The 72,089-nt window shown below is 32.7% G+C and overlaps 3 protein-coding genes, 3 long non-coding RNA genes and 1 pseudogene across 14 annotated transcripts; 4 read left to right on the top strand and 3 right to left on the bottom strand.

Moving 5' to 3' along the window:
* The first annotated feature begins 10 nt into the window (after positions 1–10).
* On the top strand, positions 11–2,769 carry LOC124457205. The gene is made up of 3 exons (XM_047007486.1): positions 11–116; positions 1,652–1,892; positions 2,361–2,769. The coding sequence occupies exons 1-3, from the start codon at positions 11–13 to the stop codon at positions 2,659–2,661; spliced, it is 648 nt and encodes a 215-aa protein (XP_046863442.1). The 3' UTR covers positions 2,662–2,769.
* Positions 2,770–22,846: 20,077 nt separating this feature from the next.
* LOC124457546 lies at positions 22,847–23,539 on the bottom strand. Its single transcript, XR_006952654.1, has 2 exons — positions 23,171–23,539; positions 22,847–22,981 (listed from the first exon to the last, which is right to left on the bottom strand). It is a non-coding gene; the product is annotated as an uncharacterized LOC124457546 (long non-coding RNA).
* A 363-nt stretch (positions 23,540–23,902) lies between these two features.
* Positions 23,903–25,509, top strand: LOC124457545. The gene is made up of 3 exons (XR_006952653.1): positions 23,903–23,948; positions 24,735–24,844; positions 24,932–25,509. It is a non-coding gene; the product is annotated as an uncharacterized LOC124457545 (long non-coding RNA).
* A 15-nt stretch (positions 25,510–25,524) lies between these two features.
* LOC124457204 lies at positions 25,525–26,651 on the top strand (annotated as a pseudogene).
* Positions 26,652–29,390: 2,739 nt separating this feature from the next.
* On the bottom strand, positions 29,391–39,600 carry LOC124457544 (adhesive plaque matrix protein 2-like). 8 transcript variants are annotated; one of them, XM_047007772.1, is made up of 18 exons: positions 39,431–39,600; positions 38,973–38,997; positions 38,046–38,283; positions 35,430–35,713; positions 35,148–35,258; positions 34,546–34,656; positions 34,212–34,322; positions 33,882–33,992; positions 33,552–33,662; positions 33,223–33,333; positions 32,891–33,001; positions 32,561–32,671; positions 32,232–32,342; positions 31,903–32,013; positions 31,574–31,684; positions 30,692–30,932; positions 30,115–30,398; positions 29,391–29,941 (listed from the first exon to the last, which is right to left on the bottom strand). In XM_047007772.1, exons 1-18 carry the CDS (start codon positions 39,473–39,475, stop codon positions 29,901–29,903), a joined length of 2,379 nt encoding a protein of 792 aa, XP_046863728.1. In that variant the 5' UTR covers positions 39,476–39,600; the 3' UTR covers positions 29,391–29,900. The 8 variants fall into 8 exon arrangements, with proteins under 8 accessions (XP_046863728.1, XP_046863732.1, XP_046863730.1 ...); XM_047007776.1 differs by lacking the exon at positions 31,574–31,684 and having other exon boundaries at positions 39,431–39,591; XM_047007774.1 differs by lacking the exon at positions 32,561–32,671 and having other exon boundaries at positions 39,431–39,591.
* Positions 39,601–54,430: 14,830 nt separating this feature from the next.
* LOC124458142 lies at positions 54,431–55,205 on the bottom strand. The gene is made up of 2 exons (XR_006953032.1): positions 55,120–55,205; positions 54,431–54,839 (listed from the first exon to the last, which is right to left on the bottom strand). It is a non-coding gene; the product is annotated as an uncharacterized LOC124458142 (long non-coding RNA).
* Positions 55,206–61,465: 6,260 nt separating this feature from the next.
* LOC124457864 (sushi, von Willebrand factor type A, EGF and pentraxin domain-containing protein 1-like) lies at positions 61,466–67,841 on the top strand. 2 transcript variants are annotated; one of them, XM_047008033.1, is made up of 4 exons: positions 61,466–61,882; positions 62,087–62,117; positions 62,305–62,419; positions 67,438–67,841. In XM_047008033.1, the coding sequence occupies exons 1-4, from the start codon at positions 61,628–61,630 to the stop codon at positions 67,829–67,831; spliced, it is 795 nt and encodes a 264-aa protein (XP_046863989.1). In that variant the 5' UTR covers positions 61,466–61,627; the 3' UTR covers positions 67,832–67,841. The 2 variants fall into 2 exon arrangements, with proteins under 2 accessions (XP_046863989.1, XP_046863988.1); XM_047008032.1 differs by having other exon boundaries at positions 62,188–62,419.
* The last annotated feature ends 4,248 nt before the right edge of the window (positions 67,842–72,089 follow it).

The raw sequence follows: 72,089 nt of genomic DNA, 5'->3' as shown, positions 1-72,089 counted from the left end.
AAACGAAACTATGGTCAATCATTCATTACCTGTATTACGTGGTGGTGGTGTTGTTGCTATTGGTCAAAAACTTGAATGTGAAAATGGTGTTTTTGATCCAGAGATTTCATTTGTTGGTAAAATACGTTACTTAAATTTATGGAACTATGACGTGACGCTCAACGCATCATGTATAATCATGGGGTTGGAAAATGGATGTAATACATTGCCACATAAACGAGTAATTCTGTGGAGAGATCTTGATTTTTTCTCCAGTGGAAACGTTTCAAGATTTTTTACATTAGGTATGTAAGGATTATTGTATTATAATGTATCATAATGATGAAATAAAACATCTGAAGTGTTAAAGGAAAGATACAAAATTATAAGAAAAAAAGGATTTATGACTTTCACTCAAGATAAACATGAGTTACATTAGCCACATGATTTCACAATACACAAGAAAATCATGATATTTTCTTTGAAAACTATAGAAATTATCTAAAAAATCAAACATCGTGAAAATTAAAAAATTTAGAAAAATAGTTTTATGCAACAAAATGTGTTTCTCGTGTTTCTTGATTGTAGCTACAAAATTTGCATAATCAGCTATTAGCATGGTTTGTTTTTTAAATAAATTATTCTTGTCAAATTTCAAAATTTTTACTAGTTTTTTTTAAAAAGTATGCTAATGACTAACACTATCGTATTTGTAACGTTTTGTGATGGTTTTGGTTTGATTAAATTGGTCCAAACATTCACACAACGTTTTAAAACCTTTTATGATTCTTTGACGTTGTGGGAACGTTGTGAGAACGTCATCATTTTACGTTTTTTACAAACGTTAATGTACGTTAAAAGAACGTTGTTAGCATACATTCAAAATGTAGTGGATTTACGTTTGTGAGATCTTTTTAATGCATTAATTTGCACCATTTAAGTTTGTTTCCTTTGAAAATAACTTTACCTGAGAGGCTGTGCTATAAATGTATTCTACTGAAAACCAGTTGCGTAACTAGAACGTTAATTGGGAGGTGCATATTCATTTATTCCGTTGTGCCCTACTGATTTCTTTGAAAGTAATTTGAATTTCAAAGAAATCAGTAGGGCACAACTGAACATATGAATATACACCCCCCTCAATTAGCGTTCTAGTTACGCCTCTGCTTAAAATGTTCGAGGAATGATACATCCAAACGTTCTCAGAACGTTTTTATCAACGTTCAATTGACACTTGTAAAGGACACTTCACACTTGTAACTCTCCAAATGTTTATGGCTGGCTCTATATCCAAAAAGTTTGCACTAATGATTTAATATCGCTACTTGTTAAAGTTTCATGCTTTTATCATCGAAGTGAATAATTTGGCATTTTTAAGGACGTCAACAGCTGGGCTATTATAGAGTGAAAATAAATATTTGTAGGGATATCGGGGTTTCGTTTTGACTTTTTCATAGACTGTCATGCATGTAAGAAAAACTAAAAATTTCGCTTAGTTGTGCAAACTCTCTGATTGTTTTACTTTTGTTTGAAACTAAGCAACCGATTCTCATTTATAAGATTTCATTATAAATACATGGTTGTTTAAAAACGAATATGTTAAGGATAAGAAGCTTGTTTCTTATTAGCACTTTGAAAGAACATGTGTGTGAATTATGCATTTTCATTCTAGTATTCAATGAAACACAGGCTTGCATAAAGGCAAACTGGTGGCGTTCATTTGACAAGAAAGGATGGTCAACTTGTAAGTTGAACAACACATTTATAACTGGTTTTTGGCGCAACCAGTTAACCAATTCTAAAAATGATGGAATTCACAAACTTGAAATGGCTAAGTGCTGCTCGTCAAGTAAAATGTACAGAGGACAGAGTAGTAAATGTCAAAATGCCGACTGGTGGAATACTTTTGATAAGTGAGTATCTTATACAAAAAATCCATATATTACAATTTTAGTTGAGATTAGAAAGTAATTAAGAATTTTCAAGCCAAAAATTAATACCTCCAACATTGCCATTTATTATTTCGTGAGCTATTATAACGTCTTTTCCAAGATTATTATGATAATTAAAGAGTATTGTCAGAACTTTATTTTATAAATGTCTTGATAATATAATAGATATTAATTATTCCATGAGTTTAGAACTTTTATATGAAAACGTGAAAATGTATTGTTCATTTAATTTAAGCAATTTTTTTCAAAGCGTGGTTTCAAATATTCCAAGAAACAGTAATATATATTCCAATTTAGAATTTTTTTGGACGTCATTATCAACACTCGACATGTGATTTTACGTCTATATATGATTTTTATAGAATATTTTAAAGAAAAGAGTTTAGATATAAATTGCTACTTACCTTTTTGTTAAATATCGTCTTTTAGACAAGGGACTTGGAGTTATTGCTTTAACGGGTATTTCCTAAATGGTCTCTACCGTACCAAAGGCAAAAGATTACACAATATTGAGGAAGGAAAATGTTGCAAACCAGTCAATCATCCAGACAAGTATGGTGATTGTTACGATGAAGACATTGGTGAAAAGTTTAACAAAAAAGGATGGGCATTGTGCAAAAGAGCTGGGTATTACATAACAGGATTATACAGAGGTCCTGGAGATAACTGGCTTCACAGCATTGACCAATTAAAATGCTGCAAAATGTTTGGAGGTAATTATTCGCGGTAACTTTCACTATATACCGGCGACAGTTCATCTAGTATGAAAGCAGAATCCCGACAAGTACGTTAAATAGCTCTTATTCTTTAAGATTGTCGTATAAATTCTTCTATAAGGCTAAAGGCAATATATTAAACAGTTACAATAATTTGTCCATTTTTTCAATTATTCTCACCAATTTGAACTAGTAAGAAATAAATTTTATCAAGCTCAACTACGTTATCTACAACAATCAAAGACATGTTTGCCTTGTGTTCAGTTGCTCTGTTAGTAGTAATGGAATGTCTTTGATTTTGTCTTCGCTGCTTTTTGCTTCTTTTGGAATATTTTTATTGACTGTTCTGTCTCTGTTTAAACCTTGATTAAGTTTGGTATAAGTTTTCAAAACAGAGTCAGCACAGATGTTTGCCGACTAATACACCAAACAATTAAGTAAAAGCAATTGTGAATAGTGTTAAGCACTTTCAAAAATCTCTATCATAATAAACAGAAAAGTTATATATTCTACTGCAACAAGTAGCCATCAAAATTCAAACACAAACTAGAGCACTCTTTGAATAAATCAAGGATCCATGCCTGACGATATTGACTGGCTGTGCTAACAACACAGTATAAGAATAAAGCTGAGAGATAAGTCATTTGCGGAATTAAAACAACTGCACAACTTCACTAAACATTTTGTCTGACTAAACCAATCATAGAACACAAAACAACAACTTTAACTAAACACATAGAAACCACTTTTACTAATAGCTCCATCAATTTTAACCAAAATATCAAAATGTCTATTTTTCGTTACCATGTACCTAAACTTAGCTCACTTTACAATGCACCTAACCATTTGAATGACAACATGTTAAGTAAATGGTAAACTATGTTAGTCAATATATGATTGAAGTTGTAACATCCAGTGTCAAATGATAAAGGCACATACAATGTAGCTATGTTTAAGACATTGGAGCATGCTTAGTACATTGTAAAGATCATTCTTGAGTCCTATAAACGCAGTGAATCCGCCATTTAAATTTTAAGGAGTTATTCTTTAGAGTTAATTAGTCTTCATTACCAGTCAAAACTTGCGCTTAACATGGTTGTATATAATTTTGGGCGGTTTGATAGGATTCACTTTGATTTGTATTCATGAAGTATTCTTCTCTACTTTGAACTAACGATACAAATATTTTAAAACGCCAGCTAAAGCAGGCTGAAAACACTAAATATAATATCCATAGTATGATAAAGCTCCTGATAGGAGTTAATACTTTGCATGCAATCTATGATCATCATAAGACCTGTGTTTCATAAAATGAGTTCAAATCAAACCATGCTTTAAAACAAGATAACTTCACTTACATGGCTTTTAAAAGCATCAATTTGAGTTCGAGATTTATTTAGGAAATAATGATTACTCCATTGACCAGTCTCTTTCATAATTTCGCCACAAGCCCTCTCAATATCTGTGCTCGATTGAAGTTTTGATAAAGTTTCTCGAATGAGCACTTGATTTGCTTTTATAGGACGAAATCGAGCGCTCATTTTATGAGTAATGAAGCCGAGATGGACATCGATCGTCAGATTAATACACATATCGTCATGTTCTGCCAGCTGTTTAGGGAGAAATTCCGGGTTTTGTGTAGTCGCTCTTTATTATCACCATATTTTAGTGAAGTAAGCTAAATTTTCCGTTTAAACGACCATTTCTATAAGAAATGGCCGATCCGCAAAACCACACAATGCATTAACCTTTTATCGATCACTAGAGAGCATAACAAACGCAAGTAAACAGTAAAAATCAAACAAAATTGTTGACGTACAAAACCCTCGTCACTTCCTTTGTTTTGAACCGTTGAAAGTGCAACGTTGACGCTTTCAATTTTAAATTGAAATAAATATACATATGTCACGTGAGAAGGAAACGAATTCGTCTGTATCGACCACTGATCTCGAAATAAAACTGGGTCAAGCATCTTGCCCCATTGAACAAAAATACATCTGGAACGATAAGTCAGGGAGGTAAAATGAAGCCAGATTTTTTCATTTTGCAGGTCGCGCCAGTCCTTTTGTTAAAAAAAATTCAAAAAATGGCATTTTTATATTTGTAAAATTACAAAATTTCTAATTTGAAGAATATTAGTCAAAATTATAGAATGTCAAAAAAATCGGCCAAAAGTCTTAGCATTGCTGAGAAATTTTGAAGTAAAGACGAAAACTGCGAAAAGTCCGCGCTATTTTTGTTGCTTTTTCTGAGTTTTTGAAAGTTCCAGGTATACCCAAACGTTCAAACCACCTAAACATTGTAGTTCCATGTTAAATACACAAGCCTATAAGATGAGAAGTCGTCGAGGAAAGTGAAAGAATCTTTAGTGGAGTGGTCATCTGGTATGAGTGGTGTTAGTAGAGAACTAAGATACTTAGCTAAATTGTAATTGTACGAGTTAATTGATGAAACTATCGGTCGTAGTGGAGGCGATTGTTCTGGTTTCGGTTCTCGTTTCATTTTTCAACTCATCAAACTCTTGTCACAAATTCTTAATCTCCTACGACGTTGAAAGCCTATTTACTAACACACCACTTACTGAAACCATCAACCTATCAATTGACATAATATTCACTCACAACCTGAGGTTCAGTATAAACAGGACAGACCTCACACAACTGTTTCTAATAGCAACAGCACAGACGCATTTTATATTTAATGGAAAATTTATGACCACATGGACGGTGTTGCGATGGGTTCTCCCTTAGCACCCATACTTGCTAACATTTTCATGGGCTCACATGAACGAAACTGGCTAGACAACTACAACGACACTAAACCACTATTTTACCTCAGATACGTTGACGATATTTTTCGTGTTTTTACTAACGAACCTGAGGCCATGAAGCTTTATAATTACATTAACACACAGCACGCAAACATTAGATTTTCATTTTAAACTGAACAGCCAGATCAACTGCCATTTCTTGACATTTTACTAACAAAATCCCATGACAGCTGTACAACATCTACATATCACAAACCAACGTACACAGGACTTCTGACGAACTATTTTAGTTTCACACTACTTTCATACAAAACCGGACTTATACGCGCACTAATCGACAGAGCATACAAATTTAACAATACGAACAATGGCTTTCAACGACACATAAAAAAATATCACATCCACTCTTTTACGAAACTCTTTCCCACTACACTTTATTAACAGAATCGTAAAACGATATCTCGACAATAATCGGGACGCTCGGACGCCCCTATTGATTTATCTTACTTCCTTTTATTGTTGCAATTTATGTCTCATATTACTTTTATATAAACCTTGTATCACTTATTATTTCACTCATACTGAAGATGGCATCATGAGCTGTCGAAACATGTCTATTTTAAAAAAACTTGTCGTGTATAATAAATGCGCATTAGCAATAGTGCTTTTACGAAATTATGAAAATGCAAATTATGATATAGAGTTGGAGGACAGTGTTTTAGGGGTGTTTGTCCTTGCAAATTTGTATATCGCCTTGCGAATACATGTGCATTTGGCATGATGAGAGAATAGAAAAAAATAGCTTGTTAAATTACTATATTGTTTAGACAAGCGGTTACTTACATGACGTCACCCGACTGCACAGGCCGAGTCCCTTAGCACTAAATAGAGCGCTTTCATTGGTATATGTTTGGAAGTTTGACGGACTGTACAGCGCAAAATTTTGGAATATGGCTTTTGACACCACTTACATGAATAGTGTAAAAACCACGTAAGGTTTATATATGCACTTTAAACATGATGACGTGTAGATCATCATATTTATTGTCTAACTATATGTCATGTACCAACATTCCGTATTTATGTGCACTCCAGATTAAAAATAAAATGATGATAATGTTTAAGTTTTCTTTGGCGTTTAAATTTTGAAAATCGTTTAAAAATTGTAAAACAAGTGAAATAATAATTTTTGCGTTTTTAACTTCGTTGAACAGTATATAGCATCATATTAAAAAAATATTGCAAACTAAGAGTAAAAATGTGCCTTTTATTTTTATGGTCAGTTGAATTTAAATGAAAGAGCTTAAATAATGCAAAAGAATATTAATTTTTAATTCCATCGTTCATCAAAAATTTTCTGAAGAAATAACATAAGAAATATATCAATCGTTCACGGAAAAAAAATGAAAAAAACTTTACTTTAATGCTTTTTTTTTAAGTTTTTATTGCACCTGTTATCTGTACAGTGACAATCATTTCCTTTATAATGACCTTAGCAATGAGTGTTGCTTTATTTGAATTTTAATCATTCTCATTCTCATCCTTCAATCGGATATTAGACTTCCCAAAAATCATCATAACTTGTATAATGACAGTTGCATGATGACACACAACAATTGTAGTACTTTATTTTCATTATTCAACAACTTCATATGCACTAAAAATACATTAAATAAATTCTTTCTCTAAAATATTAATACATTAATGCAGTGTTCAAGCTTCAAGCACTTTAAATAAATTAGAGTTTGAAATAATTACTTTTTTCGCAAGCTGTTGAAATTGGGAAATTTACAAAATGCTCTCGCAGTTCTCGAGATAATTTTTGGATTTCTTTTCTTTTTAAAAAAGCCAAAACGCAAAGTACCTAGATGTTGACACATTTTATTTGAAGTTTTAATGAAATGGTAGCTTTCTGGATATTTTTAATTGCTAACTTTTTTTATACACAAAAAAATTGTGATATATAGTAATATATATAGTTTCTTCTTTACTTATTGAAGCAAAGCTGGTAATCAATAAGTCAAACGACAATGAACATGTCAATTTACCACTGATTATGGTGTAAAGTGTAAAGTTACGATGTTCAACGGCAGCATTGCCACAGTTATGTTTAGAAACATCACCGTAGAGGTTAAACGAATTCTCCTAATTTATGTTGTAACTATTGCTTCAGAGCACCTTTAGTAGCTCTGTTTTATATAATAAGCTAAAATAGCTTGATTTTGAATTAACCTTGAAATTGGGATAAATTTTATACAACATTCATTTACCACACTCACATGGTTCATAATCTATACAAATTCTGGTAATTTACATCCCTCGAAATTTTTAATATTTTCGTTTAATATTTTTCGTTTCGTTTTTGAAGATAATTGATGAAAATTCAGATTAAATATTGTGCTGTTTCTTCTTTCATCATATCCTTTGAATTTATGCATGGATCTTTCAATGCACTCTTTTGTACGTAATCTTTAAATTCAAAATGATCGCGTGAGAACTTTACCCTGAAGCGGTCAAATGTTTGTCTCAGTTGTGTTTTAAGCAATTAACACCAGTTTGTTTTTCTTTTTCTTAACAACATATCCAAATAGTTTCAATAACTTTGGCTCGCAATTTTTTTTTAATTTGAATAGAAATACGGCAAAATGTTGTACTTAAACAAATGCTTTAATTTAAAAGCAATAATATTTTCCTTGTTCTTCGTCGTAGCAAGTGCTGTGAATTTTGCTATAATGCTTCATAGCTACAAATGCGAGGGAAAATTTTTAAATTTAAATAACAGACTCTACAACACTTTTTGCAAGTGTTTTTATACTTAAATTTCTATTAGATTTTAAGAAAGTTGAAAGCATATTGATTTACTTTATAGAAGATCAATATTTTCATGAAGATAAAATATCCATGCATATATTGTTTAACATTGTAGACAAAATTTGGTGTAATACTTAACTCATCATATTTTTAATACCTAGAGAATAATATATATAAAAATAAGTTAACAAAATGTCAGTTTTTGTTTGTAAGCAAAGGATTCAAATAAAATTCAAGGATTAATATTTGATGAAATATCAATATTTGCACAGCTGTGTAAATTGTAGCTATTAGACGAAATTACACCAATATTTGTTGATGCATAACTACGATTATTATTGGTTGCTTCAATAATTTAATAAGTAAACAGTTTTAACCATAGCACGCATTTTGTTTTCAATTTAACAAGAAACATAGCAAAATGTTGTACTCGAACAAATGCTAAAAGTTGACAGCTATATTATTATGCCTGCTTAATGTTCTTGGTAGTAGCAGTTGTTTTGATTGTTGCTATAATGCTTTATACAAGGGTAAGAAAAAAGTTTGATGTCTTAATGAGGAGTTTGCACTTGGCCTAGAGTGAAATATTACAGCTATTGGAAACTTTACTAAACTCACGATGACTGGGTATTTTTTCTTAGGTTGGAGATTTCAAGGGAATGTATTTAAAAAAATCGAAGTACAAAACGAAATAGAATGCATCGTAAAATGCGTTAAAGAGCCATGTTGTCGATCTATAAACCACAGAAGAAGGTTAAGCCAAGGACGTCGGAGTCTGTGTGAAATGTTACATAGTGTTCTAAATGACAGCAACCGACAAAACTTAAATCAAAATCGATTTTATGATTATGTTTTCTTTAACACACCGATCAAAGTAAGAATTGATTTTAAAGTTTGTGTGTTTTATTTTTGTACCTAAAAGCAAGTAGCTTAACTCAAAAAGAAAGTTTTACAAATTTCTCTTTCACCAAAATTCACCTAGATTTTCCTTATCAACATAACTTTTTCGATTTTTTTTAACTTTTAGATGTACAACAAAAGCTGCAAACTGCAACAGCGTAAGTACTTCGTAGCTATATTCTATTATATTGATAAACTTGACTTATGTTTCATTCAATTCATCTAAGCCCTCAACAAAAGTTACGATTTGGTATTTTCCAATGCTCATGTTGAGAACTTGATTCTTCTCGATAATGTGATGCCTAATATATCAGAGATGACATTGTCATTTTGGGTAAACACAGTTACAAGGCGAAAAATGGCGCTGTTTTCTTATGCTGTTCGGAACAGTCCTGATGAATTTTTTGTGGGATTTAACAGAGAAAGGTTCATCATTACAATAAAATCGTTGACAAAAGAGTAAGAAAAATTAATTTTATTGGTTTAAACTACCGTTAATAATTCATCAAGCTGCTAAATTTGGAAATCTGAAATGTGCAAAATATTTGTATGCTTAAGGCAAACTATATTTTTAGATGCACGGAAGACATGTATTCAAATCCATCTTCAATGTATTACTATTTTATACATTATCATACATAGTTGTTTTGAAGCTGTGTTTGTTAAATATGATTGGTTCATTTTCAGCTATATGATTTAAATAAATGCAATTATTCATACTGGGAAGCAGGTAAAGAAGGCTGCCCCACCTTTTCATATCACGACAATAACAATCATATAAAGTAAAAACTGAAAGAAATTTTACGCTTATAGTAATCAATGAAATTGAACTATTAATAAAAGCAAGGAATCAGAAAATACTCCAATGTTAACAGAAATGCTATAGTCACTATTAAAGCATTTTGCATAAAAAATTCGCCAGAAATATCTCCCCAAAATACGTTGATGTTGTTAAAGGCTTTCGCAATTAATGGTCTTTTTTCTATTTTACATAAAACTTAATGTACGCTCTCGTGAAAATAGGGAGTTTTGCATGCTGAAAGACAATGCTGTAAAATCTTACTGCCCATTTTTTGTGCAAGCTAATATTTAACTTAACTCGTGTAATTATTGCATTTTAATTTGAAAGAAAATTACTTTAAATGTTGTTTTGTTAACTTTAAAGTGCATACAAACCTTATAGGACTTTAGCATAGATTGAAAAAGCAGTTTTAAAACAACAAATTTAGAAAAACAGATGAATTGAGATCAAAGCTTTCTTCGCAATTGCGGTTTAAACGCCCATATTTTCCTCACATTTTTTGAAAATGGGGTGTGGTATCCAGTACATGTTGTGATGTCATGTAAACAGCACATTCGTGCAGGCTCTATTCAAAACAAATTATTTGCTTTTTAAAATAATCAATATTTTAGAGGTGTCTGTCCTTGCAAATTTGTATTTCGCCTTGCAAATACATGTGCATTTGGCATGATGAGAGAATAGAAAAAAATAATAGCTTGTTAAATTACTATAATGTTTAGACAAGCGGTTACTTACATGACGTCACATGATCACGCAGGCCAAGTCCCCTAGCGGTAAAACTGAGTGCTTAAATAGTTATATGTTTGGAAGTTTGACGGAGTGTACAGCGCAAAATATTTGTCCAATTTCATCAAAATTTTGGAATATGGCTTTTGGCACCACTTACATGAATAGTGTAAAAACCACGTAAGGTTTATGTATGCACTTTAGACTTAATGACGTGTAGTTCATCATACTTATTGTCTATATAAGTCATGTAGCAACATTCCGTATTTATGTTCACTCCAGATTAAAAATAAAATGTTAATAATGTTTAAGTTTTCCTAGCAAGACCCGCGTATCAAAAATGCACAAAGTTTGAAATTTCCCTCAGCTTTTTCAACTTTGTTCTTAACATTTGAGAAGAAATTTTCTTAAAATCATTCGTTAATTTTTCTTTTTCTTATTTTTCTTATATGAGGCAATGCTGATACATGTGTTGTATTCTCCTTTCGAATCTTTTTTATCACATTTAAGCATTCCCATTTATCCAATCAACAACGGTTATTGGCATCACGTGGTCATCATCATCACTCAGATGACTGAGAAGATTTATTTTGATGGTGTAATAATTTTAAACGAAACTATGGTCAATCATTCATTACCTGTATTACGTGGTGGTGGTGTTGTTGCTATTGGTCAAAAACTTGAATGTGAAAATGGTGTTTTTGATCCAGAGATTTCATTTGTTGGGAAAATACGTTACTTAAATTTATGGAACTATGACGTGACGCTCAACGCATCATGTATAATCATGGGGTTGGAAAATGGATGTAATACATTGCCACATAAACGAGTAATTCTGTGGAGAGATCTTGATTTTTTCTCCAGTGGAAACGTTTCAAGATTTTTTACATTAGGTATGTAAGGATTATTGTATTATAATGTATCATAATGATGAAATAAAACATCTGAAGTGTTAAAGGAAAGATACAAAATTGTAAGAAAAAAATGATTTATGACTTTCACTCAAGATAAACATGAGTTACATTAGCCACATGATTTCACAATACACAAGAAAATCATGATATTTTCTTTGAAAACTATAGAAATTATCTAAAAAATCAAACATCGTGAAAATTAAAACATTTAAAAAAATAGTTTTATGCAACAAAATGTGTTTCTCGTGTTTCTCGATTGTAGCTACAAAATTTGCATAATCAGCTATTAGCATGGTTTGTTTTTTAAATAAATTATTCTTGTCAAATTTCAAAATTTTTACTAGTTTTTTTTAAAAAGTATGCTAATGACTAACACTATCGTATTTGTAACGTTTTGTGATGGTTTTGGTTTGATTAAATTGGTCCAAACATTCACACAACGTTTTTAAAACCTTTTTATGATTCTTTGGACGTTGTGGGAACGTTGTGAGAACGTCATCATTTTACGTTTTTTACAAACGTTAATGTACGTTAAAAGAACGTTGTTAGCATACATTCAAAATGTAGTGGATTTACGTTTGTGAGATCTTTTTAATGCATTAATTTGCACCATTTAAGTTTGTTTCCTTTGAAAATAACTTTACCTGAGAGGCTGTGCTATAAATGTATTCTACTGAAAACCAGTTGCGTAACTAGAACGTTAATTGGGAGGGGTGCATATTCATTTATTCCGTTGTGCCCTACTGATTTCTTTTGAAAGTAATTTGAATTTCAAAGAAATCAGTAGGGCACAACTGAACATATGAATATACACCCCCCTCAATTAGCGTTCTAGTTACGCCTCTGCTTAAAATGTTCGAGGAATGATACATCCAAACGTTCTCAGAACGTTTTTATCAACGTTCAATTGACACTTGTAAAGGACACTTCACACTTGTAACTCTCCAAATGTTTATGGCTGGCTCTATATCCAAAAAGTTTGCACTAATGATTTAATATCGCTACTTGTTAAAGTTTCATGCTTTTATCATCGAAGTGAATAATTTGGCATTTTAAGGACGTCAACAGCTGGGCTATTATAGAGTGAAAATAAATATTTGTAGGGATATCGGGGTTTCGTTTTGACTTTTCATAGACTGTCATGCATGTAAGAAAAACTAAAATTTCGCTTAGTTGTGCAAACTCTCTGATTGTTTTACTTTTGTTTGAAACTAAGCAACCGATTCTCATTTATAAGATTTCATTATAAATACATGGTTGTTTAAAAACGAATATGTTAAGGATAAGAAGCTTGTTTCTTATTAGCACTTTGAAAGAACATGTGTGTGAATTATGCATTTTCATTCTAGTATTCAATGAAACACAGGCTTGCATAAAGGCAAACTGGTGGCGTTCATTTGACAAGAAAGGATGGTCAACTTGTAAGTTGAACAACACATTTATAACTGGTTTTTGGCGCAACCAGTTAACCAATTCTAAAAATGATGGAATTCACAAACTTGAAATGGCTAAGTGCTGCTCGTCAAGTAAAATGTACAGAGGACAGAGTAGTAAATGTCAAAATGCCGACTGGTGGAATACTTTTGATAAGTGAGTATCTTATACAAAAAATCCATATATTACAATTTTAGTTGAGATTAGAAAGTAATTAAGAATTTTCAAGCCAAAAATTAATACCTCCAACATTGCCATTTATTATTTCGTGAGCTATTATAACGTCTTTTCCAAGATTATTATGATAATTAAAGAGTATTGTCAGAACTTTATTTTATAAATGTCTTGATAATATAATAGATATTAATTATTCCATGAGTTTAGAACTTTTTATATGAAAAACGTGAAAAATGTATTGTTCATTTAATTTAAGCAATTTTTTTCAAAGCGTGGTTTCAAATATTCCAAGAAACAGTAATATATATTCCAATTTAGAATTTTTTTGGACGTCATTATCAACACTCGACATGTGATTTTACGTCTATATATGATTTTTATAGAATATTTTAAAGAAAAGAGTTTAGATATAAATTGCTACTTACCTTTTTGTTAAATATCGTCTTTTAGACAAGGGACTTGGAGTTATTGCTTTAACGGGTATTTCCTAAATGGTCTCTACCGTACCAAAGGCAAAAGATTACACAATATTGAGGAAGGAAAATGTTGAAACCAGTCAATCATCCAGACAAGTATGGTGATTGTTACGATGAAGACATTGGTGAAAAGTTTAACAAAAAAGGATGGGCATTGTGCAAAAGAGCTGGGTATTACATAACAGGATTATACAGAGGTCCTGGAGATAACTGGCTTCACAGCATTGACCAATTAAAATGCTGCAAAATGTTTGGAGGTAATTATTCGCGGTAACTTTCACTATATACCGGCGACAGTTCATCTAGTATGAAAGCAGAATCCCGACAAGTACGTTAAATAGCTCTTATTCTTTAAGATTGTCGTATAAATTCTTCTATAAGGCTAAAGGCAATATATTAAACAGTTACAATAATTTGTCCATTTTTTCAATTATTCTCACCAATTTGAACTAGTAAGAAATAAATTTTATCAAGCTCAACTACGTTATCTACAACAATCAAAGACATGTTTGCCTTGTGTTCAGTTGCTCTGTTAGTAGTAATGGAATGTCTTTGATTTTGTCTTCGCTGCTTTTTGCTTCTTTTGGAATATTTTTATTGACTGTTCTGTCTCTGTTTAAACCTTGATTAAGTTTGGTATAAGTTTTCAAAACAGAGTCAGCATCTTTTCCTTCTAGTGTCATCACAAATTTCGTTTTGTTTTCCCAGTCAACGGTGTTAAACAATTCTTCGCAAATTAGTCTGACTAATTGTGACTTACCTCTGCCAGGATTACAAGAAATACAGCAGTATGTAAGTTCATTGTTGTTAGTACTGCGCAAGTTATTGAGATCTGCTTTGATTCAATTAAGTAATTATGTATGCATAACGATGTCATGATTTGGTTTGGGACAAATATTTAAAAACTGTTTCGCTGATATTTTACTTGATTGATTTCAATGAAAGCGAATCCTAGATCTTGGAACGATTTTTCAATATCACAAACAATAGTGTGAAATTCTGTATCGTGTACTATTCCATCATTATCGCGAGTAATTTTGTTTCAAATAACACGAAGTTTATGCACAGCAGCTCTAACTTTTTTGTCAAGTTTAGTACCAACTGATTTTGAAAACAAAATTGCTGCAAATATTGTCGCGTAATCCCAGTTACTGGTGTCACCATCATGAAATTTTGACAGAATATGTTAGCCATGAGGTTTCTTTTTTGATCAGTCAGTATTGAACAACTTCTGACCAATAAGGTTATAACTGTTTGTAATGAGAGTTCCTTTCTTGAATAAATAAATCAAAAAGTTTCTTCTTGACGACATTTGCAAGTATTTCTTGTAAAAAGTACCTGTTCCTCTTTTCTCATAACTCTATCTACAAGTCAAAAAATTTAAATGAGTATGAATTATTTTTTCATTACGTTCAAACAATTAGCTACAGTAGGAAAAGTTGCAATTGTTTATGCAAATTGTTAAAATAAGGTGGTACCACAAAAAAATGTAGCAAATACCTTTTGTTGCACATAGACATACATAAAACCTGATATTCCCTTTACCATTTCCCAGTGAAGCCAAGAGATGTGCAGAATTACCGTTCACAAGATACCGGCAGTATAGTTTAATACTGTTTCCACTGCTTAAAAGATAATTATTTCTCGTCGTCACGACTGTGTAGGAATATTTTATGGCGTCATTTTCAGCAGAAAAAAAAATTCGCCAAACAGTAACGAAAATGTTACCATTGGTTGTTCACACGTAACGGAAACAGTACGGTTTCGTACCGTTTTCAAACTATTACGGATATTAATACGCTTTCAAAGTGTTAAGGTTGGCGTAACGGTTTAATACATTTTCATACCGGCGTCGTGTGAGCATTACCCCCAACCGTAAGAGTTTTTTATGGTTTTCAAACTCTACAGGTATTGTGTGAACGGGGTCTTAGTTGTGTGGCTACAGCATGAATTGCCGCTTTGGACGGAATGGGGAGCAGGAAGTGACGTTTAAAAGGGTGTTGTTGTTTAAAAAGAGTAAAAAGATAAATTGTGGTATTTGAATCTTGTACTAGGGACCAAACTGTCCTTAACGTAATTTGAAAACAGTAATTTAAAAACAATAATTTGAAAACAGTAATTTGAAGATAGTAATTTGAAAGTAGTAAATTGTAATTTGGTTTGTTTCATTAAATTGTTTATTCCCAAGTTGTATGACGACTTGATAGTAAAAAGTTGAATATGACTAGTTAGACAGCAGCACAATAGAACTGTATGAAGGAGAATCTTCTCCAAATTATATTTTCTATTCAAATGACGATTCCTACTCTTCTTATGTTTTCATTTCCGAAGAACGAACTGTTTGACCAACAGAATTAGTAGAATAATTAACAATTTTAATATTTTGCAAGTAATGCACCTTCTAATACAAATTAATGCAAAATGCAGGATTTTTCATTTAGGAGATGTTTCGTGAACGGACAAAAGACTGACACTTTAAAACAAATCAGTCGAGTGAGTACAACAAATTTTATAAAAACGCCCTAATTAACATTTATTATTTATTACATGTCAATAATACTTACTAGACTTTAAAAGTGGTATTATTTTACAGGTTACTTTGGTATCTAATTTAAGGCGTGTCTTAAATTGCAAGTATATATGTAATGTAAATGACAGAATGAGTCAACATAATGAACAAACTTAATTTTGTTGGCTCATTCTAACATCATCCATCACAAACTTCAAGCAAATTAATAATCTTCATTTACGAAGATTTCCATTATTCAAATTCACATTCTTAATCATTTTGACAAGTCTCGCCAAAATCAATTTACATCACCGTCAAAGAAAAATCGTTTTAAGGTCGAAGAATGTGTCTTCACCAACTCTCACCACCTTATTCATGAGGTCCATCATCTTAGTAGAGATTCAAAAAGTTGAAAGAAGTCGTATGGAAGACTTGTGCACAAAACTATTATGTTTGCTATTCCTATTGAGTCATCAATGTTTATCTCCGATGGCTTAAAAAGATGTGCACCATTAAGAAATTGATAAATATTACATATATTTTGCTGTGAATAAGATAGTTTAAACAGGTTAAGTGAAGTTCACATCAAGTGACAACGGGCCGAAATGCCCAGCATCTTCACGTTGAAAGTCAAATCATTGTGTTTTTTCTGTTTTATCAAACCAGGCGTTCGTTTGTACAAAGGCAGAAAATGGCTTGGCGTAAACGTGTATAATCTAGGAAACGTATGATTTCATATATTAAGTATTGCTAAGCTCTTACTTTGCAAACACTTAAAATGGAAAAAAATCATAGAGATAACAACTGTATAAATGGAGATAACAACTGTATGAAAAACTCCCTGGAATGCTCTTTATATTTGAGTGGGAACAATATGATTTACGACACCCGGCATATATCAACATATCAATACGTTTGATAGGCTCTTGGTATTTATTAGTTACTTTATAATTCATTAAGGGTTTTATCGTAGTCTTGTTTTCCAGGATGCTTTAAGTGTTAACATTAATTTTTTAGGCACTTTTCAAGTGTTTTAAGTGCTTGTGCGAGTCTTGCAAGGAAGATTTTTCATGATATATTTTTGAAATCACGACTACGTTAGTCGGTATTCTGAATATCAAAAATACAGAATTTTGATGCCCCCACTCGGGCTCTAAATTCTTTTAATATATTTCTGTAGATTTTTATATGCTGAATCTGAATCCATTTGTTGTCACTGTCACAAACCCGCAGTTTTTTTGCAATTTGCAATCGAAACTTCTGAATTTTCACTCTGTAGAAATCTAAATCCGCAGGGAAGACCAGAGTTTAAGTAACTGCAGTGATTTGTCTTACAGCCTGTTAGACATTTACATTTGATGTGTTCAAGAAAGGACTCTTGGACGGAGTGGCGAGCCATCCACACAATCTCTAGTTGGCCATTAGTCAATTTCCATCCATTTCCAGCTGGAGTAGCAAGTCTTAATTGAGTTGATAACCTTCGATTCCAAGCAAGGGACTGAAAATTAGCACTTTTAACATGTTGACGAAAACTATCATAATTTGGTCGAAGAGTATCGTCAGAATACTTGCCTAAATTAAAAAGATGGTATCTGCATTCGTCAACAGTTGGCGATGTTAGGTCGCCATGAAGTAGACAAACAAATGTACCCAGTGACATAAATAGCTCTTCGGGAACTTCATTCATTCTTCCCAACTAACAAAAACTCTCTACAAACTTCGGATGCATTTGCGATACCTTCCAAGGCTTTACTTTACATTTACCTAGAAAGGTGCTAGTGGAATCACAACCTGTAAAAATTGAAAATGTGGAAAAGAATTGAAATCGATTAAATCATTTTAACATGGCAGTTTTACATTTTAGGGAAATTATCATGTATATTAGAGAAAGCATAAAACCCTGGAAAACACGAGCTTAACTCTTGACCAAGTAAAGTCGATACGGTGGAAATATCGATTAGGCCTGTCCCAAGCATCACGAGAAAATCTTTATTGACGATCTTTTGCATTGCAACACAAAGTACAAACACATCTGTGTCTGGTCTGTTGATGATAATCTGTTGATGAGTGGCGGCGACATCCTTGAAGTGAAGAAGTAATCGCGTATCTGCTTCCTCGTGGTCACACTCCAGTTGAGGTACTTCTTGTGCAAGAACGCTATTTTCATAAAAGATACCAGATATAAATAACAAGCATTTCTCTTTTGTGGTGACGTACATGCAGTGCAGGTGTTTTAGATACGAGGAAGGGTAATTTCTCCAGTAATCACAGAGAAATGCTATCAATAACTCTTTGTTCTCTCCAGAGTTTAAGTATTTTTTCCAATGTTTTGGAATATTCTGGTGTTTGCTTAAAATGAGTACTCTTTGAACGCCTTGAGCAGCCCTTTTGGACCTCTCTGAATTCTTGATACTTATTGCTGGATTTCAGCAACAAAGTCTAGTCAAAGTGACAACAAGTGTATTCGGATTCAGCATTTAAAAATCTAGAGAAACACGTGAAAACAATTTGGTGCTCGAGTGGGGGCAACAAAAATCGTTTTCTAAGCCACTTTTTAATGAAAAGAATACGGACTACGTATAGCATCAGAAAATGTTGATGTAGACAGTGCCGTATCAAACAGATAACTGTATTGAACGTCTTGAATTTCAATAAGAGAGGCATAGGCAGATTGAGAAAAAAGCACCTCAAAAAAGTTCAACGTACATACTTTAATATACAAACAAACCATACAAAAGATATGTCGAACTTCAACATGAAAACTATTGTCGTTTAGATCTCACCTTTAGCATTATTTTTGTGGTCCCTAATTTCACATGTAATTATTAAGTTCACAAACTTTTAATTTTTCCACTGTACACTGAACAGTGAATAAAATAAAACAATCTTAAAGCAGAAATGTCGGTAAAAATACAACTGATTACTTTGGAACCTCTTAAATTCACAACATGAAGTATCAACATGAAGTTCTCAAAAAAATAAAGAGTATTTGAAACATTGTGGGAACTCATTATGCAACATGACGTCACAAGTTGTATAAATTACAAATAACAAATACATCAAAATCAAGAGAATAAAAAGAGATATGAATTAACTGTTTTAGAAAGTAAACTGTCATCTCAAAAGTTGTAGTCACTTCAAACATAATTCAAGTTGCAAAACTTTCGCTTCATAGGCAGTTTAAAGACAATGATTTTGTGCGATATGCACCATTATAATGCATTATTTCAAATTTTTACTTATTTTGTTAATCTGAATAAGCCACAGAAATTTTGATTGTTTCAATGTATTAGATTTTATTTGACACTCTAGTGCTCAACTATCTGTTGTTATCAGGAGACATGGATCTAAAAAGGTACTTTTTGTTATCAAAATTGTCTTTTTTCTTTACAAGAATTATTCTTATAACAGAAACTACAACATTCAAGAATACTGCAAAGGTCCAAACATCTTCTGCCTTTTAGACTTATAATTTAAACCAACTCTAAGCATGTTTATACGTTTTTTACTTGTTACCTTTCACAATTTAACTTCCTCATAACACTCTCGTGATGAGCCAGAGCCTCCTTATATAATATAACTCTCTCATTATAAACAAAAGCATCCATTGGCATGGAAAATATTTACTTTTAATATTTTCTACAAAGATAACATTTAATAAGCCACGCAATTTGTATCGTCTAAATTGTACTTCGCTTTGAGCCATTATGTTATTTCAGGACCTTGTTGGTTTTATAATGTAAGCAATAATGGTGATGGGAGTAAAGGTTTGCTTGGTGTTAGTAGTTTTATAAACTTAGCCTTTCTCTAAATGAAGTATGCATTGTAATAATTAATAATTCAATGAGTCAAAATTAAGCCAACATAAAAGATTTTTTTCTACTGTGTGCGTATTATAAGTCATTTTCAATTTTGCATTACTTTAATTGACAAAAATCCAAGGACACATGTGATAATTCTTGGTGAACTAGGACTCTTATGGGGTGATTTGGTTGAAATGAAGTTAAAAGAAGATGAAATGAAAATGGATTTGTCTGATAGAGATCATTACAATATTGATAAAATGATCAACTGAAATAAACAGGAATAAATTATAAATTGCAGTATCCCTTGCATCAATTCCAAAATTGTCTCAATCTAATTTAGCATATATGTCCGTTTTAGAAATATCTATGTGCATTAGGAAAGACTCGGCAATCCGACTCCGATTCCGGATTTTCTACCATACCTATATAATACCTCTTCACAGGACATTGAACGTCAAGAATTTGCAAAACCTGCCAATAACCTAACTGAGCTGTTTTTAAAATGGTGGGTTGCAAGATTTTAGTCATGTCATTGAGACTTTCAAGGACCATGTGAGAATCGGTGTGTATTTATAACTGAACATAAACTGCAGATACAAAACAGATTGATGTCCTAAAATGTAGTTCTAGCAATGACCTTTTCATGAAGAAAGTAAAACCTTTTAATTGAAATTTTCATATCATGATCAATCAGAATTAACTGAAATAGAAAATGTGCTCATGACCACTTCAAAAACTAAGTGAGATATAAAAATACTATTTGTACACATGATGCTGCAATTAAATTTTTAAGTTTTCTTATTTTCATCATGCCTTCCTGTTTGGGCAGCGTAATTTAACTGCAAAACAAAAACAGCATCGTATACCAAACACATTTCCTGAAAAGACTAAAACAATAAATCTGTTGTTTATGACCAAATTTTTTTGGCTGTTTTCTATTGAACTTAAAGTCATTAAAACCTAAACTATCTTAGCCAAGCAACTTATGTTTACGGACGTTTAGCTATTTTTTTGAGAACATATTTCCATGGAATTATCCAGGGGCGGATCTAGGATTTTTCAAACATCAGTCACAAAACGTCGGAGGCGCTCCGCACCTGGGGGGTCTGAGGCATTCTCTCCTGAGAAATTTTGAATTTCAGAGTCTTGAAAATGCCATTTTTCAGCGTTTTAGAGCAATACAAAATGTATTTTGTGGGCATCGTTTTTGGGTAAAAACAACACATTTTGCTTACCTTTTTTTTTCAAAAAAAAATGAAGTAAACAATACTTGAATGTTTTGCCGAATATTTAGGCTCATTATCATGCCAAATATATGGCTCATTAGCATGTCTAGGAACGTAAAATTTATTTTACAATAATGCTATTCAAAAACAGATATAGAAAATTTCTACCAAGTTGTCAGGCATAGACTCCCTAGAGACCCCCATTCAAACCTTTATGCGTTGAGTTAAGTTAGAAATTTTTGTACTACAAGTGACAGTTCATAGATATAGAAAAGCCCAAACTTCAAACATGCAAGTTTATTGTAACCCTTTACCCATCTCTACATCAGTGCCAGGAAATTCACCTTTTGAGAAAAGACTCAAATTTCTTTTCAGCCAAAGATTAAGGAAAAATTATCAGAGTGAAAATTTGCAGTTGAGGACAGCTTAATGCCATAAATGTTTATTAGGCATTTCACTAGAGTATTAACCTCCGTAAGTATATGCAAGGTATGCTATATAGCAATCACTAGTAGCATTGTATTTGCAAATACAAACAGAATGTAACCAGCATGTCTTTAATTATATAATTACATGAATGTTAAAATTGGTTCATTTGTCATGCTTACTGTTTATGATAAATATCTTTTCATATGATCAAAGCTTGTTTAAATATAATTATGAAATAATTTAGTTTAGATATTATAATGATCATCAGAAAAATTACCTAGTGATCATGAAAAATACTTTGCTGTTTTGCCAAATTTCAAGGTTTATCTGCATACATAGAAAGACATTTTTACTTTATAGAACAAGCTTTTCATACATCAATAGCCATTTGGAATTTATGGCAAACAATCTGGTATGAGCCGTAGATTAACACCTTTACATCTCTACATGAGGTGTTCAGTTAGAAAAGGGGACAATATGTGACAAGGGACAACATTTCATGTATGTGAAATACACAGGTTTAATACCATTTCAGTCAAATTGTCAAAATAAAAAGCTTCATGGATCAGAAGACTCACAATCACAGGTTATAGTAAACAGTTTCTCATGTAATCAATGTTAGTTTTCTCAAATCTTAAACAATACCTAGTATAACTGTCCAATGGTTGAATGATCAATGATCATAAAATGAAAAGTCCCAAACGTTTGTTTATGATAAAGTAAATAATAGTATGGCGCCTTATGGCTACAGATTTTTTGTTCATTGTAATATATTTGCAGGAATGTAGGATTTCGCTGCCATATAACGGCCACGATTCCCCAAGCACAAAAGAAATCATAGCTAAAAGTCCGTCGGCAACAACACTTTTAGAAGGGGGTTTGCTATAACTCGGGCGATTTTTGGGGACGCGCCTATCAGCTTCCTGGTCAGCGGCAAAAACATTTACATAATAATCGCTATAAGTACAATATGTTTCTTGTATAAAATTCCATAACACAAATCAACAGAAAGTATACAGCACAGCGCCCACATTGTATTATACGTTCATTTGGCTTCTACAAAATATGCGGTCTATTTTTATAACGAATGTTACTGCAAACGCGCATTGTGAAGTACATTGCTCTTTGTTATTGAGCTTGCTTGTAATATGTTCTAAAAGATATCGATGATGCTCAAAAGTATTCTAATTGGTAACAAAATATACAGCACAAAGTATACAGCACAGCGCCCACATTGTATTATATGTTCATTTGGATTTTACATAATATGCGGTCTTTTTTATAACGAATGTTACTGCAAACGCGCTTTGTGAAGCACATTATTCTTTGTTATTGAGCTTGCTTGTAATATGTTCTAAAAGATATTGATGATGCTCAAAAGTATTCTAATCGATAAGTCTTTTTTATTCGGCACTTTTAAATCTTACAATTTATGTTTTGTATTATTATACAATTGTCATGTCTGATTATGGGCAAGCAAAGTACTCTGTCAGAGTTTGTCCAAAGTCAACATTCAGACAACTTTCATGAAAGTACTGCCCACCTGAATCACATCCCAACCAGTCTTCACCATCATCTATCTTGCAAATCTTGCATACCAAACTATTTCTCCTAATAAAATAAATTTTACACATTTTACTTATGGTATAGTAATCAAGCACACGATTGGCATCTCTGACGCAAAACCTGTCATCATTTTTATAACAAATGTTGCTTCAAACGCGCATTGTGACGTTAAATTTACGTATGAGATTAAATCTAGAAGCTACTACTTAGATCATAGGAAATAACCCATCCTCAATGCCTATACTCATTATGCTGAATATTCGCGCACTTTTCATTCTTACGTATATGTGCTTGCGTTTTTCAAGTGCTTTATCGGTCTCGCCTTAACTGCACCTAGATAGCCTATCCTTAATTAATATGTTCAATATTTGCGCACTTTTCATTCTTACGTATAGGTACTTGCGTTTTTCAAGTGCTTTATAGGTCTCGCCTTAACTCCACCTAGTTAAGAAAAAATATAAAAACCTCGCATTAAATGTGAAAATAATAGTGGGCACATTACTGGATCGTGGAATGAAATTCGTATAAAGACGTATAAGCGTTCGAGTGCTTGCTCTGACTCATTATTAAACATTTCAACAGAATAAAATATATTAAGGAACAAATTTCGTGTTTCATACTCAGTATATGGCGCAGACAGTTCTTCAGCGTGAATCTGCAGAATGCTCAAATAAACAAGTAAACTTCCTTAGAGAAAAACTCGCAAGTGTGATGGAACGGTGGAGCAAATGGAAGAACTTCTTGAACAGTTTCAGGTCTGGTAGTTTATTTTCAATTGTTGCACCATACTGCAAACAACTTGTATTCCGAAAAACATCACCATGTAAACTCAAAATTTCAGTTATAATAGCAAGAAACGAAATGTAAAAGCAATATCTTGACTTTATTTCAAAGTCATTATAAAGCTAATATAGCTAAGTTTACAAGATCATGTTTTTTGAAGTATGTTTTATAATTTATTTCTTTAAATTGTCGGCTTGAAAAGGTTTTTGTAATTGTTGAACAGTTAACTTTCAAAGGCCGTTATGCGTAAACCTTGATAAATTGATTTCACGCGTTAATATACTTGAAAAGTGAAAGAGGTTTTTGAATTTAGGTAATTGATTCCATCTCGTTTGTGAAAGCTGACAACCACTCAAAAACATAGGGCAATAAACGTTTATCAGTTACAGGTAATCAACTCAACCGCATCACACATTTTACCCCAAACTAAAGCGAGAAAACACCAAGAAATTTTCAACCGACGCATGAAGTGGGCAGCCAAGCCTGCTACATTCCCCTTCTTTAATGTTGCATGACCAATTAACATTTTATAGTCGCAAAGACATTCCATTATAGAGTTAGAAGAATCGAATCTAACAGTCATTTCTATCTATATTAGCAAAAAACTCATTAGGAAAAACCGTTCAATGACTCGCCAATTATTTTGCTGTCTCCTTTAAATACATTTTATTATCTAACACATCTGCATAGCTTAGCATAATAAGAATGTTTTACTTGAAGACAAACAAAATGCTGGAAAAACATATCATTTTTTTCAGCACCGCCAGTGTTTGAAAGCAAGAAGGGAAATATTCCAATTGAGTTTTTTGCAAATCCGTTTTTGATTGTGGGCAACGAAACAAGACATTGTTTACTTGGGAGAGCGAAAGTATGTATTTATCGTTATGATATTTAAGACTTATTTGTGCACAATTTGTCTTGACACCACACTGTTTTATTTTAACAAACTTCTCAGGACAGCAGAGGCACTCGCAGACACGACGTAAAAAGTGACCATGATTATGAAGAAAAGGGACGGATTCGCTTACAGAACAGTAGAAAACTGGATTGCCCAGCACAAGTGCAAATAAGACAAGTCAGAATATTTCTCGACTACTACATCGATCGAGAACAATTTACATCAGAAAACAGCTTGGTTATAGCAAAACGGAGAGTATTTAGAGAGATTAAGGAAAAAATGGATAGCGATTCCTCCTCACAGCTTCGCGCCAGCAGTCGTTTTTACCTAAAAATACCTCTTAGTAGTGCTCATTCATGTCACGCCATTGGTGCCACGGCAACAGTTGGGCGGCGAATGGATTACCGACTGGTCACGAAAGTTTATAGTTTGGTAAAACGCAATGCAATCAAAATCTCAGAAGTCAAAAGGTGTCTTGATCAATACGTTGAAGAGACTTTATTTCCACAAGACGGATAAAAAGCTATACCGCGCAAGACAAATAAACGGTACTATCCAAATAAAAAGGATATTCGCAACCACTTAGTAAAGGCAATAGAGTCCCTTAAGGACTGCAAAGACGATCAAGAGTCCTTGCGCAGGAAGGTAGAAACCTGGAAACAGAATTCTCGAAGCAGAAGTTTTTCTACCGCACAAGAGATAACGCTTCCAGCAACGATATTCCTCCAAAGAAGGATAAAAAGTTTTTGTTTGTGCATCACGAGCATTGGCAACAACGAATGTTGATTCGTTATGGCGGACAATTGTGTCTCATGGACGCCACGTACAAAACAACAAGGTACGCATTACCGCTTTTCTTTGTGTGCGTTCATTCAAACGTTGGCTACAAAGTTGTGGCTGAATTTATGTGCCAGACGGAGACCGAAGAAGCCATAGAAGAGGCTTTGGCTATTATAAAAGGATGGAATCCAGTATGGAACCCAAAGTATTTTATGGTGGATTACTCATTAGCAGAAATAGGCGCGATAGAAAAAAGTTTTCCCAATGTACAGGTTTATGTTTGCGACTTTTACAGGTTGCAAGCGCTAAAACGCTGGGCTTCAGCAAGCAAGAATGGATTGTCATATGAGCAGCAACAACACTTCCTTTTGCAAATGAAGAAGATTGCTAATGTCAGTACCAAACAGGAGTACGACAAGGCAGTAAAAGATTTTCGAGAGTCCAAAGTGTCTAAAGAATGCAGCAAGATGAGAGAATATGTTGACCGTACGTGGTTTTCTTGCGCTGTCAGATGGGCACACGATTTTCGAAAACAGCAAGTCACCAACATTGTTAATACTAACAATGGCGTTGAGGCTCAAAACAGAGTCTTTAAATACGAATACTTACCCCAAAGTGTTGACAAATCTGTGTATGGTATTGCAGTGATGTTGGTTGTATCTTTCATTCCCGATGTTCTTCACTACTATTTGGATGCAAACCTGCGACAGAGCAGCGCCTAATGCAAGTACAACCCGTCAATCCCAAAATACTTGCCCAACAGACCTCTGCACTTTTTGAAATGTTGTCTTAAAAATCGATACGCTTCAGCCACTTACAAACAGGACGACATAGCTCCGGTTACTTTAAAGAAGGGCACGTTTAAAGGACACATGCAACATAAAATTCGGATTGTTATTTTTGTACTTTACATAAAGGTATAGCTCCAACTAATAGTTCACCAAAATTTGAGACTCAAAGGATAAATATTTTTGAAGATATGGAGCTTTAAAGTTGATGCTTTCCTGATAACGTATTAAAAATGCCCGACGAGCTAACGACGGCTACCGATGTCGTTGTGACGTAATAGTTGACATAAGCTAAACGCGGTCAATTGCGCGCTTCGTTCAAAATATACTTTGCCTGCATTAACAACACGACAATTTAGCATTGAAAATATGGTTTATTGTGCCGCATTTAATTATAAAAACGGTTCTTCTAAGAACCATCAAACGCAGCAAAAGGTTTCTTTTTTCGTTTCCCGAAAACAAGCGCATGCGAGATATTTGGATTGAAAAAATCCGACGCAAAAATTTGAAGCCAACAAAGAGCTCAAAATTGTGCTCGCAACATTTCGAGAGTTCGTGCTTCGTGCAAAATTTTGAAGCGATGCAATCAGTAGGATGGACAGCAGGACGGCTTCGCCTTAAGAAGGATGCTGTATCCACGATTTTTTAATACTCTGTGGAACCCACAAGTGTAGCCATCTAAAAGGAAGCAACCAACAAATGTTAGAACTGCATTTGAGAAGAGACGAAGGCAAGAGGTGATTATTATAGTTATATTTAGCAATATTTGTTTACATTTATAAAAACTAAGCTATAGAGCATTACCAAATTGAGGACAATTTTATAATTTTAGATTATTGACGACGTTCTTGCAGAACATGACGACTTTCTTGTAGGCGACGACCACGATGTGTCGACATCGGATCGAAATGTTTGTGCGTTTTACCTCAAATGAAGTTTGTCTAAGATAAAGATGTCAAAATATATGTAGACAGCGAAACAAAACATATACAGTGGTAACTAATTCAGACTAATGTCGTTTGATCTTTTCTTTATTATTTTAACTCATAGAAAATTCCTTAATGTACCTTAGAAGCGCAATGTGAAATGCCAAGCAGCCATAACAATCCGTCCGCAAAACACGTAAGGTCAAGAACCACTCAAACAAAGTGCCAAATATGATAAGTAGAGCTATAGACTTTCCATTTCGGCCGTTTTGATTTTTGTGAAAAATCCAGCAATACGATAATTTTATTTAAAGGTTGAGTTAATTTCAACAAAAAATCATAGCACACAGACGACGTCATGTGAAATTGAACATTTTGAGGACAGCGCTGTATGGTCTGATACAGAAAGCACGTCGACGATGAGCAATAGCTACAATGGATCAGACTCTCACTCGTTTTCTTCACTCTCAGGCATAGGTCCAATGTCATGTGTGTACACGACCATAGCTGTTTTTACGACAGCTTCGTTTCTACACACTGTGGCAAACTCTTCCTCTTGTGTGATACAAATATGATCGCCATGTATCAAAGGATCAATATTGTTTACCTCTTGGCAACATATACTTTCCCGTCCTGTACTCATGACCACACAAAAGCCACATTCGCACCTAAAAGATAAAAACATTGTTTTTACTTTGGGAAAAACAATGAAGCATCAATAAAATGCAACTAACCGTTCAACATTTCCAATTCTGTGAATGTATTTATCTTCGCTTTCCGATGACGGAGAATTGTCATTACTATGACCACCTTGTGCGTTGGCCAATAGCTCAAACACGTAAGGTTGTACCTCATTGTTATTGATGACAATATCATAATCGGCATCTTCAGAAGAATCCATTAATTTTTGATAAATAAAAAACAGTAAAAGCAAACTACCGAAATAGCAAACTACCGAAAGTCGTGCGAGTCGTAGAACGATATAAGAACGATGCTTGTTTATGTCAACTAATACGTCACTCCTTCCCAGTTCCCAGACTTAAACAATCTTACGGCGTTTTAGCAATGGTCATCGAATATCGTGTTTTTACCGATTATAACCCTAAATATCTTTTGAAATATTTTGCGGACGACTTTGAAACTTGGTACGTCTTATTTTCACGCTATAGGCATTACAATAAAATAAAGTTGTCTTCTAGCTTGCATGTGTCCTTTAATATCAAGAGCGAGAGCAATGTTGGAATGAAACATTTCATAGACTTCCGAGAACCAAGTTGTACCTGCAACATATGGCACACTACCCATTTCCCTTGCAAACATTTTTTCGCAGTTTTTTCTTTCTATGATTAGTGGGCATGGGAGAACAGATTAATCTGATAGAATAAACTAGGACTACATCGACCAAGACAATATTTGATTGTTACTTGTTACCAGTTAAGTAATTTAAATCAAGATTAAAATACAATGATATATTTTAATGGGAAGTTTGAAAATTACAACACCAAAAATAGTACTATTTTAAATTAGATCTTGTGCAAGAAATATTTGGTAGCTATTATTTGCGTGCAAGCTTCCAGTTTCCATAGATACAATGACACAAAATTTTAATCCTTTCTTTTCATAGTTTTAATGTTTTAGTATCTTAAGTTATTTTAAGTCGGTGATGCTTTAAAGAGTATTAAGTTTGCGTATATGGGCAAGTACGTTGTGAAAAATACATACAAAGTGTCCAAGTTATACCACTGGGAAATTACGCGATACATAAGTAGGAAAACTTAGCAATACTTTTCTCACAAAACATGCTGTTGCCCAATGGTCAACACAAGGTTTGCAATCATCACGACGAACAATTATTAAAGGAAACCAGTGAAAAAGTTTAACCCAGGCAATATCACAGTCTGCCATGTTAGTTCTATACCCCCACCCTCCCTCCTCAATGGCGGATAGCAAAGCTGTGACGTCACGTGCAAACACACTATTGCCAAAGAAACAATACGAATAGTACATTTACAGCTCAAAGAATAAAGACGTGACTGTATAATGCACATCAAGTACGAAATCATTAGTGGTTATTTTTCAAAACTAACAGTGTGCATCAAAAGCCACAATGTACACATGTTTTACATTTAAGCACATTCTCCTGTTTTGCAGTTAAGCTGCTGCATTTCTTCCTAGTTCTAACTTGTCTTATAACATTTCATGGAATAGTATGTGCAAGAGAAATGTTTTTTGTAGCAATAAAATAAGAAACTTTAACTTAAAATCAATTTCTTACTAGTATGCCGAAGGCAGATATCTTTAGCCAAATCTGTATCATTACATCACACACGAGTCATTATCCTTAGATGAAAAAAATTTCATGTCAGTAAGAAATGTGCTTACATTTGTTTCTCAAACAGGGTTTATTTTATATCTCTATTTTAGACAAAACCGCAAAGTAATAATTTTTAATGCAATTTTTTATTAAATGTAAAAACAAAACAATTACATTTAAAAATTAGTTTGAAGAGTCAATTTAATTTTCCATCTTCTTTAATAGTCATGTAAAGGACCCCTGGCTGCCAAGCCTATCCCTAAAAAAGTAAAATCATGAGCTCATTGGTTGATATCACACATAGAAATTGTCTTATTCTTTATTAGATAGTTTTCCTTATTTTGTATATTCTCTACTTAAACGATTATTGTTAAACTGAAGCAAGATCACATAAAAAATATTAATTTATATTTCAACAATCCAGATACTTACCAGTCCACATTTTACAGCATCTGAAGTAGTCTATGTTGTGAAGCCAGTCCCCATTATGATTTTTGTACAACCCAGTGACGTAATATCCAACTTTTTTACATGTTGTCCATCCTTTCCTGTCAAATGCATATCTGATATGTTCATTGTAACAGTGAGCATACTTGTTTGGATGATTGACAGGCTTGCAACATTTTCCCATCTCAATATTGTGTAATCTTTGGCCTTTGGAGCGATAGAGACCATTTAGGAAATATCCTTGAGGGCAAACACTCCAAGTACTGGCCCTGAGAAATAATTGTTTTTGTTACTCATAATGTGTACAATTTGGAAAAAAAATTAAGCACCACAAGATAAGATTGCAAGAAACAATAAGCATTGTTTTGTTCATGGCAAAACTAAGTAAATTTTTGGTTAAAAAACCTTTCACATGAGATTCTTTTCATGTTATCCTATTACCTTTTCTTTAAAAATTAAAGAACATATGGCTGCATTGCAGCGTTCTAAATTAGTAATGCCAACTGTAAGAACTTGCGACTTTTTTAGCATTTCATAAATAAACCAAAGAGAAATAACTTACCTGTCAAGTGATTTCCACCAGTTAGCATTTATGCATGTACTTCGTTGCCCTGCGTAGAGTGAACTGGAAGTGCAGCATTTCGCTTCTTCAAGCTTATAAATTCCATCATTATTGAATTTTTTTAACTTGTTTCGGTAAAATCCAGTAATAAATTGTTTCGCATTGTCACATCTTGACCATCCTTTTTTATCAAATGATTTCCACCAGTTGTCATTAACGCAACGTCTCGGTATAAACGTATCTATAGATGTAATGGTAAGAGTAACAATATTAATTTGACATAATCCAATCACATCATTCACTGCCATGGTTAAATCTTGCTGTGTAAACACAATGAGCTGTTGCAAGTTTAATCAATTTTAGGAGAGTTATTGTATGCTCATCTTTCTGGGCTTCTATTTTTTCACATCTAGACTGTTCCAATAAAAATGGCAAGAGTTCAAAAAATTATGCATTTACATCACATTTCTAGAGATCAAAAAATTCATTCACATCTAGCTTTCTAAAGTACAAAAGAGTTTTAAAAAGAGCAATTTAACTAATTATTGAGATAATGGTAACACACAAGCAACGTGATCTTATATGCAATTTAATAGGCAAACGTTAATTGCAGCAAATGAGAAGTTCTGCTGAATCTTCTAAACACTACTTTAAGAGATTTATCAAACTTTCTGTATTATCAAAATTTCTGTACCACAGCGCTATTTATCAATTGCATATTATTATAGTTTTACTAAAATTTGTGATGCTAACGTTTTTCTTTTGCTGTTGCTCATGTCATAAAGTTAGAAACTAAAAAAATCTACTCAATAAGTTGTTTTAATTTGTCTTATGTTTGTAAGTATACCCAATTTCTAGAGTTTAAAAAATATTCGAGCTTACATTGACACTTGTTTGCAAAGTAACCAAATTTACATTTGCAATTGTACGACTTTCCTCTCCTTTGACATACACCTCCGTTGATACAAGGCTTTGTGTGACAAGCATTGTAGACTAAATGTTAAACAAGTGACAGTTCATTAATAGTATTTTAAAAAACATTGATTGCTCAAATGGTTTTGCTCAACATTTTCAAAAAAAGGAACCGAATATGTAAGATCTCATTATCTATAATTAGTATTCGTAAGAGAACTCGAGTTGTTATAAAATGTCATTAACAAAATGTTTTATCATTAAAGTCACTGCAATTGAATACACTAACTCATGCTTACATTGACAGTTCTTTCCAAAGTAACCAGGTCTACATTTGCAATTGTACAACTTTCCTTTCCTTTGACATACACCACCGTTAATACAAGGCTTTGTGTGACAAGCATTGTAGACTAAAAATTAAACAAGTGACAGTTTATTAATAGTATTTTAAAAAACATTGATTGCTCAAATGGTTTTGCTCAACATTTTCAAAAAAAGGAACCGAATATGTAAGATCTCATTATCTATAATTAGTATTCGTAAGAGAACTCGAGTTGTTATAAAATGTCATTAACAAAATGTTTTATCATTAAAGTCACTGCAATTGAATACACTAACTCATGCTTACATTGACAGTTCTTTCCAAAGTAACCAGGTCTACATTTGCAATTGTACAACTTTCCTTTCCTTTGACATACACCACCGTTAATACAAGGCTTTGTGTGACAAGCATTGTAGACTAAAAATTAAACAAGTGACAGTTTATTAATAGTATTTTAAAAAACATTGATTGCTCAAATGGTTTTGCTCAACATTTTCAAAAAAAGGAACCCAATATGTAAGATCTCATTATCTATAATTAGTATTCGTAAGAGAACTCGAGTTGTTATAAAATGTCATTAAAAAAATGTTTTATCATTAAAGTCACTGCAATTGAATACACTAACTCATGCTTACATTGACAGTTCTTTCCAAAGTAACCAGGTCTACATTTGCAATTGTACAACTTTCCCTTCCTTTGACATACACCACCGTTAATACAAGGTTTCGTGTGACAAGCATTGTAGGCTAAAATTAAAACAAGTGATAGTTTATTAATTGTATTTTAAAAAACTTTTATAATGGTTTGCTAGATGGTTTGTTAAATATCATGAAATGAACGAGCCAAATATGCAAAATCTTATTACATATAGTTAGTAAGCGCAAGAACTACAGTTGTTGTATAATCTTATTGAAACTGTTTTATCATTAAGATTAGTAGAATTGAATACACTAACTCATGCTTACATTGACAGTTCTTTCCAAAGTAACCACGTTTACATTTGCAATTGTACAACTTTCCTTTCCTTTGACATACACCACCGTTAATACAAGGCTTTGTGTGACAAGCATTGTAGACTAAAAGTTAAACAAGTTACAGTTTATTAATAGTATTTTAAAAAAAATTATTGATTGCCCAAATGGTTTTGCTCAACATTTTCAAAAAAAGGAACCCAATATGTAAGATCTCATTATCTATAATTAGTATTCGTAAGAGAACTCGAGTTGTTATAAAATGTCATTAAGAAAATGTTTTATCATTAAAGTCACTGCAATTGAATACACTAACTCATGCTTACATTGACAGTTCTTTCCAAAGTAACCAGGTCTACATTTGCAATTGTACAACTTTCCTTTCCTTTGACATACACCACCGTTAATACAAGGCTTTGTGTGACAAGCATTGTAGACTAAATGTTAAACAAGTGACAGTTTATTAATAGTATTTTAAAAAACATTGATTGCTCAAATGGTTTTGCTCAACATTTTCAAAAAAAGGAACCCAATATGTAAGATCTCATTATCTATAATTAGTATTCGTAAGAGAACTTGAGTTGTTATAAAATGTCATTAAAAAAATGTTTTATCATTAAAGTCACTGCAATTGAATACACTAACTCATGCTTACATTGACAGTTCTTTCCAAAGTAACCAGGTCTACATTTGCAATTGTACAACTTTCCCTTCCTTTGACATACACCACCGTTAATACAAGGTTTCGTGTGACAAGCATTGTAGGCTAAAAGTAAAACAAGTGATAGTTTATTAATTGTATTTTAAAAAACTTTTATAATGGTTTGCTAGATGGTTTGTTAAATATCATGAAATGAACGAGCCCAATATGCAAAATGTTATTACATATAGTTAGTAAGCGCAAGAAGTACAGTTGTTATATAATCTTATTGAAACTGTTTTATCATTAAGATTAGTAGAGTTGAATACACTAACTCATGCTTACATTGACAGTTCTTTCCAAAGTAACCAGGTCTACATTTGCAATTGTACAACTTTCCCTTCCTTTGACATACACCACCGTTAATACAAGGTTTCGTGTGACAAGCATTGTAGGCTAAAATTAAAACAAGTGATAGTTTATTAATTGTATTTTAAAAAACTTTTATAATGGTTTGCTAGATGGTTTGTTAAATATCATGAAATGAACGAGCCCAATATACAAAATCTTATTACATATAGTTAGTAAGCGCAAGAACTACAGTTGTTATATAATCTTATTGAAACTGTTTTATCATTAAGATTAGTAGAGTTGAATACACTAACTCATGCTTACATTGACAGTTCTTTCCAAAGTAACCACGTTTACATTTGCAATTGTACAACTTCCCTTTTCTTTGACATACACCACCGTTAATACAAGGCTTTGTGTGACAAGCATTGTAGACTAAAAGTTAAACAAGTTACAGTTTATTAATAGTATTTTAAAAAACATTATTGATTGCTCAAATGGTTTTGCTCAACATTTTCAAAAAAAGGAACCCAATACGTAAGATCTCATTATCTATAATTAGTATTCGTAAAAGAACTGTAGAGTTGTTATAAATTGTCATTAAAAAAATGTTTTATCATTAAAGTCACTGCAATTGAATACACTAACTCATGCTTACATTGACAGTTCTTTCCAAAGTAACCAGGTTTACATTTGCAGCTGTACAACTTTCCCTTCCTTTTGCATACACCACCGTTAATACAAGGTTTTGTATGACAAGCATTGTAGACTAAAAGTAAAAACAATGTTCGAGTTAATTGAATTTGGAAAGCGTTTAATTGTTGTCCATAAAGTTTAGTAATGATTTTATAAGATTGTTTCTTATCTTTTGCAACAATAAATTCAACTATAAGGCCTCGGAAAAAAGTTGTGTTTTGGGGTAAAATTTTCGTTTTTCGAGTAAATTTTTCGGGCAAATAGTCTTAGGTCCCCTATAATCGAGACTAATCCCACGTGCAAATGTTCTTAAGAATTTATTTAAGCTTTCATTTATAAGCCACTTCCTGCTTGTCTCTAGTGATTTAGGGAGATATTGCGACATGAAAGGAAAATCTAAACGCATTATAAAATTCAAACTTAATTTACGGTAGCTAGAGCAGAAATATTTTAACAAGTTAAGCTTGTAAGTTATAGTTTCTCATCAATAATTTTATTAAAGTTTGATTGCACAAGTAATTACAAACAAGGGACGAGAAAATATCATTTACAAATCATACTTACTTCCACAGTTTTTTCCTCGGTAGCCAGGTTTACATAAACACTGGTAAGATTTGATTTTCTTTAAACAAAGACCACCATTCTTGCAAGGTTTCTTAGCACATGGGTTGAAAACTAAATAAAAAGAAATAAATCATAAAACTTGCAAATGCTTTTGAACATATTCTATCTGTTTCTATATGATACTCAATTCCAGAAAACTCAATGTTGTTCTCTATTTTGGAATAGCTCTCTTTAATGTATTCATGTATTGAAATTTTCAAAGTAATAAATTTAATTTTTTACCTGGGGCCATTTTGCAGCATTTGAAGTAGTCAATGTTGTGAAGCCAGTCACTTTTATGATCTCTGTACAACCCAGTGACGTAGTAACCTGCCTTTTTACACGTTGTCCATCCTTTCCTGTCAAACGCATGTCTGATATATTCATTGTAGCAACCACCATACCTTTTGGGATGGCGTATTGGTTTGCAACAGTTTCCTTCCTCAATATTGTGTAAATGATTTCCCTTTGTGCGATAAAGACCATTTAGAAAATATCCTTGAGGGCAAACACTCCAAGTGCTTTTTCTAAAAAAAATTTTAATGTTTAGTTAAAACTAACTGCAAAGGTTACTGACATTTATGATTAAAGGACAATGGCAATGAATTTTTTGTTCCATACGTTTATCATAGATAGCTATGGAATACTTAATTTGAATTTTGCTGTTGAGAAAATTTGACATAAAGTTGAATCCTTATCCGCCATTTTGGAAAAAAGCCTTATGCTAAATCATGCAGAATCATACTTGACGTCATTGGCTGGTATCAACTGAATGACACAATATAAAATAATAGTATTATCATATATAGCACATTTGTTCACTGGAATTTTAAAACAAAAACAACAGTCGGCAGTTGTTAAGATTAACAAAAGTTGTGTAGTATATCATGCTTATATACTTTCCAATATTTAGTCGTTATAAGACGTAGAAACGTTTATTTTAGCAGATCTTACAACTAGGCTTTCGCGACATACCAAGTGTAAGCCCAGACAACAATAAGCGTGTTTTGTACACTGAACATTTCGTGTAATAGAAATATTTATTTTCCCATATTACAAACCTGTGACCAACAGAGTTATACGTTTAATTTATTTTTTATATACCTAAGAGCCTTTGCGAGATTATGTAGTTTTATATAGGTGATAAGCTATAAGCCGCTATATTTTGTTCATGACTGTAGAGTTGCGTTTATTCGTAATGTTTTACGTGCATGTTTGCGTGCACAATGTACAAGTACACTTTTCAATTAACTTTATAACTTATGAATGAATACAAGTTTTTGGTGAATCACTCATGCATTTTGCTTTTGCGCAGTTCGTGACAATCCTTCGACAATGATATGGCATCGCAATTGCAGATCATAACAAAGAACATCAAAGAGCGTCTGTCTAAGACTTTAAATTTACGGTCTTTCGTGATAACATTCGTATTTAAAATGTGTATGAAGTCCGTCTGGTGACGTGAAGCGTTTTCGTATGCTAGCATAAACACAAGCAGGAAATGGTCTTCGATGTTTATTCCCTAAAATTTGAAAATCCACCTAGAACATCTTTGATAGGCAACTAATCGAGACAGCTTGTGTATCCTCTCTAGATCCTCAACAGACAGGGGCCAGTTTATTTCAAGATACCGACACACGTCTATCTTTAACACACTTTCTGACAGCATATTGTCCCTAAATTCTTGGTGTGTTGTCAAGCAATACTCTCCTTGAGTTTCTGTTTGGCCTAGCAAAGCCTCATACTCATCGTATTCAAGCGCTTTTTCGAGGCAACAAAAACACTCGATTGCCTTTTTCGACAAAGTACAATGTCCACAGTTATAGTTTGAAGGCGCCAAGCATTTGCTCTCTCAACTTCAGCATCTATTTCATCCTCCGACGAGGAGAAGTCGCCCGCTCACTCTCCTGTTTGGAACCGCTTTCTTCACTTGTTTCGGCCTTCATTTCAGGTTCATATCGATAGGGCAGAACCTAACCCGGTTGATTTACGTGTATGTCATCCATTACAGCAAAAAAAAACCGTAAAATATGCTTTAAATGTGTTGTAACGCCGTCAATCACAAAGTATTGTTGTTTTGACTGCTTACCAGCCAAGACATCACTACCGCTCGAGATAATTTTATCAAAATTTTATACCAAGATGGCGCAATTTATAAAACTTCTGCTGCAAATATCTCAGCAACAAAATATTTTTGAAAAAAAATTTTGCTATTTTAGTTGTTAGACATCACAAATGTTCAAAATTATGCCATAAAAATTTTCGTTGACAATGTCCTTTAACACACATTGTGTGTACAAGACGCAGACGTTTTTCTTACGTTTGATGAAATAACGACACACAAGACATTTATTATTCTATTATGTATTTAAGTAAGCAAATGTTACTGTTTTAGTTAACAAAAATATAAACTATCCAAAACTAAATATAATTTCCCTTAGACAAGTTCAAGTATTTGCACTTCAAGAATTTTCAAATAACGCTGCGATTGACAGGGTATCTATACCATTAAAATTTCAAGACTTTAATCGAATGTAACCACCTTGCAAAATTTTCTTATCTTTATCGACGTAATATAAAAAAATTAATTTTAAAATAATTTCTCCCGATATGTTGCGAAGGGGCTACTTTTGGCACTTCCTATGCAAACGTGGCCAGCAATGTTTGATGCTTGGTAAATTTATGTTATGACGAATACGCATTTAGAGCATAGAAATGAAAATAATTGATGACTTGGCGACTTCCGTTCACGAGAAAACATAAAATGATCAAACATGACCCTCAAAATGTTCGGACATATAACTCAATTTAAGGTATAAAATAAGCACATAAAGTTTATTAAATCTAAATCATACTAACTTGTCTAATGTTTTCCACCAGTTAGCGTTGACACAAATGCTCTTTTGACCTCTGTATCCAGGACTAGACAAACAGCACTTTGCTTCTTCAAGTTTGTAAATTCCATCATGTAGGAAAGTATATAACTTGCTACGATAAAATCCAGTGATGAACTGTTTACTGGTGGAACATTTTGACCATCCTTTTTTGTCAAATGACTTCCACCAGTTGGCGTTAACACAGAACTTTGCTACAATTCCTGATTAGGATTAGATTAAGATAAGAATGAGTAATATATAGATTTTAATACGAACTTTTTTATTTTGTCTCATTGCGATTATCTCGCTCATGCCCCAAATATTAATCCTCTGTCGCATTCGTAAAAGTTGATACGAGCGACGATCATAGAATTTATTTTAGCTAATCTGACAAGTATTAACGCCTGATATACATATAATATATTATCAGAATAAATATCAATCAATCAATCAACAAAAAGTCATTTATCAACGTTTCATGTAAATATTTATGGCACTGGATTAAAATACTCACGATTCACTTTCAAAAGAAATCAATTCAATTCACTTTCAAAAGAAATCAGAAGGGTACAACGGAATATATGAATATGCACCATCCTACCCCAATTAACGTTTCACTTATGCCTCTGTCCAATGATAACTGTGTGCATCACATTGTTTCAAAAACGTTATATGAGTTAAAAAGTCATTTTACATTATCGTAAATGGCAGACTCAGCAAATACAAAAGTATAGAACAATGATCTTTGAGAAATGTAACTGTCTGAGCGACACCAAACAACTTAATAAGAATCTTAATTAAAAGAGCAACAACAACTCATTTTGAATCATTTGAATGCAAACACTGAAATTTTGGTTAATAATATAAATCCATTCTTATAAAAAGTTCTCTTATTTCCATCTCACTTTACCTTTCTTTGCCTTTGTGGCAATGACCTAAACAATAAAACGATATAGAATTTAGAAAATTTGTGACAATAAGTGCTTCATATCTACATAAATTTTATTAATCCGGGATAACACTTAATGATAATAAATGCGATCTGTTTTTTGACACATTTTTAAATTCTTAAGTCAAAAGGTATATCGCAAAACTAAACCTCCTCTAAGTAGTTGGAAGTACATCCCTCCATTTTTACATGAACGGACCTTAACGAAAAATCTATGCATTAAGACAATCAGAGTTATTCCGCAGCGACCATTAGCCATTAGGCAAGATGGCTAACTGCTGTCTGCAATAATAATATGATATACAAAAAAAGCATAACTAAATTATTCTGTGTTTATGGAACTATTTTATTTATTCAAAGCTTTAGTTGGGTAGCTCATGCCGTTAGCTTTTAGGACATTTGCTGTAACTTACACATACCATTAGGAGAACAAGGGTAGACAAAACAGTGAGACTTGACTTCATCGCGTACGCTTTATCCAACACTGCTTCTTCTAATCATCAACTGGGAACAAGATGCACAGCCTAAATTAAACTGATACAATGCGAAAGATGCTTTATAACATCCCCTGTTTGTTGAAATTTCTGTCACACCTCTAAAATTTACATTTTTAAAACTTGAATCAGCAGGATATCCCTACTTCAAATATTAAAGATCATTTGTAGCGTCTGAATAAACAAAACTCTTAGTCTGCAGTTATCTAGACGAGATCAATGTTCCCCTGTCGGGAAATTTCATATGTAGCGTACAATAATTGCTAATATTCAGGCTGTCGAAAAACAAGTTAATCAAAATTCAACACGCCAATATGTGTTCAATACTGAATAGACGACCGTAGTTTTGAATTATCATGAAACCCAGACTTCTAACTAAATAATGTCAAATTGCAGTTATATTTAAAGCAAAATGAGCAAATGCTAGCACGTTGAAATGCTTTGGTGGAAATAACCTTTTTTACCTATAAATTTATGTTATACAACTCCATTAAAAAAAAATTGTTTTGCATCTTCGACACTTACAACTTATTATTTATGCGTACTTCATGAATTTTGCAATACGCATGTTTATGCCAATTTTTGTTATTATGTAAAAGTTAGGACGGATTTTTAAACAGTTACAAATAATGGTGGATAAACAAGGCAAACATTTTTCTGCCTTGTCATACAATCATGCAAACCATTTAGGCAAATGTGTAAAACATTTAGTTACCATTTAAATTTGTTTTAAGGATGCTGAATAAATTTGAGTTTGTTAGCATATCATTTGAATGAACTTATTATTTAATTTCCTATTGTCCATTCTGACGCGGAGGTGAAACAATGCGATTTCGACTTAACGTTTTAAACTCTCTTACATTTGTTTATTGCTTTTCCATATTCTACGAAAAACATCGCATTCTGAAACTAAAGAAATGGTTTACAACATATTGAAATATTGTTTTTGTTTATTCAGTATTTTATGCACACCAACGCCTAAAGTTGAATTACCTTTCTTTAAGACACTCTGATATGTACATTTAGCATAGAAGGAAATGTGTAGTTTTGCTTGGCCATTCTCTGTATGTAGTTTTATTCCCTTTAATACAACAGATAAAATTATACTTTTGGTTGGGTTGGGCAGGACATATGTCCAATGTTAACCTGGCTTTGGTAAGGCTAGAATTTAGTTCAGGTAAAGAAAAATTAGCGCATTAGCAACAAATTTCTATAGTTTATTTCGTCACCTGACTCCAACTGATCGAGCCAAAATAGGCTAGAACTGACATTACACCAGATTTCAACTTATGAAGTAACTAATGACAGTTAGCAAGTAAAAGTTTCCTCTTAACTAGTTATTGACGTATGAAACACCTTGACTTTGACCGGGAGATTGTCAAACTATGATTATAAAGACATTAACTAGTGTTTCATATGAAAAAAGCACACACTTTTGCCAACGCCTCACAAAAGATCACAAATTCGTGGTGGACAGACGCGTAACTAGAACGTTACTTGAGGGGTGGGGGTGGAGTGTTACCTTTTTCTTGAGAGAGAGAAAACAAAAACAAGCAGAAAGCTGAATTGTGATGATATTAAACTCCCATATTGCTGCATTAAGCTTAGATGGGTGATAAATTTCGAAAAATAAATATTTTTACTCACATGTGACTAATCAAAGACATCTACAATGCAGTTCAGACAAAACCACTTGGTGTACGTACTTGGCATCGGTTCCTAAGTACACTTAACTGGAGGGTTTACTATACTTCACATTTCCCAAGTGATACTCAAGTTTTCACAATCTATTTTCCACCCTCCTTATTGTTAGTTAATAATTTAATTAGTAACTTACACAAAGAAACTCCTTCCTGATTTTGCTATCAGTGCATTGGATGATTTCTTTAATATAAAATATTGTAAATCAATGAAAACACATTGGCCAAGTTTGATTTGCATGTCAAGATAACTTTGTTCACTAGGAGCCTTATCGGGTAAAACGAAGAAATTTTTCGCCATAAATAAAACTGATACTATGCGAAAGATGATTTATAACATCCCCTGTTTAATGAAATTTCTGTCACATCTCTAAAATTTACATTTTAAAAACTTGAATCAGCAGGATATCCCTACTTCAAATAATAAAGATCATTTGTAGCGTCTGAATAAACAAAACTCTTAGTCTGCAGTAATCTAGACTAGATCAATGTTTCCCCTGTCGGGAAATTTCATATGTAGCATACAATAATTGCTAATATTCAGGCTGTCGAAAAACAAGTTAATCAAAATTCAACACGCCAATGTGTGTACAATACTGAATAAACGACCGTAGTTTTGAATTATTATGAAACCCCAGACTTCTAACTATAGAATGTCAAATTGTAGTTGCATTTAAAGCAAAATGAGTAAATGCTAGCACGTTGAAATGCTTTGGTGGAAATCACCTTTTTACCTATTAGATTTGTGTTATATACCTCTATTGAAAAGAAAAGTTGCTTTGCACCTTCCGCACTTACATCTTATTATTTATGCGTACTTCATGAATTTCGCAATATGCATGTTTATGCCAATTTTGTTATTAGGTAAAAGTTAGGACGGATTTTTAAACGATATGTTACAAATAATGGTGGTTAAACAAGGCAAACATTTTTCTGCATTGTCATACAATTATACAAATCCTTTAAGCAAATGTATAAAACTTTTAGTCATTCATTTAAATTTGTTTTAAGGAATGCTGAATAAATTTGACTTTGTTAGCATATCATTTGAATGAACTCATTATTTAATTTCCTATTGTCCATTCTGACGCGGAGGTGAAACAATGCGATTTCGACTTAACGTTTTAAACTCTCTTACATTTGCTTATTGCTTTTCCATATTCTACGAAAAACATCGCATTCTGAAACGAAAGCACTGGTTTACAACATATTGGAATATTGCTTTTGTTTATTCAGTATTTTATGCACACCAACGCCTAAAGTTGAATTACCTTTCTTTAAGAAACTCTGATATGTACATTTAGCATAGAAGGAAATGTGTAGTTTTGCTTGGCCATTCTCTGTATGTAGTTTTATTCCCTTTATTACAACAGATAAAATTATACTTTTAGTTGGGTTGGGCAGTACATATGTCCAATGTTAACCTGGCTTTGGTAAGGCTAGAATTTAGTTCTGGCAATGAAAAATTAGCATCCTTTCCAACCAAGCCAAGCTACCATTTCAACTTATGACGTAAATAATGACAGTTAGCAACTGGAAGTTTCTTCCTAACTAGTTATTGACATATGAAACAACTTGACTTTGACTGAGAGATTGTTAAACTATGATTATAAAGACATTAATTAGTGAGTCATATGAAAAAAAAACAAGACAGTTTCACCAATGCCTCACAAAAGGTCACAAATTCGTGATGGACAGAGGCGTAACTAGAACGTTTACTGTTGGGAGATTGCGTCTTTATATATTCCGTCGTGCCATTCTAATTCTTCTAAAAGTGATTTGAATTTTAAAAAAAGTCAGTAGGGCACAAGTTAATATATGAATATACATCCCACCGCCCAATTAACGTTCTAGTGACTTCCCAAAATTTTGCAATGTCAAACGGAATGAGGTTTCCAGCATATAAATGCAGGAACAAATTGCATATTTACGTAACGTAATTCAAATGCGAATTTAGAAGTGTTACCATTTTCTTGGGATAGAAAAGAACAAAACTAACAGAAAGCTGAATTGTGATGATTTACATTCCCATATTACCGCATCAAGTGTAGATATTGTATATAAATTTTTACTCGCATGTGACTAATCAAAGACATCTACATTGCATTTCCGACAAAACTCCTTCGTGTACGTACTTGGCATCGGTTCCTAAATACACCTTACTGGAGAGTTTACTATACTTCACATTTCCGAAGTGATACTCAAATATTTACAGTCTATTTTCCGCCCTCCTTATTGTCTAGGGAATAAATTAATTAGTAACTTACACAAAGAAACTCCTTCCTGATTTTGCTGTCAGTGCATTAGATCATTTCTTTAATATAAAATATTGTAAATCAGTGAAAACACATTGGCCACGTTTGATTAGCATGTTAAGTTAACTTTGTTGACAAGGAGCCTTATCGCGTAAAGCGAATAAAATTTTTACCCGCGTCTTTTTAAAAGGTTTTGAATTCTGTCAACCATCATTATGAAATTGAAGCTTTAAAAGAATTAAACTACCAGATAAAATCATAATACTAAAACTAGCGGTTCTATAGTACATAATTATAAAACGATATGAAAGCTGAAAACTTATCTTTTAAATACTTGAAATTATTTATTACTAAAAACAATTCAATAATACACACGAAGATAACGACCGCTTCTTGATGAAATTTTAATTTGGGTGAAAAGCCATACAAAATGAAAAAGAGATTATGGACAAGAAATTAAGACTTCAAACTTTATACTATGCAAATATGTGGAAATACATCCGCGCCGATAAACACACTTATAGTGAAATGTTAATCGAATTCAGATAAATGTTTTTCTGTATCAAATACTAAATTGGAAGAAGTAAAATCTAAAATCTAAATGTTATAAACATTTTAGTAGTTAAGACCATTTTTACACATTAGTGAAAACTAAAATAATAATTGTGTGTTGACACTTTAAGAAGAGAGTGATATATCATTTAGTGTCAAGAGAATAAAGAGCGTATTTTTTTAATATTTAGGCTTAGCACTGTTGGTTTGCGACAACAGCTGAGTATATGGAAAACTAATATCGTAGATTTTCAACAAATTTGACCGCTAAATCTTGCAGTCTAAACTTGTAACAACTAACAACAGGTGCAGATACAATATAAGGGAATTTAATTGTAGCCGTCTTACTTTTAGTTTAGATTGTTTTAACCGTTTCTTTCTCAGGTTGCCGTATGACACTATTTGGAAACCATGCTAACGAAATTTTCCAAAAAATCGAAAGTAAAGGGATAAAGTAGCTAATTTTCAATGAAGAAACTTTGCCAATTATAGTAAAGTTTTTGTGATTCATTTTCTCAAACAGCACAAGATTAAAGAAGAATGGTTAGTGACATTCTGATGGAGTTATTTGTGATTAAATTATTATGCATGGCTTAGCATTAAGTGAACACTCTTTTAAAGTTAATAGAAGTGACTTTCTCACAAAAACATATTTGCCGTAATCTTTAAACATTGTGAGTATATGCATTATGGACGAACAAATATACTTTTTTTTGCACAAGTCTCTCGGATAAAGAGAGACAAAATTTATGAACAATCTGAACAAATGGGGTGAAGGGTTTTTTATATAATATTTGGGAAATCTGAGAACATGCTAATTGGCATCGCCTGAATTTAACATGTTTATTTTTGACAAAAAAAAGTTTTTAAATATACTCATCAAATGATTGCCAACACCACTCATAAATTAAAAGTTGTAAATAATACATTAACGAAACGGTTTGAAATAGCTGTTAAACGCAACGACGTGCGTGCGTTGTATTAAAAAAAGATGCGAATGATTTATGATATTGCTTATGGTTTGATGAACACCCTGTTTGCGAAAGAGCTTTTTGATGACTAGACGTCTCCACTTATCACAGGATATGGAACTAACCAGAACAGAAGCAACACTTCTTTGAAGTTTTTGCTCACGCGAAAAATTGTCGGAAGCGAGCGTTGCCATGTTCTTGGGTAGTAAAGTGGAAGAATGTTACTATAAACAATATAGTGAAAATTGTATTGTCGAGTTTAAAAATGCTCTTCATGGAATGTAACTCGACAATCTTTACCACTTTTAAGAATATATTAAAGAGAAAGTAATATACTCTTACTTTGTTGACTCTTTTTACTTAAAAATATCATTTTACGATACAATTCAACTGCGATTTATTTGGATTCGGTGGTTGTGTCGTAGGCTTAAGTATATTTTTACCATGATGTCCAAAGCAGTTACAAATATGTAATGACTTATCACATATTTAAAAGAAACAATGGAAATGGTTTTGACTAGGCTTCATTGTTTTGAAGATCAACTTTCGTGTTTGAACACTTTTAATAAAGTACCAATATGACATACAGAAAAGCAAATATTAGCTCATGTACAATGTGTTTTTTGGCTAATTAACCATATTTACGCTTCCATATGATAGATTTGGGCTAATGGAAAAATAAAAATTTATTTGTTCATATTTTTCTGCAAAAATATGATACATGATTTCAGGGTTATTGAAAATTTACACCAAGCTTTTTAGTTTCTTGTGCACAAACAATTGTAACTCTAAATCCCTATAAAATGCTTTGTTGAAATACTTACACATGCCCACCAAACTTAGTAAATATATACAAACATGTCTAATGAAAAATAGGTATCAAACTAAATCATTGAAGTTTTCACTTTTAAAATAAATACACTGCATGTCTTCTATATGGACTTAACGAAGCGGTAGTTAGAAACTGCATTAATCCATTATCATGCCATTATTAAAGACAAGAAATATTGTTTGTATTGTTCGATGACAAAATACTTTAATTTAAACATGGTTATATGTACCATACCTCCTTTAAATAACATAGCACTATATTTATTATACATTGTAACATACAAGTACAACAAAATATGTCCACGGAATACTTTAAACGAATTGCTAAAATAACAAAGTAAAACAAAAACCTAACAGTCGAAGCCGCCGAATTGGCGAGTATATGAGTTAGGACAAAATGTGGATACGGATGGCGGATGATTGGATAAAATGCGGTTGAGAGGATTAAATGCGGATGAGGGGATAAAACGCAGCCGAGGGGACAAAACGCGGATGAGGGGATAAAACCCGGATGAGGGGACAAAATGCGTATGAAAGGATGAATTGAATGAATTGTGTCTGCAATAGAAACAGTAAATTAAATATTTATTCTAGGTCATCAAGTAACATAAAGAATTTTTAAATTACCTCTTTTTCTTTCAGTTTCAAAACAGTACAACTAAACTGATATCAAAGTTATTAAAAAATGCTATTAACAACCAACATATCCAAATGCCAAAATCACTATTTATCAGCCATTTTCAGAGCTATGTCCATACCTAATTTACAAATTAGACGATTCGAAAATTTTTTTCAGAAATTCAAAATAATCAGTTTTTAAATTTTGTTGTATCCACTGTAGAATAAAAGTCTCTCATCCGCATTTTATCCCCTTATCCACATTTTATCCCCTTATCCGCCTTTTATCCCTTATTCCCATTTTATCCTTACCCGCGAGTTTACTCTCAAAAAATCTCATCAAATTGTATTGTAAATTAGATTATCAAGTCAAAAGGGTCAACGAAGCAAGCCTATTTAACCTTTTCTTAGAAATAATTATAAAAGTGGCAAAGATTGTCCAGTTAAACTCCATAAAAAGCATTCTTAAGCTTGGCAATCCAATTTTCGCCATATTGTTTGCAAGTAAAATTCTCCCACTTTACTACCCAAGAACGTGGCGGTGCTCACTTTAGGCAATTGTCGGCGTGACCAAATACTTCATAGGGTGTCGCCTCTTGTTAGTTCCATATTCTGTGCCAATATCTTTCATTCTTTTATTTTGTAGGAAACATAATACTTTAAATAAAGTTTTAAATTTTAAAAAATATATGATTTTGTTATGTCATATTTTAAAGTATTTTATTTTTATCTTAAATGATCAATCAACATATACACTTGTATATGTTTGGTAATTATTGGCCATAGAGCCGAACACATTTCTCTATTTCCCATAGCATTAATAAATATTCTGCAACGATAACAAACAATATTGAAGCTTTTAACAGGTAAAGGCTTTGTACATTAAAAGTGATGAGAGCAAACATTTCAGATTTCATTTGTATTTTAGTTTGACATTTATTATGATTTAATGCTCGTAGTAATTTTTGATAATTTGTAAAACCACATAGATGATTTCAGATGTTATATTTATTATGCATCAAGACAAAGAGATATGAAAGAGCTTTTCGTCTTTAATTTAACAAAAAAACACAAAGAACAGCGAACAGAAGTGAATCAAGCAATAAAAATAAACAATGCGTAGCACTTTAACTTGATTATGATTTCATGCTAAACCTCAACGTGAATATAATGCATTAAAGACTCTTTAGAAAACACGTTCTCGCCTTCTTTACAACGTTTTACTCGTCAAAGCACTGTGGCCAAACTCACACACACATTTATTTGCCTTTTTTTCTACGTTTTACTCACCAAAGCACTGTGGCCAAACTCACACACATTTATTCGCCTTGTTTTTTACGTTTTACTCACCAAAGCAATGTGGCCAGACTCACACACATTTATTCGCCTTCTTTTCTACGTTTTACTCACCAAAGCACTGTGGCCAGACTCACACACATTTATTTGCCTTCTTTTCTACGTTTTACTCACCAAAGCACTGTGGCGAGACACACACAGTGTAAAAAACTAGACCAAATACAAGTACGTTGCTTCAAGTTGTACTTATTATACGATCAAACAAAATAACATTTATGTTTTCGATGGCTGTTAATTCTAGCAATTCCTTTAAATCTTGATGTATTAAGTTTTCATTATTGTCAACATAAACAAAAGACAGGATTATATCATTCAACATAAGCGTAAACGAAACGAATTTAGAGAATTACATTGTTTATACTACAACCAGTTCAAAATTAGAGGTCAATGACATGGAAATCTGTCGGCAGTTCTTCTACTTTTTTGCAGTATAACATAGTGGTTGGTAGTATAACACGACTTCACGTGGCTACCTACAAAAACCGTTGAAATTTTAGCGTATAAGGAATGTGCAAACTGAACATTAAAACGATACTATTTTGCTTCAGGTACAATAAAAAGTTTCAATTTTTAGTAATATTTCTGCATCCAATAACCACACAAGTTAACGGCAAGTTTGTAAAATTACAAAAACTTTGGGAGAGGACTAAAGTTTTTTTAGCAAATACAACCGCAAATAATAGCGTATATATATGGTTGTCAAAATCCGGAGGGGAGAAAATATTTTCATTTGGTGAGCCCGCGTCTTTCCGCTGACCTTCACAGCCAATTGCTACTCGACAGTGAAGTGACGTCTTTTGCTGAAACTGCTGCTCGATTGTGGGCTCGCTCATATGAGTAAATTATTGATAAAACGCTCAAAAATTTCGTATTTCTTTGCTAAATATCATGGCTTCTACTTGTTTTAAAGTTTCCTGACTCTGAACAAGTCTTCCGTCTCAATATACCATATTTATTCATTCGAGCGCCACATGTTTTAAGGGCTTTGCCGTTTCAGCCATGACATCTATGTCAGCTAGTTCGTTTGCTGTTGTATTTCTAATTAAGAGTAAGTAAAGGACTCAAAAACTACAGAGCCTGCAGGATATACTGCTGTTACTACATGGTTAATCTAACCACATCTGTCGCACATTAGCGCCTGTATTCCAAAAGCTGACTCATACTCACTTAGTTTTCTTTTTGGATGCGCAATTTCTCTGTTACACTCATTGAGTTCAATAAGTCCTGGAGGGAACAAGAACTGTTGTCAAAAACATGGCGGTAATGGCGGATTTTGGTTAAAAAAACCTGAGCCCTGCGAAATTTATAATTTCAGAGACTTGAAAATGCTATGTTCATCGTTTTAGAGCAATACAAAATGTATTTTGTTGGCATCGTTTTTGCGTAAAAACAACACATTTTGCTAAAGTTTATTTCAAATAAAAAATGAAGTGAACAACACTTAAATGTTTTGCCAAATATTTAGGCAGAATATCATGCAAATATATGGCTCATTAGCATATGGAGGAATATCTTTAAAAATTTCTACCAAGTTGCCAGGCATAGACCTCCCCCCTAGAGATCCCCATTCAAACCGCTATGTAATGAGTTAAGTTAGAAATTTGGTACTACAAGTGACAGTTCATAGATATAGAAAAGCTCAGACTTCAAACCATGCAAGTTTATTGTAACCCTTTACCCATCTCCACATCAGTGCCAGCATATTCACCTTTTGAGTAAAAACTCCAAATTTCTTTATGCCAAAGATTAAGCAAAAATTATCATAGTGAAAATTTGCAGTTAAGGACAGCTTAATGCCATAAATGTTTATTAGGCATTTCACTAGACTATTATCTTCTGCAAGGCGTGCTATATAGCAATCACTAGTAGCAATATATTTGCAAATACAAACAGAATGTAACCAACATGTCTTAATTATATAATTACATGAATGTTAAGATTGGTTCAGGTGTCATGCTTACTGGTTATGATAAATATCTTTTCATATGATCAAATCTCGTTTAAATGTAAATCTGAAATAATTTAGTTTAGAAATTATAATGATCATCAGACAAATTATTATGGAACTCAATGTTCCGGCCTTCCCTCTTATCGGTCGAGACCATTCCAAACTGTCCACTGGTCTCGCAATTGACCAATAAAATAAGCGTTTTTTGAGTTCATAGACAGTGGCGTAGCTAGGAAAAATAGTCACTCCCGCCAATCCATCTCGCGCCTCCGGCGCGACCCAACTAGGGGGGTCCGGGGGCATGCTCCTCCGGAAAATTTTGAAATCCAGAGCCTTGGAAACAGCATTTCCTGCGATTTCGAGGGCGAATTATTTGTTGTACAATAATTTATAAAAACCCATTTTTGTTAGCTGCATTCTTAATGTGGCAATCGTTGAAACTGCAACTAGTTAAAAAGGTACTAAAGGTGGCTCAGAGAAACGTTACGCAGGAGACAATTGTCCCCTAAAACATAATTTACTCATCACTGCCCCTGCATAAACAGAAGAAATTTGTATTAGCACAAAAATAATATAGTATACGACACTTCTAAAGTGCATAGAGAGATTTTTCTTAGCATTCTACTTGTTAGTTTAAACTTGTTTAGATTGGGGCAAGTAGACAGGGATGGCTTTATTCTTTAAAGTTATGCTTAATTTTCTCAATGAAGTACCATGTATTATACGAACAAATATCAAAACACATACTATACTCATCATTTATAAAGAAAGGCCAGCCTCCTGGGTTTTTCTACAAATTTTTCAACCACCTCGTTATGCAACACCTCTGATTCCTCTTTCTTTTCAATGATATCTTTGTGAATAAATATTCTACACAAAGAGCTAAGCCGACCTTGACCCATTCTATTTCTTAAATAGCTTTTTACCCTTTTTAAGCAAGAGAACGACCTCTCTACTGAAGCACTTGCCACTGCCAACACACCATTCAATTTTAACAAATTTACCACTTGACCTAAACTCGACTGGAGATTAAATTTGAAGATGTATTTAAGAACCTCATTACTGCACTCTTTGTGAAAGTCCTTGTCGTTGTAAATGAAGGAAAGTTGACTCTCCCAAGTTTGGATGTCAAAAAGAGGACTATACTTATCTTTGAGAAGATTGATCTTCTCCTGTGGAACTATGCCCTTCCATGTAGTAAATAGTTTAGGATTTACAAGGTCTAAAAACTCGAACTGATTAATATCTTGAAATCGTTCACTTAACATGCCTTTAATGGAATCAATAATCTCAAAATAAAGCTGTTTGTAATTGTATCTACTATCTGCTCTGGTTGCTGGTGGGCCTACTTTTCTAGTGCAGTTTGGTAAAACTCGGTGAAAGCTTGATCTGTGCGAAGTGACACAATAAACTGCTTGAAATTGTCAATCTTGCTTATGCCATAGTTAAAATGGGTTTCCCTATTTTGAAGAATGGAATACAAAATTGTGGACTGTTCTAAAATCCTGTAAAAACACACACTAGAAAACAAAAAGAAAGCTATCAAGATAATGCAGTAAGCCACTTATTTTACTTAATGACTCATCATCCCACCCAGCTGGTTGTTCAAGTACCCCTCAAAAATATCTAAAAGTTTTTCATAGTTTTTGTGCAATACATTGATTAATCTAGAGCGATAATACCATCTTGTTTCACCAGGGCAGGAAACTCAAGGTTGTTAGATGTGAGAAAAGCTTTTCTTTTGGGGCATTGCTTGTAAATGTGCTGAATGTAGCTATATTAATAAAAAGATTTTAACAGGAGAAATTGATGAGGCTGACTGGCATAGGACCAGGTTCAATCTATGAGCTGCACAATGAACAAAATGAGCAAAAGGATACTCTAGTCGAACCAATGCTTGAACACCATTGATATGGCCAGACATGACAGAAGCACCATCATATGTTTGTAAAACCAGTTTTTCTTTTATATTAGAATACTCAACAAGTTTATCTTTGACAACTTGTGATATTGCTGTGGCATTTCTGTTCATACTTACATCCACAAATCCTAATTGCCTCTCCATAATTTCACTTGCTTTGTCAAACCGAGCAATAACACTTAGCTGCTCTTTGGTGGAGACATCAGATGCTTCATCAACCTGAATACTCATAAATGTGCAATCATTTATTTCCTTTCTGATTTCATCTTCAATAATTGAATCAAGACAGCTGATAAGACCATTTTGAATTTCTGGGAGACTCCAGTAAATCTTCTGTCACCAACTATATCAGATTCTGCTAGTCTACTGTGCAGTCGACGCTCAAATACAGAATCAAACTTAGCAAAACATTCGAGCAACTCTCTATAATTACCTTTGTTCAAGCTACCTTCGGACTCATTGTGACCTCTAAATGGCAACTCTTGCTTTGACAAATACAGCACGGCCTCAGTAACAGTTTTAAAATTTCTCGATTTTGTCTTACCTCCTCATTGTGACGCTGAATCTCATTTCTTCTAGCGAGGGACATAAGACAATCAATTCGTTCACTAGCTCCATACGTTTTCCATGTCTTAAATGCAGTCAAATGCGATTTAGATTTTCATGCTTCTTAGCATCAGACATAATACTCCGCATATCGTTGTAGCCATTCTTAGTCCACGATGGCGATGTTTTGGGGGAAAACATTAGACATGGCCAACAAAACACTTTCTGCAAGGTTGTACTGCCACACAGCCAGTCCTTCGCCTCATACCAATCTCTCTGAAATGCTCTTCCCTTATTTTGGATAGTTAAATCAGGAGTAGGCCGTTCATGAACGATAACATTCTGTTCGACCGACGATAGAGCAGAGAACGGTTTAGCTAATAAGCTATTTACTAAATCAACATCAGTTGAGCAAATCGCAGTCGCACTTGAAGCCATTGTGTCATACACAAATACAAAATAGCAATTTGAGAGTAAACACAATGGAAAATTAATACCGACAATGACAGGTAATTTGATAATCACTAATCGCTGTACTTGTATTAAAAGGTCAAATAATTACAACCTCCGCCAATTTAAAATAGCGGGAGTTCGACTATAAAAACAGCAGATTTGAGCATGCGTCAAGTCCCTTAGCCAACCAGAATTCAAAACTTCTTATATAGAATTATATTGTATGTTCCGCCCTCTGAAGATGGGCGGAATACGTGGAGAATCGCGCGAGTATGCAATGTGCGAGAAAAGGCGGTTGCTAGGTTACATAACAAATCTTGAGATTTTGCTGTATTACGATTACGAAATACGAACCACCTAATAAAAGCGTAAATATGAACGAATAAAACATAATATTACAAATTGTTCGTGAAATAATGTATATCTTATGTCCAAATAGAATATTTATTGTTTTTTTGGGAAATTTCTACTCCCGCCGGGCGGGAGTAGCGGGACCGCTAGCTACGCCACTGTTCATAGACTCCTTTATCAGTCGAACCATTCAAGCCCACACGCTTATCAGTCCGTTATTCCAGGTCAATTAAAATTCAACTGATCTGGTTACCAACGAGATATTCATTGGATTAGTCATTAGTTTTCAATAATAAATAAAGCTTGATTTTTATCACGAAGTAATTGCGATAATAAAGTAAGAATAATTAATGAATTTTTAATTATTATGAATAGGCAATTTTTTAATATCAAACATCACTCGCGCGATGGATTTGACATACTTTAGATCCGCACCTGTGATTAGAGGCAAGATATAAGAAACTGAGTTGACTGTGAACTATTTGGTTTAACCTTGGATCTACTACTGAACTGAACTACAATACTTTCTTATTGTAAATATGATATCTGTCAAGGAAGAATGTATTATTTTCTAAAAATGCTAAACCCCTTGCACTATTCTTCCCTTGTACCTTTATAAATTACAGCTCCCCACACTAATTTTTCCTGGTTTCAGAAAAAATTGAGACATATTTGAATTTTACATCGTGCCTTTGAATTTTTCCTTTGTCTCTTGGTAAAAATATCAGTGAAAGACTTCCAAATCAAGTTTATCTAAAATAGTACTTTCTTTATATAAGAAATTAAACGTAATTAGAACGTTCCTTGTTAAAGTCAGACGTTGCTTCTTTTACTAGATTGTTTATACTTATACTTTTAAATAACTTCTACTAATTCTTAAACGATCTCGTGTAGTTACGGCCATAACAATCCACAAAGCTTTAAAAGTCTCCCTAACAATTCGTCCCACAACGGTATGACTTACAAAGTAACTTGCTGCAATGGTTCTAAAGGCGTCTCCAGTAACCAAACATCTGCAGGTCCAATAGATTCTCTTCTTGCATGCCAGCCTGCTATTTTTGGTGCAACTAAGGTGAGTAATTCTTCAAACTTGGAAGGAGTCACGCGAAACAAACAAAAAAAATTCTTTGTCATATAGCATAGCTTCTTGAACTAGAGTATGATATTAAGTACAGATTTCAACTTCCACTTATACAGACACCTACCAACAAAATATTTCTTAACTTCCTACACAGGCTGTGTCCTTACAATGTATTGGCTATAGACAACAGTTTAATTCGGTACCTAATTAATATTACTCACAATCGTTTTATACCCCACATGTAAATATTTGATAAGCGTGCATAATTATAAATTTTAAATGTTTTGCTTTATTCTTTGTTCAGCTTCTCACTTATATTCGAAATGACGACTTTCTCATAAATAGGTTGCCATTTACAGATTTAGTGAAACATTAAATAGTTAAATACAAGCATGTTTAAAATTTGGTGGACTATTATATGTATGTGTGAAGACTTATCCCACTACGTATAAGTTAAATACTTGCTATATTATGTTGTAATTGATACAGTTTGCGATATATACATACATTACTGGGTAAAATTTGTAACTCAATGTTATATTTTCTATGAATAATTGTTCCTTTCATCAACTATGATGCAAGGTTGTGCCATTCAAAACTTTCATATTTCACTGTTATACTCTAATTCAATAATAAAAAGCCAATCGAATGTCTCATTAAAAATGTAATTTACATTAAATAATACCCTTCCACTAAGTATCCACTCCTGTAATATGCTTCGTCCTTTATACTTCGTTCTTTACATTGACCACTAAATGATATTAATAAAAATACTTGAGACTTTAAATGATACTTTAGTTAGCTGTAGCATTGTTATACTATGTATGCGGTCTTCTCGAATTGGTATGGTTGCCTTTAAAAATAAACGGGTATTCTATAATCTATCTAAAACGTGAAATAGACTTTTGATTTATAAACAATGATCTGGTACATTACCACTGCGACATGATGACAAATTAGGAATTACAGCATACTAAAAAGCACGATATTTTCAGAACTTACAACTAATTAACAACTAACTTCATACGTACCAATCAGTCGACTGGGTACCATTAGTCGACTGGTGTATTCTTTCTGCTTTCTGCTTTCTGTAAGCATCTGAAGTAGAATCTGGAACAAACTGTCAACAGTTAATCATAAATAAAAATTCACACCAACAACGAAACGGCATTTCGTTTAAAATTTAAATTATTATTTCATCTGTATTGGTGGTTGCTTGTTCTCATCACTCAAAATAACATGACGTCATTTTTTGAAGCTAGGCCAGGCAATCTAAGGCAACCGAGGAAGGAAGCAACTTAATTTTTCTTTTTTTTCCGGTGAGCCATTTTTTTCGTATTTGCCAATAGCACTGGGTGTTGTGGTAAGAAAATTTTGAGCCACAATGTGGTTGTCTTATAAAATGTACATTCCATGTCCTTATATAATAAGTTATCACATCAATATTATTGGGTAAAAAGAATGATAGCATAATGCTTTAACCAACAACTACAAACAATAACGACCTTATTCAGTGGTGTGGAAGGGAGAGCCGCTTAGGGGAGGAGCCCCCTTCTATTTTTGAAATTGGTAATTTTAAAAGGGCACTATTAACAAAAACGTCAAGATAGCCCCCCTCTGATAGATTTAGTTCTACAACATTGACTTTATTTAACTACATTTGGGAAATTAACCTTCCAATCCTCTTCCTTGTAATGAGACAAGTCTATTCAAAAGCAGAGAGCCTTAACAAAGCAGAGAGCTTTTGAATAGACTTGTCTCGTTTACAAGGAAGACGACTGGAAGGTTAATTTCTCAAATGTTGTTAGACAAGGTCGTTATTATTTGTAGTTGCTGGTTAAAGCATTATGCTATCATTATTTTGTTTAATAACATTCCAACTATTTAATCTTGTGATTATACTAATTGGGTAGTAGTTTACCATGCAAACCAAGTGCACTTTTTACGCTTTTAAAGATATACATGATTGTAGTAGCTTTTTAAGTTTAAGGTACCAAACCAAAATTCTTTGAAAACTATTCTAATTAAAAAAATGGTTTTCATTCAAAATAACAAAGACTTAAGTGGCTCGAACTTCTACAGATTTCTTGAGAACATTGCACAGGTTTTGCAGATTCGTTAACTTCTACCAGTTTGAGTTAACGAACAAAAATTTTTTGATTTTAATAGTTTGAACTAATTTTTTTTAGACTTAAGACTACAAGACGGTATTTTAATGTGTAACGTGTCAGAATGAGCACTGATATTAAAACATTCGTCACAAATCTTTTACAATAAGCCGTATGAGATGAATATGTACTTCATTTTCTGCATATGTCGACAAGTAGCGTTGCAGGCTTACAGATTTACTCTCGGCTTATGTAAGTTCTAAACAATTGCGTTATTCGTTTCTTTCTAAACCTATTGCTTTCAGGCTGAGAAAAATCGGATTGTTATTAACCGTTGTTTTTAACAGTGTTTTTAACAGGTTTATCAGTAATAATTTAATATACAAAATTTGTTTGATTTCGTTTGTTGAGTTTTGTAGAGGTTGTATTACGAAAAGAGATAATACCCAAGTCCTGCGCTCGAGTACGGGGGACCAATGTAAACGACGACACCATAGAAACATCGATACCTACTGCGCACATGGTTTTATTTAATTAAAAATTGTTTACAATGAAAAACATGAAATCATAAATAGACGAAGCTACTGGGTACTATGTAGTGTTCAGGGCATGCAGATTTCTGGCCGAATCAGAATATCGTACTCCGGCAATCAGTCTAAACGCGGTATAATTAATCAATCTAACGTCAACGAAACATGAAAGTGGAACATAAGTGAGAAAAGAAATACTGTTAAACATCCATACTTATCAAATCTAAGTTTTTGTTAAAGCGGATTTTTACAATTTTACACTTCACCAACAAGAAATATTGAAAAAGGGGGGATTTCCCTCTTTCCCCTCCCCTCTCTGCAGCCCATGTGCAATGTTCTCAAGAAATCTTTAAAAGTTCGAGCCACTTAAGTCTTTGCTATTTTGAATGAAAACCATTTTTTTAATTAGAATGGTTTTCAAGAAATTTTGGTTTGGTACTTTAAACTTAAAAAGCTACTACAATCATGTATATCTTTAAAAGCGTAAAATGCGCACTTGGTTTGCATGGTAAACTACTACCCAATAAGTATAATCACAAGATTAAATAGTTGGAATGTTATTAAACAAAATAATGATAGCATAATGCTATAACCAACAACTACAAACAATAACGACCTTGTCTAACAACATTTGAGAAATTAACCTTCCAGTCCTCTTCCTTGTAATCGAGACAAGTCTATTCAAAAGCTCTCTGCTTTTGAATAGACTTGTCTCGTTTACAAGGAAGAGGATTGGAAGGTTAATTTCCCAAATGTTGTTAGATAAAGTCAGTGCTGTAGAACTAAATTTGTCAGAGGGGGGCTATCTTTACGTTTTTGTTAATAGTGCCCTTTTAAAATTACCAATTTCAAAAGTAGAAGGGGGCTCCTCCCCCAAGCGCCCACCATTTCTACACCACTGGATATGGTCTTTATTGTTTGTAGTTGTTAGTTAAAGCATTATGCATCATTCTTTTCACCCAATAAGTATTGATATAATTACTTATTATATAAGGAGATGGAATGTACATTTTATAAGACAACCACATTTTGGTGCAAACTTTATTACCACAACACCCATTGCTATTGGCAAATTCAAAAAAACAATGGCTCACCACATAAGACATAAAAATCAGCTTTCTACATAAAAAAAAATTAAGTTGCTTCCTTCCTCGGTTGCTTTAGATGGCCTGGCCTAGCAGCAAAAAATGGCGTAGTGTTATTTTGAGTGATGAGAACAAGCAACCACCAATACCGATAAAATAATAGTTTAATTTTTAAACAAAATGCCGTTTCCTTGTTGGTGTGAACTTTTATTTATACAGTGTGAACTGTTGACAGCTTGTCCCAGATTCTACTTCAGATGCCTACAGCAAGCATAAAGCAGAAAGAATATACTAGTCGACTGATGGTACGCAGTCGACTGATGGTACGTATGAAGTTAGTTGTTAATTAGTTGTAAGTTTGAAAAAAACATGCTTTTTAGTATGCTGTAATTCCTATTTTGTCATCATGTCGCAGTGGTATGAAAAACATTAAATTATAAATCGACGAAGCTAGTGGGTACTATGTAGTCTTCAGGGCTTGCAGATTTCTGGCCGAATCAGGATATCGTACTCCGGCAATCAGTCTAAACGCGGAATAATTAATCAATGTAACGTCAACATTGTACTTCCATTTTAGAAGTACAATAACATTCAGCTTTTCATTTATGAGAATGTAAGTTTACTGAAGACTTATGATGCCTGCTGTTTATGAAACTGATCTAAGTTTTACATAGTTCTTTCTTTCCTTTTAAAGCACACAACAAAGGTTAAGAGAATTTTCCGTTTTAGCTATCAGCAAACCACTGGACTGCAAGAAGAATCTTGATGGCGTTCAGTTAACAAACAAGGATGGTCAACTTGTGAATCCAATTACAAATTTATAAATGGTTCCTGGCACAACCAATTTACTAGTTGAAAGTGAGAAGGAACTTATAAACTTCAGATAGCTAAATTGCTGCTCGTGACATAAAGTATATACAGGAGAACGAATCACATATCAAAATAACAGCTGGTGGAAAACTGTAGACAATTGAGTACCCTTTGAGCCAAGTCAACAAATAAACAATTTGAGAAAAGCTTAAAAAGTAAAAAGGAATTGTCGTGTCAATAATTTAGATTTGTACCTTTATCTGCAAAACGTGAAAAATATAATGTTCATGTAATTTAAGTTGTTAAACAGAATGTTTTCAAATATACCAAGAAACAGTGATATATTTTGAATTAGAATTAGTTTAGACGTCATAATTCAAACTCAGTAAGTCGTTTTATGTCTATATCAGACTCTTATATAATATTAAAAAGAAAAATCTGATAAATTGCTTTACCTTTTATTTCAATATTATAATTCAGACAAGACACTTTGAGTGTTTTCACAAGTGGATATTTTTTAAATGGTCTCTATCGTACCAAAGGACACCTATTACACAACATTCCGGAAAAAATATAATAGAAATCTTTCAATCATCCCAACAACTATGGTAATTGTTATATAAAGATATTAACCAAAAAGAATGGACAACTTGCAAAAGAGCCTTCTTTATAGGCTCTTTTATAAATAGTAAATTAATATAGTTTTATTTTGAGTTAACCTATAACCAAGACAAGCAGACAATTTTAAATAAAACAAAATAAAACAGTTTCCGAAAACAGACATCTCGTTTTCTTAATATTCAAGATGATACAAGAGTCTTAGACAACAGATTGTGTAAAATCTCGTCTTTATTCAAAAGACATCGTCATACTAAAAGTTTACAAAGCAAACTGCGAAACTTTTATATAATTACAAGCGGAAGCGACAGTTATACGTGATTGAGACAACTACAAGACTCAACAATTATGGAGTATACCTTCATTTAAAATAGAGATGATTTCTTACAGGCTTTGAGACCACTATTAAGTTATGGCATATTGCGTTTTATCAAAAGCGCTTCTAAGATGAGAAGTTAGTTAGGATTATTAGTATTATATTTATTATTATTATTATGATTATGTTATATACAATAACCTAATATAGCTTGATTTTGAATTAACCTTAAAATAGGGATAATAGTAACCCAAAATCCATTCACCACACTGACATGGCTCGCAATCACTACAAATTGTGATAATTTTCATCTCTTAAAACTAGCTAACTGTAGAGTTTTGTGAATGACAGGTGCATTCGAAGAGGCATTATAAGTATTGATATAATTAAGGATAAATAATATACAGAGCGATAATTTGCAATTCGTCCTAAAAGTTTTTTAAAAAATTTAAAATGCTAAACGCAGTGAAATCTTTTTATATAAATACATAAAATACATTTATTATTCTGCAATGTGCGTATGGGGCGAGGTCTGTACAAAAACACCTCGGCCCGATATTTCTCAGTAAAGACCGAGAAACGAGGTTTTTAGAAGGATTATTATTTGGCATTATTTGACCTGAAACAAAGCTTGCTTTCTTTTTCACCCTGGCTGTTTTTTTTACGGGTTGGCTTTAACTTTTATAGTTTTCGTCGATAAAAAATTAAATCGTTTCACATTGTATTGTCTGGATAGTTAAACTGTTTTCCAAACGTTTTTCCTTCGAATCACATTCGTAAATGCTTTTTTGTTTTGTTTAATTTGCGTTTTGCTTTTAGAAAGTTTGTGTACATTTACTGTCAAATTACGCAGTTTGACTGTGGTCGATTACGGGAAAATAATGGGCTGGCAACAATGTTTCTGAGCCAATCAAAGAGCGCCATTTTGTCGGAAATGAAGCTAGCCATATAATAATAACATTTAAACATTTTTAATATTTTTCGTTTCGATTTTGAAGATAAGTGATGAAATTTCCGATTAAACATTGTGCTGTTTCTACTTTTATCATATCCTTTTGTTTTATGCATGGCTCTTTTCAATGCACTCTTCTTGTATGCAATCTTTAAATTCAAAATGAACGCGTGGAAACTAAACCCTTTAGAGGGCACGTTTTTATCTCCGTTGTGTGTTAAGCAATTAACACCAGGTGTTTTCTGCAATACAACATGTCCAAATAGTTTTAATAACTTTGGCTCGCAATATTTTTTTCAATTTGAAAGGAACACATCAAAATGTTGTACTTAAACAAATGCTTAAATTAAAAAGCTTTTGATTATATTTTCCTTGCTAATCTTATTAGCAAATGTACCGATTTTTTCTATAATGCCTCATAGTTACAAATGTGAGGAGAAAGTTTCAAATTTGAATAAAGGACACTACCACACTTGTTTGCAAGTGTTTTTAAGCTTAAATCATTAATAGATTCTTTAAGAAAGTTTAATACTTTAAATTATTGATTTACTTTGTCGAAGATCAATATGTTCATGAAGTTAAAACATCCATATATATATATTCTTTAACTGTGTAGACAAAAATTTGGTTCAATACTTGACTCATTATATTATTAATACTTAGAGAATAATATAGATAAAAATAAGTTAACAAAACGCCAGTTTTTTTTGTAAGCAAAGGATTCAAATAAAATTCAAGCGTTAATATTTCAAGAAACATCAATATTTACACAGATGTGTAAATTGTACCTGTTAGAGGAAATTACACCAATATTTGTTGCTACATGACAAAGATTATTATTGGTTGCTTCAATAATTTAATAAGCAAATAGTTTTAACTATGGCACGCATTATGTTTTCAGTTTGACAAGAAATATAGCAAAATGTTGTACTCGAACAAATGCTTAAACTTAACAGCTATATTATTATGCTTACTTAATGTTCTTGGTAGTAGCAACTGTTTCGATTTTTGCTATAATGCTTTGTACAAGGGTAAGAAAAAAGTTTGATGCCTCAATGAGAAGTTTGCGCTTGGCCTAGCGTGAAATAGTACAGCTATTGGAAACTTTACTAAACTGACAATGACAGGGTATTTTTTCTTAGGTTGGAGATTTCAAGGGAATGTATTTAAAAAAATCGAAGTACAAAACGAAATAGAATGCATCGTAAAATGCTTTAAAGAGCCATGTTGTCAATCTCTAAACCACAGTAGAAGGTTAAGCCAAGGACGTTGGAGTCTGTGTGAAATGTTACACAGTGTTCTAAATGACAGCAGCCGACAAAATTTAAGACAAAATCGATTTTATGATTATGTTTTCTTCAACACACCGATCAAAGTAAGAAATAATTTTGAAGTTTGTGTGTTTTATTTATGCAACTAAAAGCAAGTAGCTTAACCCAAAAAGAAAATTTGACAAATGTTTTATGTATTACATGAAAAATAAAAAACTAAAACAAAAAAGACCACTCTTTCACCAAAAATTTACCTAGACTTTCCTTTTCATCCTAACTTTTTCAAATTTTTTTTGTTTATTTTTTAGATGTACAACAAAAGCTGCAAACTGCAACAGCGTAAGTAGTTCCTAGCTACATTATATTTATATTCATAAACTTGACTTATGTTTCATTCAATTCATCTAAGCCCTCAACAAAAGTTACGATTTGGTATTTCCCAATGCTCATGTCGAGAACTTGATTCTTCTCGATAATGTGATGCCTAATATATCAGAGATGACATTGGCATTTTGGGTAAACACAGGTACAAGGCGAAGAATGGCGCTGTTTTCTTATGCTGTTCAGAACAGTCCTGACGAATTCTTTGTAGGATTTGACACAGAACGGGTCATCATTACAATAAAGTCGTTGACAAAAGAGTAAGAAAAATTAATTTTATTGGTTTAAACCACGGTTAAAAATTCATCAATCTGCTAAATTTTGAAATTTGAATTAATGTGCAAAATATTTGTATGCTTTTGGTAAAGGATATTTTTAGATGCACAACAGACTTGTATTCGGATTCAGCGTTTATACATTATTGATTTATACATCATTATACATTGTTTTGCAAAAACCATGTTTGTCAAATGTGATTGGCTAATTATTAATTACATGATTTGAAATGAATGCGATGTTTCCTACCTAAGAAAAACGTGACAAATTACTGCCCGCAAATTTCAATATCATAAAAAAAACCAAAACTAAAAAGATTTATTGCACTTGTAGTAAGCAAAAAAATTTTACTATTAATAAGAAACAAGGATTAAGAAAACATTAAAAAATAGTTAAGAAATGTGTTTGTCAGCCTTATTGCATTTCGCAACAAAATTTTGATGGACAAATCTCGCCGAAAGTCATTGAGTTTATTAAAAGGCAATCACAATAAATGGTCTTTGTTCTTATTTCACAAAACACTTATTGTACGTCCAACAGAAAATAGTAAGTTTTGTTATCGTTTGAGTCTAAGTCAATGTTTCTTCCGAGCCTCTAGGAAAACAAAACGCACTACTTTCCTCGTGAGCATAAAGCAAGTGAACAACGTTAATACAATATGATGTAAGCATTATATGCACTAAAATCAAAGTATTAACTTTTAATTGTTTTCGTTTTTCGATTTCCAAAGTCAAGAGCAGGGGCGGATCTAGAGTATGTTAAATCCGTCGCGCGACTGATGTTTGAAATTCAAAAATTATCTATTCATATTAATTAAAAATTCATTAATTATTCTTACTTTATTATCGCATTTACTTCGTGATAAAAATCCAGCTTTATTTATTATTGAAAACCAATGACTAATGCAATGAATATCTCCTTGGTAACCAGATCAGTTGAATTTTAATTGACCTGGAATAACCGACTGATAAGCGGGGTGGCTTGACTGGTTCGACTTATAAAGGAGTCTAGAACGCCAGAAACGCTATTTTATTGGTCAATGGCCAGATCAGTGGACAGTCTGGAATAATGTCGACCGATAATAGGGGTGGCCGGACCTATAAGGGAGTCAAATTGCTATCTTACAATTGGTTCATTTGAATTTTTGTCTTACTGTGATTGGTTTGACCGATTTCGACTGATAGCCAACTGAACTAACATAGTCAAGCTCACTGTCTGAATTGAATGTTTGATCGTTTCATAGTAATTTTTATAAGCATGATAGAAACAAACTACAATCAGATGGAATTTATGGAAATCTTTTACAAATTCATATGTTGACATGAATGCTGCTTTCCAAAATGGGAATTTTTTCAAGAGGGTGAAAAATTTATGGATGAATTGTAAATGCTTGGCAAAGACGATCTCTCGAGCGACATTTCAGTCATTGATGTTCAAAAGAAAGCCAACATTGTTTTGAGTTTTATCAGCAGAAATTTACATCGAAAATCGTAAGTAAAGGACAAGTGAAGTGTATGCATGAATGCAATATATCAAAGTCAATTTATGCGAGTGTGTGATGCGATTTATGTTAATATGGCGTAAGGTAAGCAGATTGATGCTTCTAAAATTGTTGTTCCCGAAGGACTTTTAGCTATGATTTCTTTAATGCTTGGGGAATCGTGGCCGCTATATGACAGCGAAATCCTACATTTCTGCAAATATATTTCAATGGACAAAAAATCTGTAGCCATAAGGTGCCATACTATTATTTACTTTATCATAAACAAATGTTTGGGGCTTTTCAGTTTATGATCATTGATCATTCAATCATTGGACAGTTATACTACATATTGTTTAAGATTTGAGAAAACTAACATTGATTACATGAGAAGCTGTTTACTATAACCTGTGATTTTGAGTCTTATGATCCATGAAGCCTTTTATTTTGACAATTTGACTGGAATGGTATTAAACCTGAGTATTTCACATACATGAAATGTTGTCCCATGTCACATATTGTCCCCTTTTCTAACTGAACACCTCATGTAGTGATGTAAAGGTGTTTTAACCTACGGCTCATACCAGATTGTTGCCATAAACTCCAAAGGGCTATTGATGTATGAAAAGCATTTTCTATAAAGTAAAAATGTCTTCCTATGTATGCAGATAAACCTTGAAATTTGGCAAAACAGCAAAATATTTTTCATGATCACTAGGTAATTTTTCTGATGATCATTATAACTTCTAAACTAAATTATTTTAGATTTACATTTAAACAAGCTTTGATCATATGAAAAGATATTTATCATAACCAGTAAGCATGACACATAAACCATTTTTAACATTCATGTAATTATATAATTAAAGAGATGTTGGTTACATTCTGTTTGTATTTGATAATACAATGCTACTAGTGATTGCTATATAGCACACCTTGCAGAAGATAATAGTCTAGTGAAATGCCTAATAAACATTTATGGCATTAAGCTAACCTTAACTGCAAATTTTCACTCTGATAATTTTTGCTTAATCTTTGGCAGAAAAAAATTTTGAGTTTTTCTCAAAGGGTGAATTTGCTGGCACTGATGTGGAGATGGGTAAAGGGTTACAATAAACTTGCATGGTTTGAAGTCTGAGCTTTTCTATATCTATGAACTGTCACTTTTAGTACCAAATTTCTAACTTAACTTATTACATAGAGGTTTGAATGGGGGTCTCTAGGGGGGTCAATGCCTGACAACTTGGTAGAAATTTTAAAGAATATATCTGTTTTTGAATAGCATTATTGTAAAATAAATTTACGTTCCTAGACATGCTAATGAGCCATATATTTGGCATGATAATGAGCCTAAATATTTGGCAAAACGTTTAAGTATTGTTCACTTTATTTTTTTTTTCGAAAAAAACGTAAGAAAAATGTGTTGTTTTTACGCAAAAACGATGCCCACAAAATACATTTTGTATTGCTCTAAAACGCTGAAAATGGCATTTTCAAGACTCTGAAATTCAAAATTTCTCAGGGGAGAATGCCTCAGACCCCCCCCAGGTGCGGAGCCTCTCCGACGTTTTACGACTGATGTTTGAAAAATCCTAGATCCGCCCCTGGTCAAGAGTTAAGAAAAGAGTGTGTAGAGCACAAAGACGGCACATTTGTGTCTTTTATGCAATAATAGTTAGTTTGCAGCTGAATACATCCTTCTGTTAGGAGAAAATTCAATGGTCTTGATTCTTAAGAATGTTTAATGATGGATGATCCTAGGGGAGATATAAAGTGAAAAAAAGAAATATTCAACGCAATGAATAGATGGACCCAACAATTATTCATATATTTTTGCAAATGGTTGAGAGAATCAATTTAGAAGTAGTAGTGGAGGTAAATATACACAATTTGTCATATTGTTTCATTTAAAAATAAAATAATAAAGGGTTATGGACTCTAACGTAAAACTTAAAAATTCATGCAGTTACCCAATTAGCCATTTTAAACAATGGTTTTAAATGCAGAAAATTACAGTAAAACACTGAGACAGCCAATTAATAGTAGAAAAGAAAAGATCAAGAATATGTTGTTCTATTTTTTAAACCATGTGGATAAAATTGATGATTGATGTTACAGTGTGGAACATAGATAAAAAAAGACAAGAAACAGTAAAATTTCATTCAATCAGACTTAGTACAATTTTAACAATAAAATTAAGTAAAAAATGGAGCAAAAAAAGCAAGTGTGTTTTAAGAAAATGTGTAAAAGGTGTCCAGTGATTTCATTATCTTTAAAAAAGATACTTTAATGTTAAAATGAAAGAAAAGAGAAACGTGTGGAAGAAACGTAAAATACAAAGAAATGGATAATTTTCACAAGAAATTGCTGTATCAGTATTTAAGAAGATGAGAAAAGGAAAAGTTTTAATATAAGATAATATTTTAGTGAAAGCTTCATTATGCACTAAAAAATTTAACAACGCTCTCAGATTTTAAACAGATTGCTGCTTTGAAAGAAAATGCTGGAGAAGTAAAATAGGAAAATGTTTGATTTCTTAGATTAGAATAAAGTAATAAATGCATGGGTGCTTTATTAAGTTATTATTAAAGAGGCTAATAAAAAAACACGAGATGAAATAATAAAAAATAAACATTTTTAACAAAATTTAAAGTTAAAAATGTTGCATACTGATAGAAAATTTAGTAACATCTTAGTGCTATGTTTTTTATGGATGGTAATATTTAACTAAACTCATGTTATTGCATTTTTAATTTGAAACGAAGTTTCTTCAAACGATTTTGTTTATTTCAAGATCATCATATTTCTAGTCTATATTTCTCGTATAGCAACATTGCACATTTCATGTGCACCCATATTAAAAATATAGTATGCATATTGTAATACGAGTTTACTTCCTAAATGATAATAACCACTAAAATCACCTATAGTCGTTTGGTTTTCGTTTGAAGAAAAATGTACGAAACCATGACGCATGCTAGAAACAAACAACGTTGAAATGTCAAGGCCACAGTGTAATAATCTGGATTTTGTTTCTCAAAATCCAGATTATTGGATGTTGTTAATACACCATTATTATTAATAGAGAACACACCATTTGGGTCGCCCTTATACACAGTATAAAAACTCTGTGTAGTGGATTTGGTTGCTGCATTGATGCTCCCAATGTAAGTTTCATGTTGAACACTTTCCTTGACTGTGAAGTAATATAAATGCCTTTCAAAGACAGGTAGCTCATCATCAAACAGTATAATAGTGATATATACCAGAGATGCAGCAGTCACGTGATTAGTCTCTGCTAATTTTTAAGCACTTAATGACATTAAAAATGAATGACGTTGCAAGACCTGCGTACATCAAAAATGTGTGAAATTTTGAATTTCCATTAGCTTTTTCAACTTTGTTGCTAACATTTTTCTATAAATCATTTTACAATCATTCGTTAATAGTATTTTTTTCTTTATACCAGCCAATGCTATTATTCATGTGGTATTTCTCATTTGAATCTTCGTTATTTGATAGAAACCTTCACATTTATCCAATCTACGATGGTTATTGGCACCACCTGGTCATCATCCTCACTCTGATGACTGAGAGGATTTTTCTTGATGGGGCTATGATTTCAAACGAAACTATGGTGAACAATTCATTACTTTTACTACGCGGTGGAGGTGTTGTCGCTATTGGTCAAAAACTTGAGTGCGAGAATGCTGTTTTTGATCCAAATATTTCGTTTGTTAGTAAAATAAATAATTTAAATTTATGGAACTATGACGTGACACGCAACACATCATGTACCATCAAGGGGCTAAAACATGAATGTACTGTAGAGCCACATAAACAAATAATTCAGTGGAGAGATCTTCACATTTTTTTGAGCGGAAATGTTTCAAAATCGTTAACAGTTGGTAAGTAATGATTGTTTCAATAATTTCTAAATGTGAAGCCTCAAATACAAAGTAGTAATAAACAAGATGATTTCTGTGCTTTTATTGCAACTAAACAAAAGCCCTATTAGTCATATACTTTTTTTAATCAAATTTCTAAGTTGAATATCAAAAGCATTATTTGAATATTTTCCTCAAAAACGAAAAAAAATTATTTTAAAATTTAAAAGGCATGAAAAAAATGTAAAATTTAAATAACATTAAATATACTATACAATAAATTGAGAAAAGACAAGAAAATTTACGCCATATTCAAAAGAAATAACAATAAAATCAGAAAATAAAGTAAATGCGATATGTAAAAAGTGCTTATCATTTATACAGAGAGCATTCTGTATCGCTCTGATCAGTGCATTGTTGCTGCAAAGTGCAAGCTAATTGGTCTTTATAGCAAAGAAACGACCATGTTTTTTTGCAAAATTCGCGCTATTGGTATTACTTAAGGCTGATTTCCACTTAGTGGAAAATGTTGCGCGGTCGACTGTTACAGCACGATGTTCGAAATACGCATGAGCATTACAAAGACATCAAGAGCGCCCAATCGCTAAAAAAGTAGATAAACTACTTTTCGTTAGCCAAAGTCAAATTTACATAGTTTCAAGTAAACAAATATGGCGGACGACAACAGGAGTGATCAAAATTTTAAGTGGACGACCAAGAAGAGTTTCAAGCAAGCCTTGATTTAACATTTACACCAATTGCACAAAGCCTTTTCACTTATCAAACAAACAAAGTCTACAATGTGGAAATGCTTATAGATTTAGTGAAAGAACAACAATTTTTATATAATAAAGCCTCCCAATCTTACAAAGATCAAAGAAAAAAAAAGAATACCTGGGCTAATATGGCTTGTCTGTTGTAAAAAGACAGTAAGTAATGTTTTCATTTTTTCCAAATGCAAATGAAAAGTGACTGTTTTAAATGAAATTTAAATGGAAACAATCAAACGTCTTTAAGCATTTTACTTACTAAAGACTTTCTTGTTGTATATTAAACAATTTGATTAAAAGAACTCAGATGCCAAAAGTGTATTGCCAATGTCCTTTATATAAATATGTTTTCTACCCTTCCCAACGTTTCTCTTCTTTCTTCTCCTTTAAGGACAAAATTTTCCCAAACCTCTGACGCACTACCTCTGGAGCACTAGGTAATATCCACCCCCCCCCCTTTACTGGCAACCAAGTTTCCTGCCCTGCGTTATCGAGCATTTTTGCTCACATTAATGCAACTGCATACACCCCCAACTTAGACGAATTTAAAATAATTTCTTCTTCTCGTGATTCCTATGAACTGTCCATTTATGAGAGCCTCCTAGTCAACAAATACAAGCCTTCACTTAACGTGAAAGGCAGTTCCATTCCACTTAACCTCTTTTAAATTCACTTTATATTACTTCCAAACATTCTTATCATGTAATCCATTTGACACCACCTCCTTTAGTAATTTAACACCTTATGTAAATATAAATTCTTGTCTTAACATCCTATTAAAGATTATTTAACTGAAGATGTCTTGAGTTAAGACAAAACATCACAATATATTCAATTTCGTATTACGGTGGCCCAGAAAGCTTAACCAATCTAAAATATTTCGGAACACAAAACAAATTATTCAAACCTTAAAAAGATATAAACAATGAAAGAAATATTTCACAACACAAGCACTAGAAATAAACAACGCATCTAATTGTTTACAGCACAAACAATGTTTCTCACAAGGCAAGCAATAAAGTCGCATTGCAAGCACAAAAACTCACATTACGCACAAAAACAAAATTTGACAAAATGCAAATGTTTTCACAACGGAAGTTAATACAACCGGAAATTAGACAGAAGCAATAGCAGACAGCGTGCTTCGGGAAGTTTTTTCAAAATGTATTGCTGTAAATGTGGTCTGAGACCCCAGAATTTTCAAATTTTTGTTGGAAATGTAAAAACCCTATGAAAGACAAAACAACAGAAGCATCAAGCGAAAAGTTAACTATGCTATGGAGCATAGTTAAATTTTAAGAACAAAGTTAAATATGGCGGCTTAGCTTCTCAAAGACAATTATGGGTGAGATATTGTTAATCAACAAGTTTTTACCTTGAGTTTTTAATCACATTGGTATCTTCCGTGGCAAAGGCTTTTAGAATAAGATCTTTATGGTCGGTGTATTATATTCGTCAGTGCTGTAAACATTCCAAGTTTTGCAGAAAAAAAAAACAGCCAACAACTTATCCGCGTAACAAATCCCTTTTTACTGAAGAGCATCTGCATAATTGCATTTTGTGTTGTCTTTTCTTTGCATCCGGTAGCTCATAAGCGAGACTCTCAATTGAGATAGAGTCACTTCTTTAAGATTAATGCACATAACTTGCTGACATTGTCTTACAAACACGTACAATTCGTTCAATGACAAAAAAAAAAGAAGAATGTTTATCGACCAATGAATCCTATAGCCTTGGATTTATCAAATATTCAAATTGCGGGTTTTTCCCTATGCATTTTGCTTAATTTGAATATCCTATGCATCATATAAATTCGTTGCTCTATGAAAAATGAGCTAGATTATGTTAAAACAAAAAGGTACTACAGTATGAATGTTGTGCTAAATATGACAATAATAATACATATAGATACATGAGCTTTACAACAGTTTTTATTCATGACTACTCTCTTCTGTATCAGCTTCATGAGATACAATTATGTTAGTTTTTTTAAATACATAAAACATTTCATTAGCATGCATGCTGAAGTTCCATGTTGCATAATATATATACACTACAAAATTGCACATGGTTTATTACACAAGCAGAAAATATACATTACAGACAATTAGTGGGTTTTATTGATATTTCATCAAGAATTTCCTGTGTAAAAATGTTTATTTTTAATGTACATGCAATCGTGCCTGCTAATATTTTCTAGGAAGCAGAAAGCTATAGCTACTGTTTGATGATTTAAAAAGTAGAAAAAAATGAATAAAAATCCTAGCTTTAGACAAAATAGGCTAATAAATCACAAAGGCATAAATAAAAGTTTTATAGCTAAGGCTCATTAACAAATATACCCAATAGCTTTTATAACTCATTTTTTTGCAAAGCACAATTAAGAACAAATAAGTATTTTGTGTATAGCTGTGAATATAACATGTCACACAAGCAGAGAAAAGACAGTCGCTGGATTACATGGCTACTAACTATGCTGGCTCAAAGAAGTGTTTTCTAATAATAAAAAAGTCCATCACTGTCATCTTTTACAAAAATGTGTGACTTATGTCTGTACAAACACATTTCTTTCAAGCATTTTCTTAGCTGTTATAAAGAGAAACGAAACGACCTTTTCTTTTGGTACCCTCAATTTCTTAGTTTTAAATTCTGTGAAAGCAAGGCCATTCAAATATTTAAATCCTTGAACAAAGAACACAATATGAACCAATTGGAGAAGAGTTCAGTGTTTCGTTTGCCCAAGTCCATTATATATAATTGGTTCATGAAAGAAAGCAGTCCTTGCAGAGACTCATATTCATCAACATCGTACTGTACTGCACAGAAGATAAGGGTCGAGTTTCTTGAGAAAAATCCGAAGTATATGTTACAATTTGATCCGGTTACCATGTCACCGTTAGGTTATGTCTCTGTTATGCTACAATTTGATCCCATTAGCATGTCACTAGGTTACCACGACTCACGTTTAATAAATTTTCTTTTTGCGTCATCAACATCCGTACAATAGTTTGCCATATTTTAAGATTTTTACAAAAGCCAAGAGATTTTTCTTGATTTTCAAGTCATTTTAAAGTTCACTTGCCCGCCATTACAAAGCATAAATTGATTAAACTTTATGTCATTTAACGAAAACAACACTCCACGCAATTTCCACGCAAATTAACTACGCAGTTACTTAACTATCCGACAAACTAAGTTTTGTCCAACGCAGTTAAGTCAAGCAGCTAAGTTACTACAGTTAAGGAGTTAACTACGATAATTAGCGTTAATTATAGTTAAAGTTAAATTCGTTTTTATACAATCATCCCCTGGACTATTATTATTAATTGAGTTATAAAAGTCCACAGAAAGCTTATAACTATACTTTTTTGGTGGTCTTTTCCTTTTCTATGAGCACATTAGCTAATAATTTAGAAAAAAATAAGTTCCATGCAAAAGATTTACTTTGCCAGGATTTGATGTAATAAAATCAACGAGACTCCAAGTTCCTACAGTAAATTTTCTAAAATATTTTTGT

The sequence above is a fragment of the Xenia sp. Carnegie-2017 genome, unplaced genomic scaffold, assembly GCF_021976095.1.
Source record: "Xenia sp. Carnegie-2017 unplaced genomic scaffold, XeniaSp_v1 HiC_scaffold_6, whole genome shotgun sequence".
NCBI classification, from domain to species: domain Eukaryota; kingdom Metazoa; phylum Cnidaria; class Anthozoa; order Malacalcyonacea; family Xeniidae; genus Xenia; species Xenia sp. Carnegie-2017.
The sequence above is the reverse complement of the archived record's forward strand: the minus strand, read 5'-3'. Positions and strand labels throughout refer to the sequence as shown.

Bases quoted from the DNA above. Each gene is read 5' to 3' on its own strand.
- LOC124457205 (XM_047007486.1), top strand. From the start codon at position 11: ATGGTCAATCATTCATTACCTGTATTACGTGGTGGTGGTGTTGTTGCT. The intron at 117-1,651 runs GTAAAATACGTT...TTTTCATTCTAG, and splicing joins TCCAGAGATTTCATTTGTTG to TATTCAATGAAACACAGGCT. The intron at 1,893-2,360 runs GTGAGTATCTTA...ATCGTCTTTTAG, and splicing joins TGGTGGAATACTTTTGATAA to ACAAGGGACTTGGAGTTATT.
- LOC124457544 (XM_047007772.1), bottom strand. From the start codon at position 39,475: ATGAAGTCAAGTCTCACTGTTTTGTCTACCCTTGTTCTCCTAATG. The intron at 34,657-35,147 runs GTAAGTATGATT...TTTTACTTTTAG, and splicing joins CCGAGGAAAAAACTGTGGAA to TCTACAATGCTTGTCATACA. The intron at 30,399-30,691 runs GTAAGTTATTTC...ATTATTTCTCAG, and splicing joins TGGTGGAAATCACTTGACAG to GGCCAGTACTTGGAGTGTTT.
- LOC124457864 (XM_047008032.1), top strand. From the start codon at position 61,628: ATGACAGGGTATTTTTTCTTAGGTTGGAGATTTCAAGGGAATGTATTT. The intron at 62,118-62,187 runs GTAAGTAGTTCC...AATTCATCTAAG, and splicing joins AAGCTGCAAACTGCAACAGC to CCCTCAACAAAAGTTACGAT. The intron at 62,420-67,437 runs GTAAGAAAAATT...GTTATTTGATAG, and splicing joins ATAAAGTCGTTGACAAAAGA to AAACCTTCACATTTATCCAA.